This window comes from Lampris incognitus, chromosome 1 (assembly GCF_029633865.1).
Source record: "Lampris incognitus isolate fLamInc1 chromosome 1, fLamInc1.hap2, whole genome shotgun sequence".
In the NCBI taxonomy this organism is placed as follows: Eukaryota; Metazoa; Chordata; class Actinopteri; order Lampriformes; family Lampridae; genus Lampris; species Lampris incognitus.
The window spans coordinates 102,917,653-102,989,741 of NC_079211.1; the positions used below are offsets into that span (position 1 = coordinate 102,917,653).

Here is a 72,089-nt window from a genome sequence, read left to right on the forward strand (position 1 = left end):
TTAATTTGTTCGTTTACTTTCTTTTTCATATTTTGTTTCATGTAGCTACACCCTGTAAATAACTAGAAACGGTTTGCAGTCTGCCTCCTTCGTTTTAGCCACTCCAGACGCCTGAGGCGCGTTCAAATTTGGCAACCTGAGGCGAGCGTTCCAGGTGAAAAAGCTTTTCTTTGACCTTTTACATTTGAATATTTTTGTAGCATCCCCACCGAATGATGGTCAACACTTCAACGGATGATTTTTTATTTATTTAAAAACTCCAAACCACCGTAAGAGCTAGATATAAAGCACAAACAGAAATACTGTGGCGAATTCTACTAGTGTTTCTGCCCCGAGGTTCATTCACATATTACCCACAATGCAACTGAGCGGTCGATGTTTTGGTTATGTTGTGGGATATGGAGCATGTTAAAAACGGACATATCTGTTACAGATAGCGGTGATGTGGTGGAAGGTAATGGGGACGTTATGAGAGAAGCTAGATTAGATAACATGCTGCTTCCCACCATGAGGGTAAAGAGTAGGCAGGTAGATGGGGTCGCTTCGGTGGCCGGAAAAAGGGAGGAGCGAAGACCCATACAAGCTTGTGTCTGTTTTGACTTGCGGTCATTAAAAGCTTACTTGTTAACTCTGAAAGGGTGTCCAAGAGGTCCATTATTTAACCACGTCACAATACATTAACTACATAGCCATGTAGCTTCGAGCGTTAGCCTAGCTTAACATTAGCTCACATCTGTTAACCGATACTCAACTTAGAAGAGCTATTAAGTTCCTGAAGGCTTCAAAATTACGTCAAAGCACAAAAACACACAACAATGCAATACAAAGAACACTAACGTTGTGCCTCTTCGGAGGGTGCTAATACAATAAAATTCGACTTAATGAGATCCCGTTTCACCGTTAACGTTCCTTCTTCCGTTCGCGATAGGAAATACTAAGAATCAATTCGTAGTTTCAGAATAAAAGTCCCTCAAAGCAAACGGAACAGGAAATACTGTTGTAACCGGTTATTTTCTTGCCCGGTGCGGGATTCGATACGAGGGGGACTGCATCACAAAGCGACGTCAGTAACCGCTCGGCTAAAGGGCAAGACTCGTTAGCTAGGGACTAACGTGTCTTATTAGTAGTTTACACTGTAATACATATTTAAAACATTAGACCTACAATAATATGAATACGTGGTTGTTCAACAGGGAAATCTCTTTAGAATTACACTTAGCATTGGGTTAGCTACAATTTTTGTTAGTTCGACTTAAGCTAAACAAGATGGCGACCAATACGGCAATTTTATTAGCTGCAGCCTCTGTTCTCGTCGGTGGTTTTACGGAGGGAAACGCGTTAGATGTTTGTCAGGCTGGTACACCGAAACCACAAGGAGACTGGAGGGCTCCGTAACCAAAACCCTACCGACCTATAACGATGTAACCAGTTATTTTCTTGCCCGGTGCGGGATTCGATAGGGGTTGTGCTGCACCACAAGGCGACATCACTAACCGCTCGACCAAAGGGCCAGACCCGTTAGTTAGGGACTAATGTGTCTTATTAGTAGTTTACAACGATTTACATTCAGTCTTTAGTCCAGCATCCATGATTGTTCGCCGAGAACTACCTCCTCAGATCGTCTGTGTGTGTTTGCAAACGTTTGCAGTGAACTCGCAGCAAACGAAAAACATGTTTGGAAAAAGTCTGCGAACGTTTGCCTTTGCTTGCTAATTTGAACGCACCTCTCTGGTCATCGCAAGTAAGCGGGCTATAAACAACTGTGATTTGAGCAGGGTACATGGGAGAGAGGATAACACCCATGCCCCCATTACAAACATTCAGAGTTCACCTTTTAAAGCAGATTTTACCAACAGACATAGAGAAACAAATACACAATGAATACATGATAATTCCCAATGCTTCACGCCAAATTTCCATCACACCTCCCACTTGACTTGATTTTTGGATCATGCACTGATGAATTTGGCCTTTGCAGTCCTAGGATATGGAAGTTCCCTACCCTCTCTCTGGCCTAAAAGTACTTTGATTCCTGTAGCTTGTTTCAAGACTTGGGTTTCCTGAATATGTCAACCCTCCCTACATGTTTTACCGCAAGGGAAGGTAATATCTCTTTTACTGCGGCGTACAAGTCTTCAAAATCCTGGTTTACTGGGATGTCCTAGAAAGAAAAATATTAGAAAGAGAAGTGGGCAATTGGGTTTGATTCCTGCGAGAGGAAGATTCAAAGCGATATGATGTGTCTAACTTACGGAAAAGTCTAACGTCTCCATGGCTGACGCTGGGTTTCCTTGTAAAGACTTGAGGATCCCGTAACAACCAGCACACTGAATGGGGTTCCTACCAATCTAGTGGGGGGAGAAAGCCATTAAGAATATAAAGTGGGGTATCAGAACAGAGCAATAACACCTTGACATTTTTTTTTAAATAGGTGTTTTATCTTGATTATGAGTAATGATTCCATATGTACCAGAAAAGACAATAAGGGGGTATTATGACTTTTATACTTTACAGCTAGTGCATCTACATGGAAGCTGAACTGTGAATGTATTGCAAGCTAGACAGGGAAAAAAAATTATAAGCCGTTTAATACAAATCTCATAATATTTGCAATTGTGCATAGATTTACAAATATGTATTACAATTTGCATGCTATAAGTCTAAAGATATGAATACACCTTTACGAATATAACTACATGTTCAAAAATATGCCTACACAATTCCAGCTGCTGAATACACGTTGACAAATAATTCACATTTGCAGCTCTACAGATTCCTATCCCTGACATCGGCATCCCTTATGTAAGGATCACATTCACAGCTTGTTCTAAAACCCAGCCACTGAGGATGCGCAAGCCAGTGCCTTCTTAGTGCCGGTCCCAAGCCAGGATAAATAGGGACGGTTGTGTCAGGAAGGGCATTCTGGCATAAAACCTTTGCCAAATCAAATATGCGGCTCAAAATCAGATTTCCATACCAGATCGGTCGAGGCCCGGGTTACCAACAACTGCCACCGGTACTGTTGGCCAGCAGGGTGCCAGTGGAAACTATGCTACTGTTAGGCGAAGGAAAAGGAGAGGGGGAAGGCATGTCCAGGGGCAGCAGGAGAGGAGGAAGGGTAGGAGTGTGGAGGTGAGAGTTGGAACTTAGAATGTTGGCACTATGACTGGTAAAGGGAGAGAGCTGGCTGATATAATGGAGAGAAGGAAGGTAGATATACTGTGTGTGCAAGAGACCAGGTGGAAGGGGAATAAGGCCAGGAGCATCGGAGGTGGGTTCAAACTCTTCTACCATGGTGTGGATGGGAGGAGAAATTGGGTAGGGGTGATTCTGAAGGACGAGTATGTCAAGAGTGTGTTGGAGGTGAAGCGCGTGTCAGACAGAGTGATGAGTATGAAGCTGGAAATCGAAGGTGTGATGATGAATGTTATCAGCGCATATGCCCCGCAAGTTATGTGTGAGATGGAAGAGAAAGAAGAATGCTGGAGTGAGTTGGATGAAGGGGTGGAGAGGGTACCCAAGGAGGAGAATGTGGTGATTGAAGCAGATTTCAATGGGCATGTTGATGAAGGGAACGGAGGTGATGAGGAGGTGATGGGCAGGTATGGTGTCAAGGAGAGGAATGTGGAAGGACAGATGGTGGTGGATTTTGCAAAAAGGATGGAAATAGCTGTGGAGAATACATATTTCAAGAAGAGGGAGGAACACGGTGACGTGGAGTGGAGGAAGGTGCACACATGTAAGAGAAGCGATCTGAAAGGGATTGGAGACTGCAAGGTAGTGAAGGGGAGAATGTAACTAGTCAGCATCAGATGGTGGTCAGTAGGATGACTTTGGAGATCAAGAAGAGGAAGAGAGTGAAGGCAGAGCCAATGATCAAATGGTGGAAGTTGAAGGCAGACAACTGTTGTGTGCAGTTCAGGTAAGAGTTAAGACAGGCACTGGGTGGTAGTGAAGAGTTGCCAGATGGCTGCGCAACCACTGCAGAAATAGTGAGGGGGACAGCTAGGAAGGTACTTGGTGTGTCATCTGGACAGAAGAAGGAAGACAAGGAGACTTGGTAGTGGAATGAGAAAGTACAGCAAAGTATACAGAGGGAGAGTTTGACAAAGAGGTTGCAGTACGGTGGCGCAGTGGTTAGCACTGTCGCCTCACAGCAAGAGGTCCTGGGTTCAAACCCCAGGGTTTTCCAACCTTGGGGGTTATCGCAGGTCATCCTCTGTGGGGAGTTTGCATGTTCTCCCCATGTCTGCAGTGGGTTCTTGCCAGGTCCTCCAGTTTCCCCCACCATCAAAAAAAGACATGCATGTTAGGGTTAATACTCCTGTCTGTGCCCTTGACCGAGGCATGGAAGGACAAACTGCAGTTGGTCCGTGGGTGCTGCACGGTGGTTACCCACTGCTCCTAGCTACACAGCTAGGATGGGTTAAATGCAGAGCATAATTTCCCTACGGTGATCAATAAAGTATCTCAAAATAATTTTCTTTTTTTTTAAAAATCAAAGAAGTGGGATAGTCATAGAGATGAACAAAGTAGACAGGAGTACAACGAGATGCAGCATAAAGCAAAGAGAGGTAGCAAAGGAAAAGGAAAAGGCATATCGTGAGTTGTATGAGAGGTTGGACACTAAGGAAGAAGAAAAGGACTTGTACTGATTGGCTAGACAGAGGGAGTGAGCTGGGAAGGATGTGCAGCAGGGTAGGTCGATGAAGGATAGAGATGGAAATGTTCTGCTAAGTGAGGAGAGTGTATTGAGAAGGTGGAAGCAGTAGTTTGACGGGCTGATGAATGAAGAAAATGAGAGAGAAGGTTGGATGATGTGAGGATAGTGAATCAGGAAGTGTGTTGGATTAGCAAGGAGAAAGCTATGAAGAGGATGAAGAGTTGAAAGGTGGTTGGTCCAGATGACATACCTGTGCAGGCATGGAGATGTTTTGGGGAGATGGCAGTGGAGTTTTTAACTAGATTGTTTAACACAATCTTGTAAAGTGAGAGGATGCCTGAGGAGTGGAGAAGAACCATGCTGGTACCGATTTTCAATAATAAGGGTGATATGCAGAACTGTAGTAACTACAGAGGTATAAAGTTGATCAGCCACAGCCTGACGATATGGGAAAGAGTAATAGAAGCTAGGTTAAGAGGAGAGGAGATGATTAGTTAGCAGCAGTATGGTTTCATGCCATAAAACAGCACCAGATGCAATGTTTGCTTTCAGAATGTTGATGGAGAAGTATAGAGAAGGTCATAAGGAGTTGTGTCTTTGTGGATTTAGAGAAACAATATGACAGGAAGCTGAGAGAGGAGGTGTGGTATTGTATGAGGGAGTCGGAAGTGGCAGAGAAGTATGTAGGAGTGGTGCAGGATATGTATGAGGGAAGTGTGACAGTGTTGAGGTATGTGGTAGGAATGATGGATGTATTCAAGGTGGAGGTGGGATTGGCTCTGAGCCCTTTCTTGTTTGCAATGGCGATAGACAGGTTGATGGACAAGATCAGGCAGGAGTCTCCGTGGACTATGATGTTCATGGATGACATTGTGATCTGCAGCGAGAGTAGGGAGCAGGTTGAGGAGAACCTGGAAAGGTGGAGGTATGCACCGGAGAGAAGAGGAATGAAAGTCAGTAGTAGCAAGGCGTAATACATACGTATGTTTGAACGAGAGGGAGGACAGTGGAATGGTGAGGATGCAAGGAGTAGAGGTGGCGAAGATGGATGAGGTTAAATATTTGGGGTCAACTGTTCAAAGTAACGGGAAGTGCAGAAGAGAGTTGAAGAAGAGAGTGCAGGCAGGGTGGAGAAGAGTGATTTGCAACAGAAGGGTACCAGCAAGAGTTAAAGGGGAGGTTTACAAGATGGTAGTGAGACCAGCTATGTTATATGGTTTGGAGACGGTGGCACCAACGAAAAGACAGGAGGCGGAGCTGGAGGTGGCAGAGTTGAAGATGCTAAGATTTTCACCGGGAGTGACGAAGGAGGACAGGATTAGGAACGAGTATATTAGAGGGACAGCTCAGGTTGGACGGTTTGGAGACAGTGCAAGAGAGGCAAGATTGAGATGGTCTGGACATGTGTGGAGGAGAGATGCTGGGTATATTGGGAGGAGGACACTGAAGATGGCGCTGCCAGGGAAGAGGAAAAGAGGAAGGCCAAAGAGGTTTATGGATGTGGTGAGGGAGGACATGCAGGTGGCTGGTCTGACAGAGGAAGATGCCAAGGACAGGAAGGGATGGAAACAGATGATCCACTGTGGTGACCCCTAACGAAAGTAGTTGTAGAGACACTTTACAGCTATATTATGTATTAGAATACATAATGCCTTTCATTCATCCATTCATTTATTCAACTGTTCAAATTGTATACCCATGTAATTCAATTCAGGGTCACAGGAGCCTTTTCCCAGCAACTGTTGGGTCAGAAACAGGGAGGTACTCTGAACAGATTGCCAGTCCATTACAGACACACACACACACACACACACACACACACACACACACACACACACACACACACACACACACACACACACATACACACACACACCCATCATCCATATACTATTCATCCTATAGCAATTTAGGATCTGCCATGCGCCCAGTGGAAACCCAGACCAGTATGAGTAGAACACGCTAACTCCACACAGAAACTGCTGTTGCTATGGTCTAACTGTCCAAACCATTTAGCCACACAGCTGCTCCTGTCACACTACATAATGTATGTAAATACAAATCTGGAGATAACGGAAAGATCGCTAAGTTGTGCACAGTGGGAAGGGAATCATCAGTGCTGTTGAAATGCTTGACCAATCAGCTTGCTCATTTAAAACTGTCTTTTGCATGCTTATATAGGGACCGCTGTAATAGACTGGACTTACTGCGGGACCGCTTAATCGACCCCAGATTTTTTGGTTTCTCATGTGCACAAGCCCTTAAAACACTCAGGTTCTATATAAGACTCAGTCATGCGCGTCTGATCCACATCAAATGCTCTGACTCGAACCCGGTTTTTCGTAAGCCTTCCTCATGAAGATGTTTTTAATTTGTCCCCTCAGTCCATCCAGGTGAGGCTTTAAGAACTGAGCTGGGTTGTTTACATTAATAAAGGCAGCGATCCATTTAGCAGCATAGTATATCCCATTTTACTCATCGATGCCCCCGAACGCTTTCAAATCTAGAACCAATCTCCTTTCCATCGGCTTACGCTGAGCGCCTTCATTGTCTTGTTTACTCTGAGACCCAGGGCGAAGCGGATGGCTCCTTCAGGTGGTATGCGGTTGTTTCTGCGGTGAGGAAGAAACACATAAAAAAAATTTGAAATTAAAAAAATAAATAAATGTGAAGGAGCGAGTGGAGCGTGAGGCAAATAATCCAAAAGTGTTGTTTTTTTTAGGTGGTATTAGAGACTGCAAAAATGTCTTTTGAAACCTTAGTGAGAAACTTTATTTTGCCTATAAAACCTAATAACTGCAAGGCAAAAATGATTTTGCAACTGAATGGAGTCTATGTCAACAGCCTTTCGGTTTGATTTATAGGTAACGCTACTGAACTGTTATTGCCACGACAGCGTGCAAATTGTAATTACCCGAAAACTCATAAAGGACGCTTGTTTGCTGTTGCACTTTTTTGCCTTACAGAATAACCGAACAAGGCAAAACTTGGGGTCTGTATAAGCTTAGGTGAAGATGCAAACCTTTGCCCTTTTCAAACTCGATTAAGCGCTGATCTGATTAAAAGACACAAAGGTAGGAGAGACAGACACACACACACCTCAGATCAAGCTCCACCAGAGTGTTGTTCTCTTTTAATGCTTCTCCCAAAGCAATGGCTCCCTCTTTCCCCAATCCATTATAAGACAGATCCAGTGTCCTCAGGAATATGTTGGCCTCGAATGAAATGAATAAATAAATAAATGGAGTAAAACAGAGAAAGGCCTGACCACCTCAAAGGCAGCAACAAATAGGACCGAGAGATATTCTCTAACAAGGTTAACAGAGGAACAAAGAAGCAGATCAAATTAGGGTGGGCCAGGAGTATGGATCCAGCATTAATAAAACCCTTGAGCCCGGCTCTTTCGAACCCACGAGGGCAGCTTTCTGATTACAGCCCTCTTGACCATTCCTGGCAGTTGGAAAACTGATTGTCTCCCTGCCATCGAGCTCGGAGATACTTGATAAATATCAGAGCTGGCCTTTGAAAAAGTTTTCAATATTGCTAATCTATTTATCATTGGACCTCGTAGCCTGTCTGTGATATACCGACTCCCTGATACCGAGCAGAAATTCTATTTGTCGCCACGTCGCCGACAGGCAAAGCAGCCAAATGGGTCTGCTTTAAAAGTTTGTGAAAGCTGAGAAGATTGGAAAAGTTTTGTCCAACAAAGTCCTTTTTCTGAACATTATACATCAGTGGAAAGTAAATATCCTCTTCCTTCTTTGTTATTACACATATAAATATGATTATATTTACGATGGGGTCCGAACGCAACAAATCCTGAAATACAAACACATTAATTTCTGCGTTTCAAACCTGAGTGCTTCAGTTTATCCTGGAGAGAGGAGAAACAGTCCTCATTCAACTATAAGCATATAGTTTAATGCATTTGTATTCAAATAATGATAGCCAGATATTTTACCCCGATGCCCCTGGCCAACATCACTGCTCCTCTCCCACGGATGGCGTTCCAGGCCAGGCTCAGCGATCTCAGACCTGTGTTCTCAGATAAGGACTCTCCCAGTGTCTCCCCTTGAAATAAAAAAAAAAATCACTTTTTTTTGTTGCATAAAGTCTTATATCACAAAACACTACATATACTGTACATTTTGAAAATAAATTAATGCTTGTAATTATTTTTCCAATCCATCTAAAAGATGGATAACTATTTCACCAATTGGTGAAATTATTCATTTTGGTTTTGCATTCTGTACAGAGGAGTCCTATCGTTCTTTAAAATCCTTTACACTTTCATTTTAGACAATTCAAATATTCTTACATATCTACTTTATAGTGTGCAGCCTAAGATACTCCAGCTCATGTGGCAGATTTTCATAGATATTCTACTTTATAATGTGTAATCTCAGATGTTTTGTCCCTATGTCATGTCATGTCTTGTGTCTGTGTCAAATTCCCTGTGTATCTGTTGTGTGTGTGTGTTTGAGTGGGTGAGTGTGTGTGTGAGAGTGAGAGAGTGGGAGAGAGAGAGGGAACAGAGAGAACAGAGGGGCAAATGTGTGGAAGCTTGAAGTACCATTATCACCAGCCTACTTTGAAAATTACTGGAGTGGATTTCTGCACTCCACTGGATACAAGCACAAATGGATAAATAACAGATTATCAAGCATAGAATTTAAAATTGCACCCGGCTGCCTGTGAGATACTGATCCTCTAAGTGAAGCCTCTCTGGTGCTTGTTGATACCTTTTGGGTTCACTCAGTTTGTTCAAGAGTTGAGTCATTGCAGTGGTAACAGCCTTGATTTGGTTTTATCTAAAGGGATAGCTGTTTCTGATCTGACTGTCTTGTCAACCACATCTACTGTGTCAGATCATTTTCTCATCAAACTTGAAGCATTATTGGCCTTACATCTGTGCCTTAATGTCGGCACAGATGTAATTGCCACTTGCCACATTGGTCCGTCCACTGTAGCTGCATTTGGCCAGCAGCTGCCTGAAGTATTGGATACTTTCACTGTAGTGCCTGACTCTGTTGAACATCTCACTAGTGACTTAAATGTGGCCCTCTCTAGTCTCCTCGATTCAGTTGCACCTCTCACTACCAGAGCTAGGCAACTATCCATCCATCCATTGTCTTAACCACTTATCCTGCTCTCAGGTTTGCGGAGATGCTGGAGCCTATTCCAGCAGTCGTTGGGTGGCATGTGGGGAGACACCCTGGACAGGCCGCCAGGCCATCACAGGGCCCACACACACACACACACACATTCATTCCTAGGGACAATTTAGTACCACCAATTCACCTGACCTACATGTCTTTGGACTGTGGGAGGAAACCGGAGCCCCCGGAGGAAACCCACGCAAACACGGGGAGAACATGCAAACTCCACACAGAGGACGACCCGGTATGACCCACCAAGGTTGGACTACCCCAGGGCTCAAACCCAAGGCCTTCTTGCTGTGAGGTGACCGCGCTAACCACTGCGCCACCATGCCGCCTGCTAGGCAACTAAATAGGTCTAAACCCTGGTTTAACGAAGAGACACGTGCTCTTAAGTGGGCCTGCAGGAGACTGGAACATAAATTGCTAAAATCAAAATTGGAAGTTTTTTACCTATCTTGGCATGATTTTTTTTTTCAATTGAAATGCAAGCATACTTTATCTGGAACCGGGTATATGCATGTAAGTTGTCGTCATTTGATGACTGGGAGAGCTGGTGCCGGATCGGCTGGAAGAGCTTGGTCTGCTGCATCCTGTGGGCCCAGAGACCAAGGCCCTGCCTGGAGCTGGGTCCAACAGGAGGCACTGAGGGCAGTCTGACAGGACGCGGAAGCGGGGCAGGCTAAGCTAACTGCTAGCCCATGCAGACTGCCAGTTCTGATAACACCGAGGGCGGTCTGGCAGCAGCCTCACTTGGCATTGACTATGTTTTTGGTGTTTTTGGTCGTCATGTGCAGTGCAGGGAGGTGAGTCAAGGGTGTCTGGCTGGGAGAACTGGCATTGGATTGGCTGGGGGAGCCTGGTCTACTGTGTCCAATGGGCCCAGGGACCACGGCCCTGCCCGGAGCTGTGCTTGAAGAGGAAGCACCGAGGGTGGTCTGACAGGACGCGGAAGGAGGCTAAGCTAACTGCTAGCCCATGCAGATCGGCAGTTCCGACAGTCATCCTGGCTGGCGTTCGCTCTCTTGGACAGTGATTTTTTTTTATATGTTGGACATATGTGTTTTTGTAGTTTTTTTGTAGTTTGGCTATATGTGTTCTTGTAGTTTGGATATGTGTTTTTGTCTTTGTGTTGCACTGCTGTGGCTGGGGGAAATGTTATTTCATTTCATTTCATTTCATGTGCGTAAGTGCATGAGATGAAACGAAACCTCTTCCCTTTAACGGCCAAAGCAAACTGAAGCGTGATGTCACTGCTGCGAGTGAGAGGGATGTCAGGTGCTGCAGCTGAGACAGTATATATTTCCACATTTCTAAGTACTAGAGAGAGTTGGATCAACAACTTTCGATCCATATAGAACAAAACTATCTATATGTACCTATTCAATCAGCGTGTCACTCCACTGAAACTGCTCTAACCAGAGTGGTAAATGATCCTCTACTTGCTATGGACTCTGATCCCACCTCTGTGCTTCTATTACTGGAACTCAGTGCAGCCTTTGACACCATTTATCACTGTATACTCTTAGATAGAATAAATTGTAATTTTGGTGTATCTGGCTCCGCTCTCACTTGGCTTACGTCCTACGTATCTGAGAGAACACAGTGTGTGTGCTATAATAATATTACACATTATAAGTCAAAGAAAGTTGAATCAGTTCATCTGGACATGTTTATTGAGAGAAACATTTCATCATTCATCTATGTGACATCTTCAGTCTAAACTGACTGCAGGTATCCCCACCCTTATAAACAATACAGTTGCATAATGACCGTAACCAACGATTAGTTTCATATGCAAATAGGCGTGACCATTGACTACAGTTTCAATGGCCATGTGTACTATTCACAGAGGATTTGGGAATGTTTGCAATCAAGGCATTGTTAGCCCCCCCAGTTTAGGGATGGTCGTTCCCTCTTCACATAGATGGCCTTTTTTGACTCCCTTTTCAAACCAGCGTTCCTCCCTATCAAGGATGTATACATCCTCATACTTGAAAGAGTGGCCACTGGTCTGTAGATTGGTGTCGACTGCAGAGTCCAGGCCTGATGCAGGATGCAAGAGTCTGAAGCTCTTCTGTGTTGTGCCATCCTCTTGGCCAGCAGCACTTAACAGCATATACCATATTGCTCTGTTTGTGCCGGGGGACCCGATCCTTGGGGTGGACCAATTTCTGGCGCAGCATGTTTTGGGGTTTGAAAGCAACTGAGACGCAGTGTTTGGAAAATATGTGTCTCAACTTCTTCAACACTCCCACCACATATGGAATCACCACTGGTTTATGCTTAGGAAGCTGTTGTCCTTCTCCTCTCTTCGATCAGCTGGTGCACTGTTTGGGTGTCTCCCTGGCTTTGACAAATGCCCAGTTAGGATAACCACACTTAACCAGGGCCGGTTTAATGTGGGATTTCTCCCCTTCCCCGGCCGCTGTTTCGGTGGGGACATTGTCAGCTCGGTGGTACAGCGTGCTGATGAATCCTAGTTTGTGCTTCAGTGGATAATGAGAGTCAAACCTTAAGTACTGATCAGTATGAGTTGGCTTACGGTAAACATCAACAATCAAATGTCCTCAATCACCAATTGCAATTTCATAATCTAAGGTTTACCTTTCATTTTTCACATCCTCCCTGGTGAACTTGATGTGGTTGTCCACAGAGTTAATGTGGTCGGTGGAATGTGGTACGCCCTGAGATTTAATTTTAACCCAGGTGTCATTCACAAATCAGAACCAATAAGTAGGTGGTGTCCCTGAATAGGAGATCAGAGCATATTATATGGCATTCCCAAGGGCTTGGTTCATGGCCTAGCTCTCTCTTGGCTTAAGTCCTACTTATCTGGGAGAACACAGTGTGTGTGCTATATTACACATTATATGGCATATCTCAGGGCTCAGTTCTTGGCCCTCTACTTTTCTCGCTTTATATTTTGCCTTTTGGGCAAATTATATATAGTCATGGAATACATTTCCATTGCTATGCAGACGATACTCAGCTGTATGTGTCTGTAAGGGCTGATGATCATGCTCAAATTTTTAGAGACCTGCTTAGCTGCTGTGAAATGTTGGATGTCTTTAAATTTCCTGCTTTTAAATGCAGATAAAACTGAGATGCTGGTCATTGGCCCTTGCTAGACATTTGATCAAGTAACAGTAACGCTCAACAACTCTGTGATTTCACAAAGTGTGGCAGCCAAAAATCTTGGTGTTACATTTGATTCCAGCCTTTTCTTTGATAAGCACATTTAAGAAATCACCAAGACTGTTTCTTTTCATTTACGTAACATAGCTAAAATTCAGTCTTTCCTATCTATGGCTAACGCACACAGAGACTCTAATACATGCATTTGTTTCATCCAGACTTGATCACTGTAATGCTCTTTTTTTATGTCTGCCATGTGCTTGTACCAAAAGTCTTCAGATGGCTGCAGCTAGAATCCTAACTAAAACAAGAAAATTTGACCATATTACACCAATTCTTGCCTCCCTTCATTGGCTTCCTATCCATGTTAGATCAGACTTCAAGGTGCTTCTGCTGACTTACAAAATCCTAAATGGACTTACCCCATCATACATGTCTGATCTCCTTAAACCGTATATTCTATCTCAAGCTCTCCACTCAAAATGCAGGGCTCAAGGGCTCAAGTTAAAAAGAATTTAGCAGGTGGCAGGGCTTTTTCCTATCGGGCCCCATTCTTATGGAGTAACCTGCCTGCTGCCATCAGAGAATCAGAGTCTGCTGAGTCCTTTAAGGCTTGTGTCCTTGGCTTTTCCGGTGGCATCTGGACACTGCTTGGTATAAATTACCATAATCATGCAGATGATTCACAACTGTACATATTCCTAAGGCCTGAGTACCTAAATCCCATACATTCCTTTACTCAGTGTTTTGAATACATTGCACCTGTTCTTAGATCTCTGCATTGGCTCCCCGTCAGAACTAGAACCAATTTTAAAATTATGTTGCTTATGTATATAAAAGACATGTTAATTACATACAAACCAGCAAGAACTCTCGCGTCCATACCAGTGGTCTTTTAACCATCCCTCGTACTAACTCTAAAATAGGGAAGCGTCCTTTTATCTTTACACCCCAAGTAGATGGAACACCCTGTCTAAAAAGCAGGTTAAAAACCTTACTTTTCACAACAGCCTATGGCTAAGTTCTTGGTGTGTGTGTTTTTTTTTTTTTAAATCATATTTTGAGTTTGTATATTCGGCTCCGATTCCTGGGCACATTTATTTTCTACATTTGCACTTTTAAGAGTGTTTCGATTGTATTGTCATTTTATGTAAAGCGCATTGTGTTGCGCATGTATGAAATGCGCTATATGAATAAAGTTTGTTGTTGTTGCATCCTCCTCATCACGTTCTTCTTATATCTTATAATTCTGTTATCCTCTTTCTATGTTTTATTCTGTAAATTGTGTTCTATTCTGTACACACGACATCCATTTCACGTCTGTCTGTCTTGGGAGAGAGATCCCTCTTCTGTTGCTCTCCCTGAGGTTTATTCCTATTTTTCTCCCTGTCAAAGGGTGTTTTTTAGGGAGTTGTTCCTCATCCGATGTGAGGATCTAAGGACAAGATGTTGTATTGCTGTAAAGCCACCTGAGGCAGATGTGTAATTTGTGATACTAGCCTATACAATTGAAATTGTCTTGATATGATATTAAATGGTATCATAGCTATCAGATCATGAAGTGTCATTTTGTTGGGTCTTGTGATTGTTGTGGTGTTTTTGTTTTGTTTTGTTAGATTTTTTCCTTGACCCAGATGCCTAATGCGCATTGCAGCCTTCCGTACAACTTTTTCCAAAAACTGATGGTGACTAATATTTATATTCAGAACATTTAGCACTTGGAAAGTGGAACTTTTTCCACAGAGACTAATCCAAACTGAGTGTGACTCCCACATCTATTGCATCAGGGTCACTGAAACTGCAAACTCACTTCAAAGGGAGGAAAGGCTTGAACAACGGGGGGAGTAAAAGCTGTGACACTCTTGGAAAATTTCAATTCAGGCATACGCAGTAAAACAAGGCTCACAGACAGATTCAGTGTGTTTCACTGGTGCACGGTCAAATGCTCTCAGTTGTTCTGCCGTGTTGCATGTTAAGTATTATACGCGTTAGTGGAGTGCATTTCTGACTTGTTGTTCCAGGAAAAAAAGCGGTGCCATTTTAAGTGCTGTGATTTGAGAGCGGAGGGCAGATGGTTAAATATATTTCAACTCTGGCAGTGAAAGAATGCATGCCTCAAGACAGTGTTTGATATTCACACAACCACAGCAGGGCACCAGAGGTCATGCTGGACTCTAATGGCGTTCTCCTTAAAAGACTTTATTCTCAAAGCAAACACGTAGCCCTTAGTACCGAAAACCATTTCTACTCCAACAGTCACACCTGCAGGAACAAAGGACAGCTGAGTGGTAGAAAGCTGGACCTGCGACCCGAAGACCGCCGATTCTAGTTCCAGCCGACTGCGATGACCGACGCGGACTAGGCTGAAGTGGCGTTGCTATCTACATCCACAGTTATAGGCGCTAGCTGTGTGGGTGCTGAGCAGCTTTGACACCCCCAATATTTTTGCATCCCCGGCTCCAAAAAATGAAAAATAAATAAGTACAGGGAGGCCGCTGTGATTGGCTGAGTGGAATAAACCGTCGTTCTTGCAGTCCCCTTGTCATGTGGCTGGGAGGTTCGTATCCCAGACTCGCCATAACCGGTCACGGCCAGAGCGTCCAAGGGGGAAGGCATTCATTAGGCCACCCTTACCCGAGGGATAGTGGGCGTAGATCGGTGTAGTGTTCGGGGACTCGTCGTTCTCCAGCGACCCCTCTGGCCCATCTGGGCGCCTGCAGCCAAGCAGCCGAAAGCATTCTCCCTACGTCTCCTTCGCGGCCTAGAGATAATATAATCCATGTGAGGCTTCAGCGTGTAAAATAGTGAGCAGCCGACACGACTTTGAAGGAAGCTGGTGTTACCATCATCTCCTTCCTGTGGAAACGTGAGCCAGGGGAGTTATTCGACAAGAGTTCCAGCCATATGCCATTGGGTTAATCGGGTGGGATAAGGGGAAAAACTAGAAAAGGAAAAAAAGTAGTACAGGGGCATTGCCTCATCTTCACCAATTTATTTTGGCCAGCAAAACATGCTAACGTTTTGGCCTACTGCTACAGGCCTTCATCAGAGCATGATGAAGGCCTGTTGACAGCTGATGATGCTTATTGCATGAAACAGGATTGTGCTGTCTCATGAAGAATTTACTTAACTCACTGGATTTTATTTTTATATATATATAATACAGATGCAGGAAAAAAAAACTTTTACAACCTTGTTTCGCGTGTCACACACTCATCAGCTGCTAATGTCTGCTAATGTGTAATGATGAGTGCGTGACGCACAAAACAAGCTTGTATTGCTGTGTATTAAAAGTTTTTTTCCTGCATCTGTATTGATATCCAACTCATCATTAGTTGAGCACTTCTATCAATACCATTGACGGTTCCCGGAAACCCACCCCCCACTATATACAGATATACGGATACAGGAAAAAGATTTTAATACATTGCAGGTTTTAATACACTGCAATATATTAAAAAAAATTTTCCTGTATCCTTGTTGATATTCCGCTCCTCGTTAGTTGAGCACTCACAACACCATTGACGATTTCGGAAAAAAAAACGCTCTATATATATATATATATATATATCCTAGCTACACAGCTAGGATGGGTTAAATGCAGAACACAATTTCCCTAGAGATCAATAGAGTATATCAAAAGCAAAGAAAAGAGAAAAATATATATGTCTGTATAATAAGCCTCATTTTATCTTCATGATAGTGGCCGAGATTTTTTTGTCTGAGAAAATTGGAAAAATACAAGCTATGTGTGCTTCAATGTCTATTCCTTTATATGAGCACCCACAGTCATTTTCATAAATTGGTGCCTACGCTCACCGTCATACCTAAATGGTAAATGTACTGCATTTATATAGGGCTTTTCTGAAGCACTTTACAATGAACGCCTCACTTTTAGCCATGCACACGCACACGCACACACAAACACACACACACACTCATACACTGATGGCGGTGTCAACAATGCAAGATAACAAACCAGCTCATCGAGAGCATTTAGGGGGTAGGTGTCTTGCTCAGGGACACCTAGACATTTTTTGCATAGAGGGCACAAGGATCAAACCAGCAATGCTACCTGCTCTACCTTCTGAACCACTACCGCTCCTAGAGTCTTCTAAGAGCCTCATTTTCACAGCTGAAAGTGCCATTGAGCAAGGCACTACTATTTCACTACCAAAATAAAAGTGGGTCGTCCACCTGCAGCCTCCCCCAGGCAGTTGTGGCTGAGGTCCAGGCTCTCTAGCTTGGTGTTACCGATGAGGGCCAAGCCCAGATGCTGGGCGGCTCGGTCATTCAGATGGTTGCCTGAGAGGTAGAGGGCCCGCAGGGTGATGTTCTCCCGCAGCATGCTGGCCATGGCCTGAGCTCCCTGCTCCCCGAGCCTGTTGTCTGACAAGTCCACCTCTGCAATGGACACACAAATTCATTAAAAGTCAAATGGTCATGGTATGGTCAAAGACTGAGATGAGATGAGATGAGATTAACTTTATTCAAGCCTGCAGGGAAAAAGTGAGTTTCGCAGCAGCAAGCAGACTCATATATGCTGCAACAATGCAGGCTTAAACAGTGCAGTCTAAGAGCTGAAGAATTCTATAACAACAGCCAGCTAACTACACAGAATGCCATGTGGGCAAGGATATTCCATCCATCCATTATCCATTATCCAAACCGCTTATCCTGCTCTCAGGGTCGCGGGGATGCTGGAACCTATCCCAGTAGTCATTGGGCAGCATGCAGGGAGATACTCTGGACAGGCCGCCCCCCCCCCCTCACACACACACACACACACACACACACACATTCACACCTCGGGACAATTTAGTATGGCCGATTCATCTGACCTACATGTCTTTGGACTGTGGGAGGAAACCGGAGCACCCGGAGGAAACCCACACAGACATGGAGAGAACGATGACCCGGGATGACCCCCAAGGTTGGACTACCCTAAGGCTCGAACCCAGGACCTTCTTGCTATGAGGTGACCATGCTAACCACTGCACCACCTTGCTGCAACATCCAAAAACAATAAAATCAAAAACTGGCAATGCTCGCACAGAAGGTTGTTGTTGGAATAATGTCAAAGACATTTTCATTTCTAGCTAAGGAATGAATAGAAACTGCAAAAAAAAAAATCCAACATTATTAAAGTTGTTCCCACAGCCTCAACACAAATTTTGGTTATTTTTTTCCCCATTTTTCTAAAAGTGAAGGCATACTGCAAAAGAATAAAAAATAAAAAATCAGTTGTTTGATCTCATTTGAAGTATTCTTTCTTTTTCTAAGAAGAAAAAAGTAAGCTGAGATGATTAATTGGTTTATAATCTTGAACAAAGTATTATTATCTACATATTAGTGCTCTGTGTTTTTCTTCATTTCAAGATATTTTCAAATTTTCAGTAAATGCCAGTAAAAGTCATGAAGAAGAAATTTAAACTGCGTTTGTAACGAAATGTAATATTCTCCCACCCACACCCTCACTTCTCACACCCAGTTATAACAAAGCAAGATGTAAGGACTAAAATGAGACCAAATCCCTTGCTAAGCATTGGAAACTTTTTTTTTTTTTGCAGCATGTGCTCAACAGATATGACGTATTTGCCATTGCCAAGATCTGCTTTAGAGATGTTACGATACGCAGCCGAACGCATTATTGACAACACTGGTACGATATTGTGTGCCAGAGAGGGTCATGTGTATGCAGGGTTTCATACCTCTGTAATACCACACCAGCTAATTTCAGCTAACTAGGGCTTACTACCCTTTCAACCAGACAGGAGAGGACCAACTAGTGCAATCAGATTGTGTATTGTTGAGTTGGGATGAAAACCATCATTAAAATGACCCTCCATGGCACATGAATGAGCCCCACTGGTGCACATGTACCTTTGTGTGCGTGCTAATATATCAACTTTCAGGGATTCCTCTTTGGGAAGACCATGATCAAGACCATGATGAAGAGTGACTGGGACCTATGGGACCTCAATCCACAGAGCATGTGGCACAAAAACACCAAAGCAATTCATTTACTGGGATTTTTTTTTTTTTGTGGGGTTTATTTTGTTGTTGTGTGGATCCCCCCCTTTATTGTCGCAATTGTATCCGTCCAATTACCCCACTCTTCTGAGCCGTCCCGCTCGCTGCTCCACCCCCTCTGCTGATCCGGGGAGGGCTGCAGACTACCACATGCTTCCTCCTATACACGTGGAGTCGCCAGCCGCTTCTTTTCACCTGACAGTAAGGAGATTCACCAGGGGGATTTAGCGTGTGGGAGGATCACGTTATTCCGCCCAGTTCCCCCTCCCCCCCAAACAGGCGCCCCGACCGACCAGAGGAGGCGCTAGTGCAGTGAGCAGGACACATACCCACATCCAGCTTACCACCTGCAGACACGGCCAGTTGTGTCTGTAGGGGTGCCCGACCAAGCCGGAGGTAACATGGGGATTCAAACCGGCGATCCCAGTGTTGGTAGGCAACAGAATAGACTGCCACACCACCCAGACGCCCCCCATTTACTGTGATTTTGAGACTGAGATTTTTCATAGAATCACTACAAAGATTATTTTGATTGCGCTAGACAATAAAACTTGGCTTTGATGTTTTAGGATTTCCCCAGAAATAAGCTGTCATTATCGTGTCACAAGGCACAAACGCTGATCTCGTCATGATTATCTCTTCAACATCTCTGTAACAAGTTGCTTTGCACTGGAGACAAGTGAAACTGTCTTACCACACTGGCATTTTATTTACATTTTAACCCTCAATTTTACATTAAATCATCTAATGATATAGATATTTTCACTGGAGCTGTGGTGATAACATGAACAACAATTCACACATTGCAGGGCTTTTATTTCCATATGTACTCTATGGGATCTCACGTAGGATTGCAAAAAAAATCACTGTAAAGTGTTGACCCCAAGTCTCATGGTATATTCTGGACATTACCATACAACTGGGGTGAGAGTGGCACAGGAGTGGGTGTTGGTTCGCTCTGTTGACGGAGAAAGGATGAAGAGAATGTGTCAGATAGTGTCTACATGTGGTGTGTGTGTGTGTGTGTGTGTGTGTCCATATCCCCAGGTTTAACTACCTGTAACATAGCAATTTTCCTTTAACATTTCAGCCATGGCAGCTCCGCCCATTCCCTCCATCCAATTATCTCTCAGGTTCAGCCGCAAGATGGAAGTGTTGGTTACCAGGGGAACAGCCAGAGCTTTGGCTCCCTGCAGACAGAGGACCCACACACACACACACACACACACACACACACACACACACACACACACACACACACACACACACACACACACACACACACACACACACACACACTTCCCAAAGAGAGAATCTTCTGTTTGTTCCTCACTTTCTTACCCCAAACTTCTATTACATGGTAGATGTGCTGTTTCACATCAGGGAGAGAGAGAGAGAGAGAGAGAGAGAGAGAGAGAGAGAGAGAGAGAGCGAGAGAGAGAGAGAGAGAGAGAGAATTTTATATCACAGCTGAGTGAGACTTGGACAAATGAAGCAGAGAGGATTTGTGTGAGAGGTGTGGGTCAGGAACTGGGCTCCAAACATGAGAATTATAGTTTGTTTGTTTCTTTTTTTGTTTTGTTTTTTGTTGTTTTGTTTTCACTGCTAATGAGAAAGTTGAGCGCATTTGCAGACCGATTCAGATGAGCCTCAAAGCTATAGGCAGCAAAGAGCACAACCCGAAGGAGGGATTTTATTTTTAGATGTTTGCGTTTCATTTGACCACTGCACTTCAGCATTGCTCTACCCAGCCGAGACTGACAAACCCAGTTTAGTATGTCTGAACGGTTTTGTGTATAATTTCAACAATTAATACACATCCAGTGATTCACAATGACTGCACCAATAGAATAAGAGGATTCATCTCACTGACTAATTGATTGATTGATTGCCAAATCAGTTTGCATGTGGGGGTAGGGGGCTAAAAACAAACAAACAAAAATAACCAAATAGGCATGAAAGAAATGCTAATGGTGGCTTAAAATATCCAGAAATGGATATACAAACCTAAGAGTACGTGTATCCTGGAATACAAGGGAGGCATGGGAGTAAGGGGATTTGGGGTATAAGAAATATCTTCGTTGCAGATATAATCCTGCAAAGCTAATAATGGGAAATCTGCAGACAGTAAGCTCCAAATACAGCAATGGACTGCCTGGACACACATGCACGAGCAATGGACTATCAGAATCGTGAATGTCAGCGCTTTAATACCTTTACTATATTTCTGTGACAGCACAAGGCTCATGCAAAAGGAGAGTCATAGAAAGGAAAGAGAATAAGAGGATTTTTACTTAATATTTAAACAAGCAGGTAGAGAACAGACATATCATTCAATGGGAAGATTACTGCAAATGAGATTCTTCTTGAAAACATGATTGAAAAGATGATTTTTGCATGGCAGAAAATGTGCAGGGACTCTTGCCATTATGTCTGCAGAGAGAAGATAACACTTTAGGCATTGAATTTCCTTGGTGACAACCAAAAGTTGTATTAACAGGGTTGTGGATGAGAGAGTCGCTTGTAAGAAAGTTGAATGTGTTGCTACTAGCAACTTAAGGTGTGATATTTTCACATTTGTACAGTATGCGAGTCACTCGGAGGCAGAGGCTTGCTAAAGCAATACTAAAAGCAAGAAAACCAATTTTTTTTCCTTACTGTTAGAATCAGCATTTTAAATGCACTAAGCAGGTGTGTCACTTTTGCCATATGAAAAATGCAATATTTACCAAATGATGAAGACGTAAATCATAAAACAGTAGTTGTTCACAGTGTAAAAGTATACCAACAGCCGTAGATCCCCGTGGAAGGGTACAGGCCTAATGACTTTGTGGCGATAGGCAGGGCCGGATCTAGGCATAGGCAAACTAGGAGCTGCCTAGGGTCTAATTGCCACAGGGGGGCCCAGACAGATGGATAAAAACATCAACTTTTGGTCTAAATTAAAATTATTTAACATAAAATATTTTAAACTATAAATAGATACTAATAAACCAAAATATATATCTAACTAATTAACCATAATAACCATGTGGCAGTTAAAAGTAATATTGTGGCGGACACTAGGGGCTATGCCTCTCACCCAGCAGGACTGTGAGGCGGGGGCGTGGTTTATGTTCCCGGGCTCGCCGGGGCAGGGTTGTTCCTGCTGCAGTTGGTTTTTGGAGTTGAGGAATAAACATCAAACTCGCCTTGGTCTCATGTGTTTTTCCTCATTCCTGCCACATTGGTGACCCCGAATTGAACATGTTTGGAGCAGAAGATGTGTGTGAATCCACTTCGGCCACGCCGCCCCAACTCTCTCAGCCGGCCGTTCTCGCCGCGGGTGTGAAGCTCCAAGAGTTCTGGCAGAGCGACCCGGCCTCGTGGTTCCAGCATGTCGAGGCGCTGTTCCACCTGCGTGGAATCTCCGCGAATGACTCCAGATACTATCTGGTCGTCGCTGTGCTGGATCAGCAGTCCACACACCGGGCCATGCAGCTGTTGCGCGCCCCTCCGCAACACGATAAATACGTCGCCCTCAAACATCTTCTGCTCCGGAGGTACAGCCTATCTGCCGCAGAGAGGGCAGATAGAATCCTTTCCCTATCCGGTTTGGGCGACGGGACGGCTGTGGATCTCATGGACAATATGCTGTCGCTGCTAGGCTCAGACGAAGGTGGCTTCCTTTTCCCGCACGTTTTCTTGCGCCAGCTCCCGTCTCCTGTGCGTGCGGCTTTGGCTAACTCCCCGTGTCTGGCCGCTGGTGACTGCCGAGGTTTGGCTGAGGAGGCCGATCGGGTCCTGCTGGCTACCAGACGGTTCTCTGTGCAGAGTGTGGCATCGGAGCCTCTGCAGCCGACGTCGGAGGACGCGGACCCGGCAGTGGTGGCTGGAGTGACTGCCCGGAGACGGCGCGGGAGAGGCCTCTGTTTCTTCCACCAGCGGTTCGGCGGCAAGGCGAGGCGCTGCGTCCCTCCGTGCACGTTTGAGACGGCGGGAAACTCCAGGGCCAGCGCTCAGTAGCAGCTGTGGGCACTGGCGGACGTAGTGAGCTGCTCTTCATTAAGGACACGATGTCAGGAAGACGGTTTCTGGTGGACTCAGGCTCGCAAAAGAGCCTACTCCCTCCTGCTAAGACAGACAGGTCGGCCGAAGGCGGCGGCCCACAGTTAAGTGCAGCTAACGGTTCGTCCATTGCGACGTTTGGCACAAGGTTGGTGACTGTTTGCTTCCACGGGCGCCATTTTGAGTGGGACTTTGTAGTGGCCGCCATTACTGTACCTATTATCGGCGCGGATTTTCTGTGTGCTAATGGTCTGCTGGTTGATGTTGCAAACCGCCGTTTAATTGATGCTGTGTCTTTCGCCACTGTTCCGTGCGAGACAAGGGGAGCCGGGCCGTTAACACGCGCTAACCTTTTAGCATTAGGGGATGTTTTTCAGCGCTTGCTGGCGGATTTTCCATCGGTGACTACGCCTGCCTTTTCCACCGCAGTTACTAAACACGGGGTAGAACATTTCATTCCCACTCTGGGACCGCCAGTTTTTGCGCGCGCGCGGTGCCTCAACGCGGTAAAATTGGCTACAGCTAAGGAGGAGTTCGCCATCATGGAGCGTCTGGGTATAGTGAGGCGTTCCAACAGCCCGTGGGCCTCGCCGCTTCACATGGTGCCCAAGGCGGATGGGTCGTGGCGGCCTTGCGGCGACTTTCGCCGCCTGAACAACGTCACCGCCAATGACCGCTATCCCATCCCACACATACAGGACTTTTCCATACGCCTGGCAGGTACCACTATTTTCTCTAAGGTGGACCTGGTGCGCGGCTATCATCAGGTTCCCGTGCGCGCAGAGGACGTGCCCAAGACCGCAGTGATCACCCCGTTTGGGCTTTTCGAATTCATGCGCATGCCCTTTGGCTTGAAGGGGGCAGCGCAAACCTTTCAGAGGCTGATGGACTCGGTGTTGCGTGACCTTGATTTCGTGTTCGTTTATCTCGACGACATATTAGTGACCAGTCCGTCAGCTGACGAGCACCTGGCGCACCTGAAACAGGTTTTCCGTCGTCTGGACGAACACGGCCTGATAGTCAACCCGGCCAAGTGTCAGTTTGGACTGCCGGTGATTGACTTCTTGGGTCACCGCATTTCGCCGCAAGGCGCGGTCCCATTGCCTTCTAAGGTGCAAGCGGTGGCGGAATTTCCCCGCCCGGTCTCTGTTAAGGCATTGCAGGAATTCTTGGGAATGGTGAATTTCTATAACCGTTTCCTCCCTCACGCTGCCCACCTCCTTCAGCCACTTTACGAAGCCCTGCGGCTTAAGAAGGCTAACGACCCTGTCGACTGGACTCCCGAACAGGTCCAGGCCTTTGACGGAGCTAAGTGCGCCCTGGCTAACGCTGCCCTCCTCGCCCATCCCACACCCACGGCGTCCATAGCTTTAACAACCGATGCGTCTGACATAGCTGTGGGGGCTGTGGTTGAACAGCGTGTGGCGAATGCGTGGCAGCCACTCGCATTTTTTAGCCGCAAACTGCGAGATAGCGAGCGCAAGTACAGCGTTTTTGACCGGGAGTTGCTGGCACTGCACCTTGCAACCCGGCATTTCCGCTTCCTGTTGGAGGGTTGCCCATTCACGGCTTATGTGGATCATAAGCCGCTGACTTTTGCCATGTCCAAGGTGACTGAGCCGTGGTCTGCTCGTCAACAGCGCCACCTAGCGGCGATCTCCGAATTCACAACGGACATTCAGCATGTGGCCGGGAAGTCCAACCCTGTTGCTGATTGTCTGTCGCGTGTGCTTGTGTGTCCTGTGCACCTCGGTGTGGATTTCTCCGCTATGGCTGCCGACCAGCCCAGTGACCCGGACGTCCTTGCCCTTAGGTCAACGCGTACCGGTCTCAAGCTAGAGGACGCTGTGATGCAGGAAGGCAGTCCTGCCCTCCTCTGCGATGTCTCCACCGGCCGTCCGGTGACCGGTGATCGATGCGGGCTGAAAGAGGTGGGTTACAATCTTGTAAAACATGTTTCGCTTTGGGCCGAATCCCCTCACAGACCCCATAACTACACAGAGGACACGTAGTCCCTACATGTTGTTCAAAAAGGGCATTCAGTCCTCCTACCTGAGGCCCAAGGCCGCAGTGCATCATGGACAACTCGCTGTTCTGCATGTTGCGCAGGACGTGGGAGGCAGGAACCACATGGTACAGTTTACATGCCTCCATGTAGCGCGTCTGTCCTGTCAGGTCATAAGCCTCTTGTCTGTCTGAAACATAAAATGCGACACTAGTTCAATGTCTTCTTTTTTTTGGGGAGGGGTTTCCCCCCTTTTTTCTCCCCAATTGTACTTGGCCAAATTACCCCACACTCTTCCGAGCTGTCCCGGTCGCTGCTCCACCCCCTCTGCCGATCCAGGGAGGGCTGCAGACTACCACATGCCTCCTCCGATACATGTGGAGTCGCCAGCTGCTTCTTTTCACCTGACAGTGAGGAGTTTCACCAGGGGGAATTAGCACATGGGAGGATCACACTATTCCCCCCAGTCCCCCCCCCCCAAACAGGTGCCCCGACCACCCAGAGGAGGCACTAGTGCAGTGACTAGGACACATAATACCTACATCCTGCTTCCCACACACAGACATGACCAATTGTGTTTGTAGGGACGCCCGACCAAGCCAGAGGCAACACGGGGATTCGAACCGGAATCCCCGTGTTGGTAGGCAACAGAATAGACTGCCACGCTACCGAGACGCCCTCGTTCAACGTCTTCTTGTTATAGATGAGGGCTTATTTTACTCAGTGCAAGGGCCACCTTGTTGACCATGTAACACTGTAAAATCCCTTGCGACGGATTTCATCACATCTGGCAGAGCTCAATCAAACTAGATGGTTTTCACTTGTGGTGAAAAGGAGGCCTGACACAAAGGCTGAGATGAAATCATTAAGATGCAGAAGAGGACTCCACATGAGTGGGCGAGCGTGGGTAGGTGTTCCTGCCTCAATTTTCTCTCTCTTCTTTACTTTTTCTTTCCTGAAATCAATTGCAGACTGTGGAGGTAAGACGGGGGAAGAGCGAGGAAAAGGATTAAAGCTGAGTGGTAGAACGCTGTGGCAGAACAAAGCATGTTCCAGCTGTGATCGAATCAACTGTTGAGATCAGGATCTTTTTTCTTTTCTTTTCTTTTTGCCGTGTAAGAGGGGCCATTGGGAAGACAGGGTAATGTGGAGGGCAAAGCCATCTATAAAAATCAGCAAAAGCCCACACTTGTATTTGCAGAAGAGAGTCTACTATGGGCATAGGAACATATTCTAAAGTCAACAAAGTTGGCATAGCGTTAAAGAGATGGGTTTTTTTTGGTCGCTGCACTAGCGCCTCCTCTGGTCGGTCGGGCTGCCTGTTCGGGGGGGAGGGGGAACTGGGGGGAATAGTGTTATTCCCAGGCGCTACGTCCCCATGGTGAATCCCTCACTGTCAGGTGAAAAGAAGCAGCTGGTGACTCTACATGTATGGGAGGAGGCATGTGGTAGTCTGCAGCCCTCCCTGGATCAGCAGAGGGGATGGAGCAGCGACCGGGACAGCTCGGGAAGAGTGAGGTAACTGGCCGGATACAACTGTGGAGAAAAAGGAGGGGTAAAACCCAAAATAAATAAATAAAAGAGATGTTTTTTTTCTTCCCTGTTTCAGATGTTTGCTGAAGTCACTAGAGGTCATGCATCCATCTAATACAGGCAAATGCAGGACAGGTGAATAACACGTGTGTTCAAAAACACCTGACAAATATAACATGGCTGATGGTTAAAGCTGTAACATTAATAAACACCCTGCGGGCAGGATATAAAATGCAGGTCACAGTCTATTTTTCTTTATTGGAGCATTAGTATCCCATTCCAATCCTGTTAGGCTACGTCAGCAGATGTAAAAATAATCCAAATTATCAACAGATATTAATGGTCATTATATAATTGAAATACATCCTGGGGAACCAATGACTTCTAGGACACCTTTCTGTATGATGTGTATTATGTGGATTTCAAGACAGGTGGGATCTTTGACACAACAGAGGCATTATAGAGAGGGGAAATGATCATTTCTACCTGTATCACCGTAATTTTTTGGAAATATATTTACATATAATCATTGTTGTTCATTGTAGTATATGTGATGAGATGTTATGGTACACAGGCGTTTCGTTTTTGTTTTTTTACTATTACATCACTGATTCTGAAACATCACTTTAGAGCGAAATAATGAAAAGCTGAATGGTCAGCAGCAAATGAGAGGGTTAAAGTCAAATGAATGAGTCATATCAGCTTTGCCATTTCTCTGCTTTCAACAACAAAGCAGGGAAAAAAATGCACTCCGCTCCTGACCTCTCCACTACCCTTTAGCATATAACATATGATTTGCCTGCCCTCCCTCCCTCCCTCCCTCCCTATCCCTCTCGCCCTTTCCCTCTCCCCCTCTACCTCTCTCGTATTAATATCAGCTCCCTCTGTCTACCTTCCAGTTCCAAGTCGGTGTCATAGTCTGAGATGACACAATCCTGCTGTTCTCCCGCCTCCTCTTTGTCATTCTCCTCCTCCTCCACACCAGCCTCCTCATCATCACTCTGTCTTTCACCCCCTTCTTGCTCCTCCTCCTCAGGTCCTGAGTGTCGTCTTGTTGGCCCAAATGAGTCAACCCTTGCTCGGTTCACAGTCTGCCGAAAAGCGAGAAAGAATAGTGGTGAGAGCAAGAGAGAGAGAGAGAGAGAGAGAGAGAGCGAGAGCAAGACCTTTGACCTTTAACCAAGTCTTTAATGGTCCAATTTTTCATTCACATTAAAAAACAAAAACAAAAAACAGTAGTATTGACACTGATAACAGGTGGCACAGTGGCCCAGTGGTTAGCGCTGCTGCCTCACAGCAAGAAGGTCCTGGGTTCAAACCTTAGGGGTCATCCCAGGTCGTTCACTGTGTGGAGTGTGCATGTTCTCCCTGTGTCTGCGGTGGGTTTTCTCCAGTTCCCCCACCATCAAAAGAAACATGCATGTTAGGGTTTAAAGATATACTTTCATGCTGTTTCTGAGCACATTTTTAACATGGGTGGTTTGAATTACAACTGAAAGATAGGTGTGGTTTTATGATTTCATAGCTATTGGCTACTGAAACTCAGGGTGGTTGTGTGGGTGTGGCTGGGTGGGCTAAACACTGGGGTTAAACCGCTTGCCATAGAAAAATGAGAAATTCACTGGTGACAGCCCCCTTCCTGCTCTTTCGTCATTTGACCAAAAAAAAGGAGAGCGACGAGACCACTGACAGAAGCTTTGAGGTTGAGGATGTGGAAGTGGAAGACGATGTGATTTTAGGGCTACCGTTTGTCTCATCGATCACATCACACTCCTTACATCGATTAACACCAGGAAAAGTCGGATTTTGATGTAAGTATCTCTTTAAACTCCTGTCTGTGCCCCTTCACCAAGGCAATGGGAAAAGAACTGGAGTTGGTCCCCGGGCGCAGCATGAAGCCGGTAGCCCACTGCTCCTAGCTACACAGATCACAGCTAGGATGGGTTAATTTGCAGTAGTTGAATTTCCCCAAGGGGATTAATAAAGGAAACTTAAAGATACCCATATACATATCGAACAACAATCCCCATAGACAGCAAAAACAAAGATACAGACCTTGTATTTTTCAGAAATTAAGAATAAGTAATTGGTTGTCTACACTGCACAGAACATCCATGCCCCCAAACAGTAACAAATTCTTCCAAGTTTGAAATCATTTTGAAATATGTGAACTCAATTTTCAGCTGAGCAGCCACTAGACCCCTGAACATGAGTGTAGCATCTGTGGTCCTTGTGCCTTACATTTTGTTTATTCTACCAAGACAAGCGTTCATTTTTGCCTGCTGTATCAGAAAATTAACCAAGGGGACACGTCTGCAGTGCACTGCCGTGTACCTAAGACCAAAGACAAACAGGCTGTCTTCAAAAACCTCTAATAAACCTCTGAGCCACTGCTGCAGTACAGAGAAAAGAGGGCTCAATCTGGGACATCTGAGCCATAAGTGCTGTAGTGTTTATTTATCATTACAGAAAAAACAGTGACTCCCTGCTTTAGGCTCTATATGTGCCACATGTCTGTTCGTAGCCACAGCCCAATGTGCCATCCTACACTGCAGATCTGCAGTGCGTTTCTCTATGGCAGGGTTTGTACAGGGCCCTCCAGCTGCCCTAGGGAGATGAACCTGGTGTCAACACACGCAACCATCTCGACTCCTGTACACCAGCTAGTGATGTCCAGTTGAGAACCTTTACAGTGACTGCATAAAAGGCCATTTTTGATGTTCTTGAGAAGCCCTGTAGTTCTGGTGTTTTAAAAGACAGAATGGCCCCCTTCACTTCTTCCCGCTCCTCCACTGCAGCACGGATGGACAAAGATGGAAAAAACAGGCCACATAACTGGCTGAGCCTCTCCACACTCTGCTCCTAGTGCCTCACTGAAGAAACCAGGAAGTGAACTGATCACTTCCTCCAACAGCCTCTCCATTAGACGAAGAGGTTTAAAACCAGTCTCTTGACTCAAAATGTCAGCCATTTTCCACTGTCCTCCTGATTTGAGACACACTAAGTAAGTAAGTCCAGCTCTTTTGAGGGATCTCCGTAAACTGACAGAGCTGAGCATCCTGCAGCATATCAGCGGGTTATAGAACAGTGGTTCCTCCCCTACACTGCCATAGATCTGGGAGTAATCTCTCTTGGTGTTTAAGACTGTTCCCCCAGCTTGGAGGACAGCCTGATAGAAAGGTGTCGTACTGAACTCCATGCCAGCTAGTTTCAGAAGGAAAAAGTGCTCGTCATTGTTCAGGTTCATAATCCTACAAAGCAACACAGATGCTGTTTCACTCCAAAGCTGTTGTTTATGATATAATAGTTGCTGCACAGTTTGAAGGCGAAAAGTTGTGATTTGACTGCAGAGGTCAATCAGGCCCTGGCCTCCTTTTAACACTGGTAGGAACAATACAGTAGATTTGGTCCAGTGAAAGCCTCCCCAGAAGTTCAGCAGCCTCTTCTGTACTTCTCTTATGAGCGCGCCCGGAGGTTCTACAACTGTAAACCGGTGCCAGAACATTGAGGCAATCAAGTTATTAACAATCAAGACTCTCCCCCTATAGGACAACTGAGGCTGGATCCAAGTCCATCTAGACAATTGGGCACTGATCTTTTCAATTAAACCCTCCCAGTTTTTGCTCAGAAAGTGGTCACTGCCCAAAAAGACACCTAAGCATTTAATCCCTTCTGTGTTCCACTGCAGCCCAGCTGGTAACGTTGGCTTCTCGTTAATGTTCCCTCAGATTTTGACCAATTGATTTTGTGGAATAAGCTTGTTCGTATAAGGCCAATTTCTGCTTGACAATTTTTAAATAATTTTGACTCATTATGAAAACTGTGACATCGTCAGTGTATGTTGATAAACTAACTGAATTAGTAACATTCGCTGAAAAGGTTAGCCCTGAGAGACCCTGCCTGAGGTGATCTAAAAGAGGCTCGATGGCCAGGGAATACAGCATTCCAGATAAGGGACAACCCTATTTTATACCTCTCTGAGCAGACAGGTTGGTTGAGTCCACTGCCTACCTTTAACAGAACACTGGCTCCAGTATACAACGACTTGATCCATGAAATAAATGTATCCCCAAAACCAAAACTTTCAAGTGTTTTGAACAAATAACAATGATCAATCCTATCAAAAACCTTCTCTTGGTCTATAGAAAGAAGGCCAATGTCCAGCTCCTGGAGCTTAGATATATCAATAATGTCCCATATAAAAAATAGATTATCCTTGATTGTACGGTCAGGAACACAGTATGTCTGTGTAGCGTGGTGCAGAATGATGTTTGTCTCAAACTGTCGCTACACATTTAATTGAAGATTGTTTGTTTTATTTTCTTTCTGCAAACAGAAATAACATTTATTATATATCAACAGCCGTCACACAGTCTCTTTGCAACTTGCTGTGTCAGAATCTCGTTTTCTAATCATTCACATACAGTACATTATAAACGTGTACCAAAATACAATAATAAATAATGTCTTAAATCTCTTAAAGTCTTCTTCAATCATGTACACTCAATAACATTACGTTTCTCAAATAATACCACCAATCAATCATGTTACAAGTATCTAGATTGTATCTATGTGAGCAGCGCGGGCTCCCTGCTACGGGCTCCTTGTTGTCATCCCCGACCTCGCGCTCGCTCCATGGTTACTGTCTCTAGGCAAGCTAAGCTAACTGAACCGGCTAGCCACCGTTAGCTACATTACGTTAGCTGAACATGTTACGTTCATAACAAAACAATATTAGGTTCACCCGGCGTCACATTCTATCACTAAACATATTCCTACTTCACACTACAAATTTCTAACTCCACTATCTTACCTGCAAACAACAGAAATAACATTTATTATATATCAGCAGACGTCACGCAGTCTCTTTGCAACTTGCACACTGCACACTTCACTAGCGACGCTGCCCTCTGCTGACCGGAGTTAGACATCACAACTAAATTCTGATAATACAAATAACCATCAGAGAAATATAACCACTGCCCGAACATGGATATATGAAAACAAATACAACTTAAACATGGAAATAACATAAATCTTGGAAAAATAACCTAACTATGGCTTGGTATGCCACACTCTCCCCCTCAATAATAAATGTCTCCAGACATTTCAGATACCCAAAGTGTACCTTCTTCACAACATATTGGATTTTCTCACTGAATTCACATGGTATTACTTATTCTAAAGAGGCACTTGACATTCAATTCAATTAGTACCCATTTATCTAAGTGTCTGGTCCATGAACCTATACCACAAAACATCAGTCACTGTAAACTCCAGATCTTATCAGATCAACTCTCAAGTGTAACAGAACTCGTGTCGGCCTCAGTTCGTTTAGTCTGTTACCAGTCTCTTGTTGTTACAGTACCAGTTCAATATGTTCTCCTGGAATTGTCACTTCTTATTTACAGTCCTTACGATTCCACTCTACTTTTCAGAGTCCATATGTCTCCTAACTAGAGTAATGTCAGTGCCATGTGAGTTCAACCCTTTACCTCAATGTCTGGTGATGCCCACGGTCGCCACATGACCGGTCTGTTGCAGGCTGGGAACATACTCACGTGCAGGCTCTCTGCACCAGCTTCCACCCACGTCGGCTCACCCAAGGCTGTGTAGGTCAGCATTCTAGGACGGTGTCTGGCTCTCTGCGGGTAGTTGGTCGCTGGCGGAGGGTCAGGATCATCTTCCTCTGATGACTCTTGTAGACTCTCGCCAGGCTCTGCAGTCGACTCTTGTAGACTCTCGCCAGGCTCTGCAGTCGACTCTTGTAGACTCTCGCCAGGCTCTGCAGTGTCGTTCTCACCATCTGCCTCAGCTGCGATGTCGCCGATGTCAGCCTCTGCATCCTCTTGGACTGGCGCTGCCTCCTCTAGATCCGGCGCTCCATCTTTCATCACCAGAGCTGGTGCAAATGGCTCTTCTTCTGGATTCAAGTCTGCAGCTCTTTTACTTGGTTCTTCATGGTAGTGTGGGAATCGACACACCAGCTCAACTTCATCACTACTTTCACTGTCCGAGTCTTCCACTTGTCCGTTGATTTGGTGTTGTCTTGTCCTTGTCCGCATCTGTACTTTCCTCCTCTCTTGTTTTGCAGGAGCTGGTTCTGGTTTATCCAAGGGCAGGCTGTCACATGGGAGTAAGAGGTTCCTGTGCAACACACGACTTTTGCCTCCTCCCTCTGGTGCTACTTCATACACCGGACTGTCACTGCTCCTTCTCTTCACCACCACATGCACTTTACTCTCCCAGTAGGACCGCAGTTTACCAGGGCCGCCCGTCTTTGACAGGTTACGAACGAGCACCCGTCCGCCAGGTTGCAGGTCAACTCCATGTACTCTGTCGTAGCCTCTTTTTCCTCGCAAAGCTTCTCGGGCCGCTGTTTTGGATGCGATCTCATAGGCTTGTTGCATTCTGTTTTGCCAGTTCTGTACATATTCTGTGTACGTCTCTTTTGTCTCACTGGGCTGTAGGTTGAAGAGCAGGTCTACTGGCAAGCGGGGGGACCGCCCGTAAAGCAAGTAGTAGGGAGAGAACCCCGTGACCCCACTGCGAGTGCAGTTGTATGCGTGCAGCATTTTTGGTAATGAGCTCTTCCAGTCAGCCTTTTGTTCACTTGTGAGTGTGCGAAGCATGGACAAAATCGTTCTGTTAAAACGCTCACATTTTCCATTGCCTTGGGGATGGTAACATGTCGTGTGGGACCCTCAAACCTCATAGCTTTTCTGCAGCTGGTCCGTCAGCTGGTTTTCAAACTCCCTCCCCATGTCGTGGTGAATTCTCTCTGGGAATCCGAAACGCAGTGCAAAATCATTAAATAATTTGTCAACAACAGTTTTGGCAGACTTATTTTTCATGGCATAGGCTTGAGCAAAACCTGTGTAATGATCAATCACAATTAAGATGTACTCAAAACCCTGTTTGCATGTCTCTAGGTGTAGAAAGTCAATGGATACCGGTTCAAATGGGCGTGTCGTGACAATGGTTGTCATGGGAGCTCTGGTCGCCTTGTGCGGTCGCTTTGCCTTGAGACACGCACTCTTGGGTGACAAAGTGTTCTGTGTCAGAGTACATATGGGCCCAGTAGAATCGATCTTGGATCAGGTTTAAAGTCCTCTCGACCCCGAGATGTCCCATCTCTCTGTGAAGCTCATGGAACACCGTTTGATGATGCTCTTTTGGTAGGACCAGCTGTTGTTTATCTTCTGCTTTCCTGTAGAGAATCCCATCCTCACTGACATACAGCTTTGTCCACTGTCTCATTAACACTGACATCTGCTGGCTCCGCTTTAAGAGCCCTTCTGGACGAGTGCTCGTTGTCCTTCTTGTAGTGTAGGACTCGGCCTATGACAGGGTCTCTTTCCTGGCTGTCTCGTATCTGCTCTGGTGTCAAGGGCTTGGCTAGGAGGGGGCGCACTCGCATCTCTCACTAAGTTTAGTGTCTCTATGGGGACTGTTGTTACCCAGACCGGTGGGGTGTCTCTCTGCACTCTAACTCCCTGGACTGCTGCACTGAACACTTCCTGACCCACCTCCTCTGTACACTGTGTCATGAACTCACTTATGTCTAGTGCAGCGTTTCTCAAACCTCTCCTGGCGGACCACTTGTCCAGCATGTTTTAGATCTCTCCCTGCTCCAACACAGCTGATTCAAATGATCAACTCGTTATGAGCTCCCGAAGCTGCCTAATAACAAAACTGATCATTTAAATCAGCTGTGTTGGAGCAGGGAGAGCTCTAAAACATGCAGGACAAGTGGTCCGCCAGGAGAGGTTTGAGAAACGCTGGTCTAGTGGCATACGGGATAGGCCATTCGCATCTGCATTGTTCTTTCCCGGTCTGTACTTAATGGAAAAGTCAAACTCTGACAGTTCACCCACCCACCTATGACCTATAGCATTAAGCTTAGCTGTCGAGAGGATATAGGTTAAAGGATTATTATCTGTATACACTACAAAGTGTGGGGCATGATACAAATAATCTCGAAAGTGTTCACATATTGCCCATTTTAGTGCTAAAAACTCTAATTTCCCCGAGTGCATGTGATAGTTCTTTTCAGGTGGAGTTAGAGTTCTGGAGCCATAGCCTATGACTACCATCTTGCTGTTCTGTCTCTGTTAAAGTACTGCTCCCAATCCCTCCTGGGATGCGTCCGTGTGGAGGACGAATGGTTGGGTAACATCTGGGTACCCCAGAATGGGAGGCTCTATCAGCTTGTCAATGAGAGAGTTCAGTGTCTGTTGGTGGCTCTCTGTCCACTGGATGGGAGTGTTAGGTGGGAGGTTACCTTTCTTCCTGGTGGTGGCCCTGACCTTTTCTCTGTGTGTCTGATCAGGTGGCGCTGAGAGCAGCTGGTAGAGAGGCTGTGCTATTCTGGAGAAGTTTGGGGTGTATGTTCGGTAGTATGAAAGAAATCCCATCACTCTTCTCAGCTCTCCAACCGTCGTGGGCTCTTTCTCCTTTAAGGCTTGGACTGGGGCCACTTCAGCTGGGTCCATGGTGTAGCCTTCTCCAGAAACCAACCGTCCCAGGAACCTCACCTTTCTCTTTAACACTTCACACTTTCGGGGGCTGAGCTTCACCCCATGCTCCTGATATCTTTGTAACACAGTTCTCAGGTGCTCGATGTGGTCCTCAAAGTTTGGGCTGTGGACCAGATTGTCGTCCAGATACGGTTGACACATGACATCTCTCAAGCCACGCAAGCAGTCTGCCATGTTCCTCTGGAATTCCGCGGGAGCTGCACTCAACCCGAACGGGCTTCGGACCCACTGGTACAGGCCCCAGGGGGTTATGAAAGCTGTCAGGGGCTGGCTTTCCTGGCCTTCCCCTGGTTCAAGACGGAGAACCATGAGCTGCCAGTGAGAGAATCAAGCATGTCTTGGATTCGAGGTATGGGGTGAAGATCAGGGACTGACCTTTTGTTTAACTCCCTGTAGTCACAACACAGTCTTAGAGTCCCATCTTTCTTTCACACACACACGACCGGTGAAGCGTACGGTGAGCATGAAGGAGTTATCCAGTCCCGATTCAACAGGTCCTGTATATACTCTTTGACTTCCTGGTGGAGTGGCTTTGGGACCGCCATCTACGTCTTCCTTACTGGAGTGGTGTCGTGCAGCGTTATGTGGAGGTTCAGTGAGGGGATTGATTCTATGTCCTCATCGTCATACGTGAACGCGTGACACTCCTCTCTCAGTAATATAACTGTTTTGTGATCTTCCTTTGGTCATCGTTTAGGTGACTGAAGTCGACTGGGGGGTCCCACCAGGCTGGCTTCTGTGTTTTTGTCTCGTCACCGCTTGGAGCTGCTACTGTATTGGCTTGTAGCTTTACTCCCTCTCGCAAGTACCGCAAGTCGGCCATGAGTCTAATAGACAGGGGAGGCGAACCCTCACCAGAGAGGGACGCCATACTGCACACCACCAAACTCCAACCAGCTACTCCACAGTCACTTTCCAACAACTAGCAATGAAGTAAAAGTAAACTCCTCTAGCCTTACTATGTAGAAAAGTGAAAAGCAGTAGAAAAACAGTGAACATGCCCCCCCCCCCAAAAAAACCAAAACACTCGAGCTCATTCAACACCCTCACTCATGCTCATACACCCAACTTCCCAGCATGCAGTGCAGAGAGAGAGTGAGAGAGACTTTTAAAATAACTTGTATTTACATCAAATCATAGATATCCTTTATTCCCACCATGTCAACATCAAACCGTTAAGCACACACACACACACACACACACACACACACACACACACACACACACACACACACACACACACAGTTATACTATACAATCGACATATAACAAACACATCTAGCAGCAAAAACAAGTTATCCATCACAGATTTGTCTGGAACACAACAAGAGTGACCTGCACCAATCAACAGTTCAATAAACATGTCAGTCTGTTCGACAAAAGTTTGGAGAGGATTTCATAGGGTGTACACAAAGGAGTTACTGGTCTCCAGTTTTTTAAAAGGGCTAAATCTCCCTTCTTAGGCAGCAGAGAGAGAACTGCACGCCTACAGGAAACCGGAAGTGTCCCTTTCTCAAAGCACGCTGTAAAAAAAGTCCAGAGGATCCTGTCCCACAACACTCCAGAAGTGTTTAAAAAAAGTCGGATGGCAGGCCCTCCATTCCTGGAGCCTTGCCCGTCGCCATCTGAGACACAGCAGCAGGCAGTTCATCCAGAGTCATGTCCAAGCACAGTGAACCCCGTTCTGCTGGACCCAGCTGAGGAAGGCCCTGTAGAAGCTCTGCAGCAGAGTCCACATCACAGCCTTCTGCCCTGAACAAGTCCGTGTAGAAGTCCACTGCAAGTTTCCTCATCTCAGTGGAATCTGTGGTCACCTTTCCATCAGGGAGATAAAGACACGCCATCTGGTTTGTTTGAACCACTAACTTCTCCAAATTAAAGAAGAAAGCGGTTGGTGCGTCCATGTCGTGGAGTCCAGTGAAGTGTGCTTGGACTAAAGCTCCTTCAGCCCTCTCTCACAGGAAGGGGTTCAGCTGCTGTCTTTTACTGTGTAGGACAGTATCATTCTGGTGATCAAGGCGTGAGTCAGAAACATCTTCCAACACAACACACCATCCTGGATGAATGCCACTCAATTCATCTTGCAACATGGCAAAAAGCCCTCCAAGCTCGGAGCCATTGTTTGGTGCATAAACATGAATAAAATTAAACATAAACTCCTCCATTTCAGCTGTCACCATAAGGACCCTGCCCTTCACAACCTCTGTGCTGGACAAAATGTTTGCATGTAAGGCAGAAGAAAATAAAATGGCAACTCCTGCACTAAAATGTGTCTCGTGGCTACGGACATGCTGCCCCGCCCACCATAAGCGCCAGTCCATTTCTTTTGTGTCGTCACCGTTTGTTCCTTGTAGAAAAACTACATCCAGTCTTTTCTGTTTGGGAGGAGAAGAAAGACAGACCAGTAAGAAATCAGACAGAAAAAAGCCAGCTGATAAGAAACACCAAGTGTTGTATGATCATGGTACATCTAAACTGAGAGTTTCATTTTCTTTACCATGTCTGCCATAGGCACTTTCAAATCTCTCCTTAGACCAGTGACATGCTTCTTGAGACGCTAACTCTGCTATCCAGTGCATCCAACCCAACATCCTTCCGCAGTGTAGTAACTGACCGAACGAATGTCAGCATCAGGAAAATAATCCTTGACATTAACCGATTTGCCATATGTCTCGTCTAGAAAACTGTTAATCTCCTCCAATGAATATAAATTCAGACTGAGAATTACTGTTAGCGAAACAGAAACACTATCAGATTCAGCTTCAGATTCCCACTCCATAGCAGTCACGTTGTCACGCCAACCAGCAGGCTTCATCACCTGCTCCTCTGCCCCTGTCCATTTCAACCTGCAGCTTCTCTGCCTCCTGTACTGAAACCTGCTCCGACCTCCCTCCCCATGTCGTCTTCCCTCTGCACTGTCCTGACCACAGGGCCAGCCCAGGGTCGGGTCGGGTCGGGTCACCGCCCCCCCCCCCCCCCGCTAAATTATCAGTAGACACAGAGCCGCACACACCGGCGGCCCCGACCACGGAGCCACCAGCCCTACTCTGTACAGTGGGAGCAGCCTCGCTTCTCCTCCCCACATTGTCAGACACATCGGCCCGCTACTCACCACCGTCAGCCACCTCGGCCGCAGCGGCCTGCCACCCTCCACCGCCAGCCACATCGGCCCGCGGCTCACCACCGCCAGCCACCTCGGCCGCAGCGGCCTGCCGCCCTCCACCGCCAGCCACATCGGCCCGCGGCTCACCACCGCCAGCCACCTCGTCCGCAGCGGCCTGCCGTCCTCCACCGCCAGCCACATCGGCCCGCGGCTCACCACCGCCAGCCACATCGGCCCGCCGATCCCTTCCCCGCTGTCACACACATCAGCCGCAGCAGACCCCGCTGCGTGCTGTGGACAAACAATCCGCTTGTGACCCACATCACTCAAAACACGTAGTCCCGGAGCTAGCATATACCATGTAGAAACCCTCCTCATGCTTGACACGGAAAGAGACGTTCAGTGCTCGGGTCGGAGTCCAAATACATAAACACGTGTCTCCGCAGAGACTGAACATGCGTCAACCTGGCGTCCTCACAACCCAGATTCACCGCCCGGAACCCACTCGCAAGCTTCCCGAAGCGCCCCAGTTCTTGCGCCAGCGCCTCGTTGGAAATAAAAGGAGGGATTCCGGACACGGTGATCCGGGTGGAAGGCACGACGGGCGGGGGAACGAGTGTAAACTCATCGTTTACGAGCAAGCCGTTTTCTACCAGCTGGTTGAGCAAACCCTGTTCCTTCAAAAGCACAGCCACCGCTTTATTCATTCGTGAGGCCAACCAGATGTTTCCGTGCCCCACCTGACGTCCTACCGCCAACAGCACCTGCTGCACCGTGGTACTGGGCCGCGGTGCTATCCTCACTCCGTGCCTCAAAGACAAGTGCCCGGCAAGAAGCACGGCTCGCCGTCCGCCAAAAACGACGACCAGACACTCACAAAACTACACTAAGAACAACTACAACTACAAAACAACCATACAATAAACACAGTAGGAAAAAAAGTAGAGGAAACATCGAGAAGAGTCAGATTCTCCGTCAAACTCACCACGCTCTCCACCACCAAACTCCCAGCATGCAGTACACAGAGAGAGAGAGAGAGAGAGAGAGCAACTTTAATACAATGTCACACATTTACAGCAGCTTTGAAACAGACTCATAGAAACAGACAGAAATAACATTATCTGAAAACATCACTAAAAATTAATTCATCATTCATCACTGAACAAATGACATCATTATAACACCACTGATTTACCAACGCAACCATGCCATTCATCAATTTATGAAATTTAAAATCAATAAAATCTCTGGCTTTTACGAGAGAGGTGAACACAGGGACTATTTCTTCCCACAGTTTTCCTTCTATCTTTTCTCTTTGGTGATATATATTGATAGTTTAGCTTCGCCAAGCAAGAAAGTTTAAAAGTTGCCACTTTGTTGCATTATGTATCTCCTATGCAGCCGCTGTTACTGAGTAACTCTCTCAGTTCGCATGTATGTGTTTAGTAGGCGAGAGAGCACGCGCATGTGTTTATATGAGTAAAGCAGATGGGGGGGGGGGGCGTTCACTGGACCTTTTCAGGGGCCCAGGCATCTCTGTGGGCGGGCTTGATGGGAGTGAAGGAATCAGTCAAAAACATAGGTGCTTATTGGCCGAAAAGGAGTTCTGTGAATCTGCACTCGATTGCTCTTCCTCAACGACCGGATGTGTGTCAGTAAACTGAAACTGCATTTTAAGAACTGAATTTGAATTGTGAGAACTGAATACAGTTTGGAATCAGTTCCAAACTAACACATTCAGTTCCAAATTATACCATTCAGATTCTGTTTTTCAATGCAATTATTCGAGTTAAACAATACAAATTCAAATTATGTTTTAAATTCAGTTTTTTTCAAATTCAAATTCAGTTTCTAGTGACACATTTCTGCCCATGTCCTCCTTCCGTCCTTCCTCCTTCCGTGTGTCCTTTATTTCATCTATACATCATCTATCATCCGTCCTTCCTTACTCAGTTACCCCTTTCATCTTTCTTCCTCCCATTCTTCCTTTCACCTTTCCTTCATCCCCCTTCTCTCCAGACATCCTTTCTCCTTTCCCATCTCTTCTTATCTCATACCTCCCTTCTTTCTTCCTTCCTTCCTTTCTTTTTCCTTCCCTCCCCCATTCCCTCCTTCATATCTTCCTTACTGGTAAAGAATCGCATGACATGACTTCAATAGTGAAGCATATGGAGACACCGCTACTGAACAACAAGGTCTAATTCTAGGGCTGTTATTGAGAGGGCCTTCACCTTTATGCGGTAGCTTTCTTTCCACTTAGCCTGGATTGTACAGTTCTGTGAGCTGACTGCTTGAGTGGCGAAATTAAAACTGACTCCCAGGGCAAAATTCAAAGTAGCTCTTGTTCAATAAATGCATGAAAGAACAGGAGGTCAAAAGATCCATCCATAAAAAGAAAATGGCCAGTCTGAGGCCTCTGTACCGCCTGCGGATAGCCCAGGGCAAGGAAAAAGCTGTGCTGTCTGTGATTAGAGGGTGTTGATATTCAGACCCTCAAATGTAAAAATCACACGTGGATCTGCATACCTTGCCAGCTGGAGCCACTCACCTTGTGTCACCTCTTCTCTGTGTCCCAGATTTTCATGAAGAAAAAAAAACCACAGCAAGGGCGTAGGTTTGATTTCAACATTGGTAAGGACATTTTTGAATCGTTTGTTGGTAGTAACAACGTGAATTCCCACCCCCAAACTATCACAACCCAATAGCAAAGCCGCGATATGCAGAGCACAAACAATAACTCAGGCTCCCCTCCTCACCCCCCTTAACCCATTCTTCACCTGCTTCCATCTGGTCTGAGGTACGGGTCCCTCACCTGGAGACGGACTGTTTTATAATAAGTTTTGTTCCCTCTGCCAGTAAAGCTCTAAACTCACTGAACTGCTAAACTCCTGTGTTAATGTATTGTGGTCCCCCTGTTCTCTATGGATGTCCTGTGGTATGTATAATATGTGTACATGTATTTTCTGTATGTGGGGGAAAAGGTGGTGATAAATTGTTGTTTGCACTTGCGAACTGAATTTCAATGGGTTTTAAAGGGAGGTTCTGCCTCCATCTGATCAGCCTATTATTATAATGTTTATCCAGCTCCGTTATCCTTTCATTTCTTTTAATTCTTTACCTTATTCTTGCCCTTTAACCTCTGTATCTTGTTTTGTATCTCTCATTTAAGTTTTTTTTTTTTAAAAACCTTTATGTAAGGCGCCTTGAATTGTCTTTGTGTATGAAACGCGCGACTTGGACACGATATCAATTTTCTTCTTTTTTGAGAGTATTTCCCTGTAACGCTTCCAACAGTAAAATGCTAGTTGATAATGTTAAAATGATGACATACATGAATACAAGTTAGCAAACAATCTAGACCCGAGCTCTGAACTTCACGTGAATCGACTAACAATAGCTCTAGATAACAGATTCTGATAGTGTAGTGCTTATGGGGCTACATAATTCCCCTTATTGAGCTAGTAGGAACGTTAGTTTACAGCTGCTGTTTCCTCGGTTCGGGTTTACAGTGACACACTTCCGCTGCGCGGGTTTTTAGGTTGTTGTTGTAATGGTGGAAGGAATAAATGGTGCACGTTGGGTAGCCGAAAGAGAAAGTTGTCACGACTCCTGCTTGAGCTCCTCTACAATTAGTCCATGGGCCAGAGCCCAAAATTTCCTATTTCGGTACACCCAAGGTGGCAAAACTTACTTATAATTTTTGAAAGGATCCATGTCTGTAGATGATATTTTGGTATGATAACCATTCCTGAGTGGCAGCTGTATCACAGTTATCAGCTCATGAAGTTAACCACCCCCTAAAGTAAATTGCATTTTAGACGCTGGTGCATATCCTGGTTTAGCCTCATGGTCAGGACATTTTTCAATGTTCTATAATATTGTCTTTGGTATCATTTTAAAGGGGACCTTCTTAGCTTTCATTCAAGCCCTGTTGTGGATATTTCTCACAAATATAGAGGTCACTTGAGCTCTTCAACCCGTCAATAACACACATCTTTCTGCAATGTTCGCCTAAACTATATACTTTCTTTTAGCCCTGTGGCATCTAGGAATATCAGGGACACAAAACACAAAAACTGGAATACTCACAGGACTGTAAAGATTCAGGAAATGTATAATATACCCATACTATTTCATTGTGTGAGGTGATTATGAACCTTAAATTAGAAGGGCATTATTACTAAGAAACTAACTAGACCAAAGCCAGTTAGTCCATGGGTCAGACCAGATATCGATATCACCCAAGGTGACACAACTTCACTGGTGCCATTTTATTTGGTACACTAACAGAAGTAAAATAATACATGATAACCTTTCCAAATGAGCAGCTATTTCATTTTTCTTTCAGGAAACCTGTTTCTGTGCCTCTCACGATTGTGTATTTGCCCAGATTTTTACAAATATAGCATTTCAACACCCCTGGTACTGATTAGCCTAGCTTAAACTCTGGGACAGTTCTTAGTTGGCCAACAACCAAGGATAACCAGTACTGTGTACTTCCATTCATTGTGCTAAGCTAGGCTAACGTGCAGCCAGATAGCTTTCTACTAAACACATATAGAGGAAACTGGTATCTATCTTCTTGTCTCACTCTGGAGAAGATTGTAAGCTAATTTCCCATAATGTTAGCATGTTCTTTTAATGTATATGTTAATATGATTAGTTAAAGTGGCTACGAGGAACTTTCATCTTGTGTTGATTTTAGCGGCCTCATGTGGACAAAATACAGCTGTTGCATAGCAACTAGGTAATGTATCTATTTGTGGCTATGTAAGATAAATAATGGTAATATGACGCTGGTGAAGCAAAGTAAACTTTGTTTTAGTAGTGTTCATACACCTAAGTTACATGTATTTGTTTGTATGTGGCAGGTGAAAACTGACTGAATATGGCCACTGGTGAACAAGCAAGTTTTTACCCAATACCAAAGCGCCCACGGGTGGAGTGCATTATCCACTGTTCTGATGATACAGATAAGCTGGTTTCACTACAAAGTGTCGACTCATGGAGAACTCTGCTCAGGGCAGCTCAGATACGAAATCATGCACCAGTTTTGAAACTGGCAAAAGACATTCCTGAGGGACAGATTCCAGCAATCTACTACCACAGAAAGTGTCGCAGTATCTTCACTATGAAGCCAATTCTTGATGGCCTCCTTGCAAAAGAAAAGAAAAGTTGTGTCTCTGCTGAAGAGAAACAATCTAAGAGAGTAGCTCGACATGCTCCAAGTACATCTAGGACTTATGATGCAGAGTGCATATTTTGTCAGAAAAACAGCAAATATTCCAAGAGACAGAATACGAGAGAAGTACTGGTGCAGTGTCGAGAACTGCGAGCTGATGCAAAGATCAGGAGTGCAGCCACAAAGAAAAGGGACAGCAGAATCCTTGCCATTGTGAGTAGAGACCTTGTAGCAGCTGAAGGGCACTACCACAGGTCATGCTATAGACTTTACACCAAAGAAGAGGTTTCCAAAGGAGAGGTTGCCAGCAATGAAGATGATGATGCTGCAGCCCAGTATGAAGCTGCTGTGAATAAGGCATACAATGAGCTGTTCCTCTTCATCAGGATGGAGCTTTTTGGCAATCCTCAAGTGATGACAATGACTGATCTCTCTTCTAGACTGGTAGCTTCAATGAACTCCCAAGGCATTGCCCAAGTCAAGGAATCAACCAAGAAGCACATAAGGCGAAACCTGGAGAGTGAGTTTGCTGGAGCCTTGCAGATATTCCCTGATGAGAAAGGAAAATTCCTCCTCTATCCCGATAACTTGTCCATGAGGGAACTTGCCAAAGAAAATCAGTCTCTCAAAGGGAGCTGCAGACCCTGAAAAGTGTCAGTGCACAAGATGTTATAGCCAAAGCAGCCATCAAATTTAGAGCAGACATTAAAAGTCAAGATGTTCCTCAAACCTGGCCGCCTGAAGTCAAACCAGAAGCAGAATGTCCTACCATTCCAGAGTCGCTCATTATCTTCCTGTACTCTCTACTCACAGGCTCAAATGATCCTGATCATGCATCCCAGAGAGTGCAGTGCCTTCTGCAGTCAATTGGCCATGACATAGTATATGCAGTGACATGTGGAAATACCAAGCCTTCCAAGCACATTGTTCTGCCATTCAGTGTCAAATCGTTGACAGGAAATGTAGAGTTGATAAACATCCTCAACCGACTTGGTCACAGTGTGTCCTATTCACAGATGGAAGAGATCAACACTGCCCTGTGTCTCCAGAAACTCTCATCATCAGGGAGTGGCATTGCCCTTCCAGCTAACATCCATCCTGGCATATTCACAACTTTAGCCTGGGACAATATCGACCGTCTTGAAGAAACTGTCAGTGGTGAGGGAACATCTCACAGAGTCAATGGGATTGCTGTGCAAGCAAAGCCAGTCAACCCACTTCCTGTCCAACCCATGCCCACTGTTCCCAAAACAAAGAAGAGAAGCCTTGATGGACCCCCACCAAGGTTACCAACTTACAATGCTGGACAACGGGTAGGGCCACCACAAAGCAAAAAGTCAGATGCCGATACTGCAGCCAATACTAAGCTTGCCAGAGAGAAAAACCTTCTTTGGGTCCTAGCACGCATGTCACAACAAGAAGAACAGTCAGTCAGCAGCTGGACAGGCTTCAACATCCTGACTCGAGGAGAGATGACGGTCATCCCCGACAATATAGGCTATCTGCCTACCATCAATGCTCCAGCGACACAAATGTCTACTGTCAACGAGGTGCTTAACCAGTCACTGAGCATCATGCAGTGCTTAGGCCTGAGGAAGATTGTCTGTGTCTTTGACCAAGCTCTGTATGCGAAGGCTGTCGAGATCACATGGAAACACCATGACAAGTTCCATGATATCATCGTTAGGCTTGGGGTATTCCACACCATCTGCACACTGCTGGCAATAATAGGAAAGCGTTTCCAAGATGCTGGACTCAAAGACCTCTGCATTGAGTCTGGCATGATTGCAGAAGGCTCAATTGCTGGTGTTATGGATGGCCGCAAGTACAACAGGGCAGTGCGACTACACAAGCTCCTGTATGAGGCTCTCATGCGACTGACCTTGAATGGTTTCCTGTCCTGGTTGGAAGAAACTCACAGGAATGACATGGTTCACCTGAATGTAGCCGGGTGGTAAATCTGTTAAATATGTTAAATGATTTTCCACTTAAATTTAGTATAGTTTAACTGTTAATATATGTAATTGTTACACTGTCAAGCCATGTAAAATGTCATTTGATGTAGTTAAATTGTGAAGCAGATTGTGAGTGTATTTTTTATAGTTTTGGTTGTCATTGCATGTTTTGACCAGTAAGTGGCAGTGTTGCGGACTTTTATTGTAACTCCGTGCAAGTTATCCAAGTGCATCTTGGGTATTCTTTCTTTTTCTCTTGTGTGGAGCACCTGAAGATTGCGGTGTGACGGTGCTCTGACTCCGTAGTAAGTAAGGGTAAATATCTTGTGAAATATACCTGTAACATTATTCCAAACAATATTGTATGTCGGTAATTTGACAAGATGGTTTGATTTAGACGCTACTGGAGTTGATGTTCGGTGATTTTGGGCGCGAGCCGTCGACCACTGTTCGCCATTGCAGGCATGACAAGGTAATGTTGGCGTGAATAAAGCCACACCATGCCATTGTATTTGGGATGTAAAGGTTTTATATGCATTTTAATTCTGTTTAAAGGTAACTGACAGAGTGAGAAGTTGCGCGATCTTCAGGAAGTTCCACATGTCTTTGTTAAACCCTGTTTAACGTACATAGTCCACTGCCGTATTTTGCACCGTATGTTGTATGTTGTATTTATTTTCCTTTTAAAATCTTTTCTGTTAAACTTGCCACATCTGTGAATTTATGAGCTGTTTGCTCGAAAGACACAGGAATTTATGCACTCAGTAAAACGATCTGCATTCGAAGGTTCAAACAATAAAATTAAAGCTACAAGAACCCCGGAAGTAATTGTGTCCTGTGTGGTATCTAATTCCACGGGCTACATAATTTTGGTACCAGGAGTGGGGTAGTGTAATGTGCATGGATAAGTAGACACGTTGGTCCTTGACTAACGGGTCGGACCCTTTAGTCGACTGGTTAACGTTGTCTCTTGCGGTGCAGGAGATACGGGTTCGCGTCCCGGCTGTGGCGACGGTATCTCGGACTGCCCCCCGAATTCGCTACATGAATGAGACACTGAAGACCATTGACAGCCTTGGGAAAGAAGTCTCACAACATGCTTTGAAGGAGGTCCTCGAGAACAGCTCTTGTACATGCATCATGGATCTATTTGAAGTCTACCGTGAATTCCTTAGAGGTGGAAACGGCAGCCTCTCGAACTTCTGGATGTCCTATTTGGACATGGTTGAAATCTTGTTGGGGCTCATCCGAGCATCCAGAGAGGGAGACTGGATGCTACACTTGGCTAGCATTCGAGCAATGATCCCATGGTGCTTTGCTTATGACAGGATGAATTATGCACGCTACCTCCCCTACTACTACGCCCAGATGTCTGAGCTGCCCATCACACACCCAGATGTGTACACAGAATTCATGGAAGGAGGCTTCTCAGTCCAACTGGGCTCCATCAATCCCTTTGGCCGAATCCCTGTTGACCAAGCTATAGAAGAAACGGTGAACAAAGACACCCAAACAGCTGGGGGGACAAAGGGATTCAGCTTGAAGCCAGGAGCTGTGACCAAATATTATCTCACAGCTGAGTATAGAAGCATGTACCTCAGACAGCTGAGAGACCTGACAGGTCAAGGCAGGTGCAAATGGTCTCATCCAGATCTACAGAGTCCAAGGATCAAGAGAGATGAAGCAGATGTCCAGTCTCTCATGGACCTTATGGAGAATAACTGGCTCAATCCTATGTCCCCTGATGAGATTGATTTGGTTAGCCTCTCCACTGGCAACATGGCTCCACCTGATGTGACCATAGATCTCTTGAGAGCTCTTGAGAAAGGAGAAGAGGCCTACCAAGCATTCCAGCAAACAAGGTTAGATGCAGACCCACCACCTGTGAAATTCCACGACAAGATGACCAAGCAAAGTCTGAAAACATTCTCCAATGTCAGCACAAAACAAGCTCATGGAAAGAAAGCACAGGATGTGGTTCTGAAGACAGATAGAAACCTTTTCAGTCACATGATCCTGGTGGCTGAAAGCAGGAAGGTGAATCTGAAGGATGTCCTTGCCTACCCATTGGGCCCACTACCATGGGCACTGGCAAATGCTGATGGGTCCTTACGAAAAACAAACAAGGCTGCACTTGCCAGAGAGCTTGAAAAGAATGTATCTCCTGCAGAAGACATCCCAATCCCATCTACTTCCATCATTGATGGGATGAGCCTGGTCCAAAAAATGAATGGCAACAACAAAACCTTTGCACAGGTGGCAGAGTCAGCCTTGACCCAGGTCCTCCATGAGGGAGCACAGAGTGGGATGATTGATGTTGTTTTTGATGTCTATCACCAGACTTCGATCAAAGATGCTGAACGACTGTACCGGGGTGGAGACATCACTCTCCAGTACAAGAATCTTGCAGGGGGACACCACGTCCAGCAGTGGAGAAAATTTCTGTGCAGTTCCTCCAACAAGACCAGTCTCATCAAGTTTCTGGTGGAAGAGTGGAAACTCCCACGATACAGAGCTATGCTGCATGGCAAGGTGTTGTACATGACCTGTGAGGAAACCTGCTACAAGTTGACAGAAGATGGGTGTGAGGAAGCAGCAGAACTGCACTCCACACATGAAGAAGCTGACACCCGTCTGCTCCTGCATGCATTGCGTGCAGCAAATGCGGGCTCAAAGTCAGTTATCATCACAGCTGAGGACACTGATGTCATGGTGCTTTGTCTTGGCTTCCAGAAGGACATCACCTGTCCCATCTACCAGAAGTGTGGGACTCAGAACCGCACACGGTTTGTCGACATCACCAAACTGGCAAGTTCACTTGGAGACAGCATCTGTGACAGCCTAATTGGCTTACATGCCTTCACAGGCTGCGACACTGTCAGTGCATTCGCTGGTCGAGGGAAGCTGAATGCCCTGAAGATAGTGAGAAAGCACACTTCCTGCCAAGAGACTTTTAGTCAACTGGGACAGACATGGAATGTGAGTGATGAGCTGTTCCAGAAAATTGAGCAGTTCACCTGTCGGATGTATGTTGCTAATAGCAGCACTGCTGAGGTGAACAAACTGCGTTACCAGCTCTTCTGCACCAAAAGGGGAGAGGTTGAGTCCAGCCAGCTGCCACCATGTAGAGACTGTCTCTTTATGCATGTTCAACGAGCCAACTATCAGGCAGCAATATGGAAGTGCTGTCTGCAGGCTAACCCTGTGGTGCCAAGCCCTACTGAGTATGGATGGACAGACGATGAAGGCAAGCTGGCCATTTACTGGATGCGCTCCCCACCTGCACCAGATGTGGTCTTGGAAAGGCTAACATGCAAGTGTGTGCATTCATGCAAAATGCCAAGCTGCATGTGCCTGTCAAATGGACTTCCATACACAGACATGTGCAGGTTACAGACCTGCAGTAACCAAAAACAGCAGGATGGTCCAGAACTGGACTTTGAACTTGGGGAGTCAGATGATGAGAGAAACGAGCAGTTTGATGAATGACAGTGTGATGATTCTGATGGTATTACTGTGGTAGTAGTCTATTGATGCACAGGATGTTGATTCTGGACTTGGTTACCCAGAGCTTGATAACAATAATGTAACCATATTCACATATACCCATTACCCTACCCATTACCATTACATATACCCACTAATGATATGGGATTACATGTATCATTGACTAAGTATATGTAAATGTCAATGTTGTTTAAAATATTAAAATAGTTCATTACCTCACTATGGTATTCCTTTTATCATGTATTTTGATTGTGTATTTAAACAAATGTATAGAGACCAGTTTGTGACCTAACTGGCTTTGGTCTAGTTCTCATTTAAGGCTCACAATCACCTCACACAATGAAATAGTATGGGTATATTATACATTTCCTGAATCTTTACAGTCCTGTGAGTATTCCAGTGTTTGTGTTTTGTGTCCCTGATATTCCTAGATGCCACAGGGCTAAAAGAAAGTATATAGTTTAGGCGAAAATTGCAGAAAGATGTGTGTTATTGACGGGTTGAAGAGCTCAAGTGACCTCTATATTTGTGAGAAATATCCACAACAGGGCTTGAATGAAAGCTAAGAAGGTCCCCTTTAAAATGATACCAAAGACAATATTATAGAACATTGAAAAATGTCCTGACCATGAGGCTAAACCAGGATATGCACCAGCGTCTAAAATGCAATTTAGTTTAGCGGGTGGTTAACTTCATGAGCCGATAACTGTGATACAGCTGCCACTCAGGAATGGTTATCATACCAAAATATCATCTACAGACATGGATCCTTTCAAAAATTATAAGTAAGTTTTGCCACCTTGAGTGTACCGAAATATCGTCTGGCCCATGGACTAAATAGTACCTTTTAACGCGGATCCTTTAAATGGCGATAAATACCAGCCTCGTGCAGTTGCACAGACCTAACACGAGCGGCAGTTACAGGCACGCCATTTTCTTTTTCTTTAAATCGTTCAGATTGAAGATTTCGGGTGAACCGTTTACATGGACGTGATCCGGTGAGCTCTGGTGTTTACATGTGCCGACGCTTTAATCGGAACAGCTGAGTGACGTGGTTTTTTTTTTTGTTGGTCGGTTTGTTTGAATAGGTCATTATTTATATTATTTCTTATTGTAGCGAATTCGGGGGACAACGCAACCACAGGAACTGCCACGGCCGGGAAGCGAACCCGTATCGCCCGCACCGCAGGATACATCGCTAACCGCTCGGCTAAAGGGTCAGACCCGCCAGCCAGTGGCCAGCGTGTCTTCTTATCCATGCACGTTACATTATTTTCCTACCGTCTGGGCGTCCAATAATGCTCAGTTCTTCAACAGTGTCTGTGAATGTTCTCATTCATCCAGGTCATGGTTATCCAAAGGAATTGAATCAAGTGCAACTGGACTTGGTATATATCCGTGAAGACGTTTCGCTTCTCATTGGCCTCTTCATCAGTCTTTCTGTTCGCCTGTTGGCGCATCTGGCAGTTTCCACTATGGGCAGAAATATGTGTCACTAGGAACTGAATCTGAATTATTTATATTTGAATTTGAATTGCTCAACTTGAATAATTGTATTGGCGACACATATTTCGGCCCTTACTGTACTTCCAGAAATCAGACAAAAAGCTCAGCGAGGAAGTATAAACAAAACTGTCGATCGTGGCCACAGCTGAGGGTCGAGTCCACAAGGTTCTTCCCACGCAGTACAGCGCCTGCGCCAGGGAGTCGTGGACTTCAGTGCGATCAAGTACGTGCAACAAATCGATGATCGGAAAAAAATCCATAAAGTTGTACAGGCAAACCATAAAATCAATTAAAAGTTGTTAAAAGTTAAAATGCGAGGAAGCAGAGCAACGAGCAAACTGTCCGGCAGCTGACAACCAGAAATGACTTGGCAGGGAATGTGCACGCGCAGAAAGAATGCAACCAGAGAATCAGATTAAATCATCTACATGGTGTCTGGTTTGTTGTTTTAAAATCAATGGACCGACACCTTTTCCGAAGCTTTTATGTATCCCACATGCCAGATCCCGTGTTCGTACATCCCCACCTCTAACCTCAGCACGTCACTCACGGTCACTGTACCCGCCGCCGCCATCTCGCTGAACTTCCTCATTTGGGACAGCTCGCTCGCCTGGTAGACCTTAACAGCTCCTTCTATCGTTAGCTCCGTTTCCCTCAGTAGCCTTTCTCTGACCTTTGTATCCTGCACTCCAAAAACTATCTGCTTCCGGATCATGGAGGCTTTCAGTGAAGCAAAGTTGCATGACTGTACTTTTAGCTTCAGGTCAGTCAGAAAGCTATCAAAATTAAGGCTCACGTCAGCTGACGGTTTGTTTGTTTCCTTGCATTTTAACTTTTAACAACTTTTAATTAATTTAGTTTAACCAAGCCTAGCTGTGTAGCTATAGGAGCAGTGGGCAGCCGCTGTTCAGCGCCCGGAGACCAACTCCAGTTTAGTTTGTCTTGCCATGCCCTGATCAGGGGTACAGACAGGAGTATAAACCCTAACATGCATGTCTTTTTGATGGTGGGGGAAACCAGAGCACCCGGAGAAAACCCACCGCAGACACGGGGAGAACATACAAACTCCACACAGAAGATGACCTGGGATGACCCTCAAGGTTGGACAACCCAAGGGTTCGAACCCAGGACTTTCTTGCTGTGAGGTGACAGTGCTAACCACTGCGCCACCATGCCGCCCAAGTTTACAGCACCTGGTATTCCCAGGTAGTAGTAACCAGGGCCGACCCTGCTTAGCTTCCGAGATGGGATGAAACTGGACGTTATCAGGGTGGTATGGCTGTAAGATAACAGTATTTGAAACCAACAATCCAGCCCAGAAGACATATCTTTAAATCCTCCTATTTAACTGCACTAGCAGCTAAAATGTCAATTGTTAATTACCAATGGCTGCCTCGCTGTGGCTCCCAAAGTCTAAGCTAACTGGCCATTCAGAAAGAGGACAATGGGGTTGCCCCAAGGCCAGTCACCCATGGATACCTGGAAGAGAGCATCCCCCTTTCATGAAGAGAAGACAGAGAATGCACCAGTGAACTATGGGAAAAGAGGAGTTAATGTTGCTGAGCAAAAAATAACAATGTACATGGCATCATGGAAGGATCTGGAAATTAGACGGGAAAAGGACCAAACCATAGACAAAGTAGAAATGGTGCTGATGGAGGCTGAGAAGAAAAGATGGCTTAAGGTCCTGAAAAGGTTGGTGACCATAATTCAGTCTCTGGCAGAAAGAAATATCACTCTGAGGTGACCAACAGAAAGCCTTTACTAACCAAACAATGGGAAATTTCTTAAAGAAGTTGAGCTCATGGCCCAGTTTGACTCTGTCCTAAAAGACCATGTGGAGAGGGTGCAAAGAGGAGCCACCCATACTTTGTATTTGGGGGAAAATGTTCAAAATGATCTCATAGAATGCATCAGCAAGAAGATTCTGGGGATAACTGTTTCAGAAATCAAACAATCTAAATGATTTTCAATTATTATTGACTGCACCTCTGATGTCAGCCACACAAAGCAGCTATCAGTCATTGTAAGAATTGTTTCCATGGAAGACAAACCCCAAATCAAAGAACATTTTTTGGGGTTCCTTGAAGTAGAGGAGCCCACAGGTGAAGGAAGCCTTGTCATCTCTCATATTGAAGAGGCTAATGGAGCTTAACATCCCTTTTAAGACTGCAGGGGACAGGCTTATGATAATGGAGCAAACATGAAGGAAAAAATAAAAGGTGACCAAGCCAGACTTTTGGAAGTTAACCCAAGGGCCTTATTTGTACCATGTGGTGCACACACTTTAAATCTGATGGTGGCTGATGTTGCAAATAGCCCATATAGAAGAAAACTATTTTTAAGAACCTTTTCTATCGGTTTTCAGGGCCTGTCACTCCACTGAAACTGCTCTGACCAGAGTGGTGAACAATCTTTTACTAGCTTTGGACTCTGATTTGACCACTGTGCTTCTACTACTGGACCTCAGTGCAGCCTTTGACACCACTGATCACTGCATACTATTAGACAGAATAAATTGTAATTTTGGTGCCTCTGGTTTAGCTCTCTCTTGGCTTAAGTCCTACTTATCTGGAAGAACACTTTGTGTCTGCTATAATAATATTACTTCGAAATTCCCTGATGTTAAATAAGGTGTACCTCAGGGCTTGGTTCTTGGTCCATTACTTTTCAATTTGTATTTCCCTTCTTGGCCAAATTATACGCAGTCATGGAATAAATTTCCATTCCTATGCGGATGATACTCAGCTGTATGTGCCTATAAGGGCTGATGGTCATACTCAAATTACTAATTTAGAGGCCTGTTTGGCTGCTATGAAAAATTGGATTTGACTAAAATGCCTGCTTTTAAATTCAGATAAAACTGAGATGCTGGCCATTGGCCCTGCTAGACACAGATACCAATTTCATCAAGTAACAATAAGAATCGACAACTCTGTGATTTCACAAAGTGTGGCAGCCCAAACGCTTGGTGTTATGTTTGATCCCAGCCTTTCCTTTGATAAGCAAATTAAAGAAATCACCAAGACTGCCTTTTTTCACTTATGTAACATAGCTTAAATTCGGTCTTTCCTGTCCATGGCTGACACAGAGACTCGAATACACATATTTGTTTCATCCAGACTTGATCACTGTAATGTTCTGTTTTCAGTTCTGCCATGTGCTAGTACTAAAAGTCTTCAGATGGCTCAGAATGCTGCAGCTATATTCCTACCTGAAACTAGAGAATTTTACCATATTACACCAATTCTTGCCTCCCTTCATAGGCTTCCTATCCATGTTAGATCAGACTTCAAGGTGCTTCTGCCGATTTTTAAAATCCTAAATGGACTTGTCCCATCTTACCTTTCTGATGTCCTTAAATTAAAAATTCCATCTTGAGCTCTCCATTCTCAAAATGCAGGGCTCCTTTGTGTACCCAAAGTTAAAAAGAAGTCAGCTGGTGGCAGGGCCTTTTCCTATCGAGACCCGTTCTTTTGGAATAACGTGCCTGCTGCTGCCAGACAATCAGTCTGTTGAGTCATTTAAATCCAAATTTAAAACTAATCTTTTTGCCTTAACGTACAATTAGTTGCCTTTAAATTGAGTGCTTCACAACCTGTACAGCATATCGGTTTCTTTCTCACCGACGAGATTAGAGTTTTGACTATTGCAAACTGTTCTCTTCTCTCGTGTTTTCTCTCTCTCTTTTCCTTTCTCTTCTTCTGTGTATGTGAATGGTGTGTTGAGTCTCCTCTGTGCCTGTGCAGTCTGTCCTCCTCTCAGGTCTCCATAGTGACGGTGGTCACCACCTAGGCACTGCTTTGTATCCCCTCATCACATTTTCTTTTTATATATCTTATAAATCCATATAATTTTGTTATCCTGTTTTAGTGTTATATCTTTCGTTCACTCTGATGTGTGACTAATGTTTTTTTTTTCTTGTCTCTTCTCCCACATATGTGAATGGTGTGATGTGAGTCTCTCTTGTGTGCATGTGTAGTCTTTTCTCCTTTCAGGTCTACATAGTGATGGTGGTTGTGTGGCTCAGGCCCTAGACTGTTCCAGTGGCACCTGGACACTTCCTGGCATCCTCCCATCATAATCTTCATATAATTTCATTATAATTTTGTTATCCTCTTTCAGTGTTGTATTGTGTAAATTGTGTTTTATTCTGTACACACAACACCCATTGCATGTCTGTTCATATTGGGAGAGATATCCCTCCCCTGTTGCTCTCCCTGAGGTTTGTTCCTATTTTTCTCTCCGTTAAAGGTTTTTTTTTCTTTTTTCTGGGAGTTGTTCCTTATCCAATGCGAGGGTCTAATGACAGGATGTTGTATTGCTGTAAAGCCCACTTTGGCAAATTTGTAATAATGGGCTACACAAATAAAACTGACTTGACTTGACTTAAGTCATACCAACATATAAAGCTGGAGACAAACATCCATCCATCCATCCATTATCCAAGGCGCTTATCCCAATCGGGGTTGCGGGATGCTGGAGCCTATCCCAGCAGTCATTGGGCGGCAGGCGGGGAGACACCCTGGACAGGCCACCAGTCCATCACAGGGCCGGAGACAAACATGCACTCTCAAACGACGGATCTTTTTCCCGATTCCACAGTTCTCTAAAATACTGGAAACAAAAACATTTTATACAAGACAAGATTATTTTATCACAAAACATAATTTACTGTATGAACAACAATGTGGTTTTACAGCTAACATGACAACCTCATTTGCACTGATAGAATTTGTAGAAGAATTACAAAGGCAACAGAAAACAAAGACTATGCAGTCGGGGTATTTGTGGACTTTAAAATAACATTTGACACTGTAGATCATGAGTTATTAATAAAAGAATTACAAAGATATGGTGTCAGAGAGATAGCACTATTCTGGTTATCCAGTTACCAACAGAATAGATACCAATATGTCAAAATACAAAACTTCAAATCACAATTACTGAAGGTTAGGTGTGGGGTGCCCCAGGGCTCAGTGTTGAGACCATTGTTGTTCATATTTTATATAAACAATATATGTGAAGAGTCAAACACCCTGAAAACCATTCTATTTGCACATGATACAAACTTACTCTGCTGTGGAGACAACTTGGAACAATGCTTGGCTACAGTGGAAAAGGAATTGAGCAGGATGAAGATTTGGTTTGATGCAAATAAACTAACACTGAATTTAAGCAAAAGAAAATTCATAATCTTTGTGAATCGATCTACCATCTCAGACAAGAACCTGATAAACGATGTAGAAATCGATAAAGTATCTGATATTCAAATTCTATGAGTATTATTTGGACAGCAATGACGTGTGGTCAGGGTAGGCGTGATAATTTAATCAAAATAGCCATACAACAAATTCATAACAAAATATCAAAATATCACTCTAGTTACAAGTAAGCTGTGTTATAATGTTATGACGTATTTTTAATGATTTTTTATGTCCTTGTCCTATTTAAGTTCTTAAACTTCGAACAACAATTTCCAACAAATTGTTTTTGTTTAAAGTAATGCTGTCAAAATTAACGTGTTGATTTTTGCGATTAATTTGTCCAGAGGACATCAGAGCACACTCCACAAGAAGAATTGCATCTTCCACGTATTTGCATGGAGGAATGACAGTGGAAGACATTTGCGCCGCGGCTTCTTGGTCCCCCCCCCGTTCTTTCATTAGTTTTTATTTGTGGGATTTCTCCCGTTTTGCTATGACTCACTCTGTACTGAGTGTTCTGCCAGTGATTGGGGGATCGGGGGATCTGGTTGTGCGCCCTGCCTCCTGCTTGTCGGTGCATGGAGAGCTGTCTTTCCCCCTACTCTGTTCCTCGCTTGACTTTTACAGTGCGTAACCTTCATCTCCGCTCTCTCACAGCAGTAGTCTTCATGGGGAATACTAGATATTGTAACGTGCATGGATAAGTAGACACGTTAGCCCTTGGCTAACGGATCGGACCCTTTAGTCGAGCGGTTAGCGGTGTCTCCCGCGGGAAACACGGGTTCGCGTCCCGGCTGCGGCAATTCCTGTGGTTGCCCCCCCTGGATTCGCTACAATATTCTACTGTACTGTGCCTTTGGGGCGCATATGGGGTTCTGTGATGCCCCATTATGAACATGTAATTCATGACACTTTAAATTCAACTGGCACTCGAACATAAAACAATAATAATTATCATGTATAGTGCATACAAGAAATTATTGCTTTCTAAACTAATGACTAATGTTAATGGTCTTGGTGGTTTTAAAATTCAACTGGCACTTTAACATATAGGCCTGGGTTCTGTTATTATTTCTGTTAGTGGATATAAGCAAGCTGACGGTCAGTTTTGATGGCCTTGGTGGTTTTATTGGAAATCTGTAGTCCACAGGAGAGAAACGTTAAAAAGATGCTATTAAATTATTTAAATATACCTCCTTTGTGTTGATTCTACGTCTAGTCTGTGATTTTTACATTTAAATATCCATTATTACAAGCTTCAGTCTCGAGGAGAAAAATGCGACTGTCGCGATTTACCACAGCAAATTGCGCGATTAATTAGTTTTTTTTTAATCAATCGACAGCTCGAGGGTAAAGCTTTTATCAACACTGACTGACATTCTTGTGAACTAATTTAGCTTATGTCAACTGAAAATGACGTCAGAGTGGTCAGCAAATCACGCCCCCCCCCACGCGCGCGCGCGCGCGCACACACACACACACACACACAAACAGCTAACGGGAAGGCAAACTCACACTGAATAATGACGTGGTAATGAAATGGCTGTTCAATCTATCAGGCTTAACGCTTCCCAACCCCACTACCTGTTTGTCCATGCTGCTGAAGATGCTGCGGGGTCCGCCGGGGGGTCTGCTCCCTACCCCCCCCGCCCCCAGCTCCTCCCTCTCATTGGGTATCTCTGGAACTGACGGCAGACGGCTGTCTATGGCCAGCCTCTTCCCGCGCAACATGGTGTCCGAACCGTCGACTCGGCTTCATCGATTTAATATTAACACAGTGGGATGGTTTTATTCTCTAACCCACTGCCCCGTCAGTTCCGCCGTTTTGTTAGATCCAAACCTTTGTGGCGTAGTAGACACAGCTGTGCTGTCAGTGAAATCAGTGCACTAGACTTTGGCCAAGTTGCAACCTAGCTTGCACCGTGGGTGGGTCAGGTCTGTGAACGCGGCAACCGGCAAGCTGTGTGGCTAATTGGGGAGGTGACTGCGTTACTTCCTGGAAACCAGTCACCAATCCACGTGAGAGGCTTGTGTAAGGTTTGTGTGGTTTGTTGACAGGTTGCCATAGAGCTGAGACGTGGCCCCGGCTCCTCTGAATGCCTTACTGTCTGCTCCACGAGGCCCAGCACTTTAAGAGCCAGGAGGTATATTATCACCAAATGGCTCTTGTTTGCTCTAGCTCGTCTTCTTTCAAGGAAAACAATTCATCATCGACTCGTGCTGACCTTTAAATGCAAGTATAACCACCCAAGCCCGTGGGGGGGGGGGGGGGGCTCTACTGAGCTTCACATTTTCTTGGAAAAGGAAAGAGAGAAAAAAAACGAAGTGTTTACTTATTGTGTTTACTTATTCTGTAAATGTGTTTTTATTGGTAAGTAAACACAAAGTCCTTGCAGTTGATGCATTAAAATGAAGTGCCCTCGATCAATTACACAACAAAGGTCATTATAGCAGAGGCTGTTTGGGTCGGAGTTGTTTCATAGCAGCAGCAACGTACAAACACAGGAAGAGAAACCCTCGAGCATGTTTACCACCCCAGGTCCCATGGAAGGTTAGACAACCTCACGAAAACCGCCTCACTCACTGACACAGTGCTGGTAAACAGACAAGAGCTTTTAATATATGACGAGGAGACAGAAGAAGACCATGCATTAGAGGTTGATGCCGCTGTTACCCCCCCACACCTTAACATCAGAGAGATTCTAGAATAGGCTTTGTTTTGTTTTGGTTTTTTTTGTTTTTATATATCAAGCAAAAAAAAAAAAAGAAGAACAAATGAAAGTAATGTTACATTTACATAATCAAAATACATTCTTAGAAAAAGTCAAAGTGGTATTCTTTATATTTTATACTTTGTCTTTGACTATATATAAGCTATGTATAGAAGCTATATCTTCTTTCTTTTTTTCCTGGTGCACGTTCTACATCACAGAGTTTTTTGACAGCTCTCGTTCCGACAGAACTAAACCTGCGTAAACAAATCATAAGGAGGAAACATTCATCCAGAAGGGACAGCAGTGGGCACAATGGGAAGCACCCATTTCTACCAGTGATAAAACAATCTCGAAAAACAAGCAATTAAACAAAAACAAAAAACAAAACACATCTTTGCAGCACTTGGGATCACAATGTTTTATCATGCTCACAGCTCCCTGTAATTTGAATCCAAGACAAAGAAAGGGCAGAAACGAGGCTTTTGAAGCTGGCCAAAAAAACCACAAGTTACCACTGCTGATCAGTAACTGACACCTCCAGTGCAAAACATATTCAAATCAAAGCCCTAACTCGTTAGAACACGGCAAACTAAAGCCCTAACTCGTTAGAACCACTGCAAATTAAAGCCCTAACTTGTTAGAACACAGCAAATCAAAGGCCTGACTCATTAGAACACGGCAAATCAAAGCCCTAACTCGTTAGAACACGGCAAATCAAAGGCCTAACTCATTAGAACACGGCAAATCAAAGCCCTAGCTCGTTAGAACACGGCAAATCAAAGCCCTAAGTTGTTAGAACACGGCAAATCAAAGCCCTAACTCATTAGAACACAGCAAATCAAAGCCCTAAGTTGTTAGAACACGGCAAATCAAAGGCCTAACTCATTAGAACACGGCAAATCAAAGGTCTAACTCGTTAGAACACGGCAAATCAAAGCCCTAACTCGTTAGAACATGGCAAATCAAAGCCCTAAGTTGTTAGAACACGGCAAATCAAAGCCCTAAGTTGTTAGAACACGGCAAATCAAAGCCCTAAGTTGTTAGAACACAGCAAATCAAAGCCCTAAGTTGTTAGAACACGGCAAATCAAAGGCCTAACTCGTTAGAACACAGCAAATCAAAGCCCTAACTCGTTAGAACACGGCAAATCAAAGCCCTAACTCGTTAGAACATGGCAAATCAAAGGTCTAACTCGTTAGAACACAGCAAATCAAAGCCCTAACTCGTTAGAACACGGCAAATCAAAGCCCTAACTCGTTAGAACATGGCAAATCAAAGGTCTAACTCGTTAGAACACGGCAAATCAAAACCCTAAGTTGTTAGAACACGGCAAATCAAAGGTCTAACTCGTTAGAACACGGCAAATCAAAGCCTTAACTCATTAGAACACGGCAAATCAAAGCCTTAACTCGTTAGAACACGGCAAATCAAAGCCTTAACTCGTTAGAACACGGCAAATCAAAGGCCTAACTCGTTAGAACACGGCAAACGACGACTCTGGGTATGAGACTGCTTCTCTGCTCTGAATGTGTCATTTACAGGGTGACTGCACTGCCATGCCAAAGACTGAAAGCAATACGCGCATTTTCCTTTCTTTTTTATTAAAATACCTGTTATTAAAATACCATTTTCAGCTGAGCAGGCCAACATTGCGCTTTAAGGTTAGTATATGTGACTCATAGAGCAAAGACTGCATGCTTATCTCACAAGAAATACAAGCAGGTTAAAAAAAAAAAGAAGACATGGGACAGATTAAGCATGTAAACATATTTAGCTGTTGTGCAGAGCACACCTGAGCACATGCATGTTAACATCCACGCGCGCGCGCGCGCGCACACACACACACACACACACACACACACACACACACACACACACACACACACACACACACACACACACACACACACACACACACACACACACACACACACACACACACACACACACACACACACACACAAGCCAGTGGTGGACAGAACACCCTCAGGCAGGTGTCAGATCACAGTGAAAGGGCGGTGTCGGAGCCACAGCATCGTGCACAGAGATTAATGACATAGGATCCATGTCTGTATGTTAGTGAAGCCGCCTGGCAAATAGAGGGAGGAGAAACAGAGAGAGAGGAAGAGCGAGTTTGAAGTATAGGGCAAGAGTCTATAAAGTCGCAAACCTAGCCCGATCAATGAAAAATCAATGGAAATAACTACAAGAGATGACACTGAAGGGGGGCACTTGTACAAACAGGCAACAACAGGTGTAAGCGAAGGCTGGGTTGGCAAAGGAACGAAAGCTCTGGGGTAGATAGCACTGATGAATTGCCCATAGGTGTGAATGATTATGAGTGACCGTGTGTGTGGGCCCTGTGATGGACTGGGTGTCTCCCTGCCTTTCACCCCAATGCATGCTGGGATAGACTCCAGCACCTTAGCAACTCTGAATTGGATGGACGACTGAAATAATTTTAACTTAATGAACCAAATCTTTCATTCTTGGTGGTACCACATAGGGTAATCCATGAGACAATGATAAGTACGTCATAGTGATGAAAATCAGATCTCGACAAACTCTGCTTTTAAAGCCCTCGTAGGATGACTTCCTTTCAGCGGCGGCCCCCTGTATTCCAGTGCAGTTACCGCAGGTTGGCAGAGCAAATCTCTGCATCAATAAGTGAATGGCTGGGAAAGAAAGGGAATGGGCACAGTGGAAAATACAGTCTGATGGACTGCCAGCAGTGTGCTTGGTAAGGTATTTGCCAAGGTTGTGTGTGTCACTGTCACCTTTTGTTTGTTGTTCAGGGCCATCTGTCAACACGGCAAAGTTACTAAGCAACAATTCTGTCTCTGGTGCGTTTGCTTTGTCCTCCTACAATATCTGTCTATCCTTTACCCCACTGTACCTTTCTCTCCAACAATTCTTTCATTAGCATTTCTTCTTTCTAAGCTCAAAGCTTTAGATGTCTGTTAAAAAAAACCAAAAAAAAAACCCTCAAATATTTGGCTAGTTGTGGAGGTGAAATTGGAGAAACTGTCTTATTTTCCACTCAGATGGGAGTTGCCAACTTGAGTTTTTGTTTTTCGCAAATATCAAACCCCAATTGACCCCATGGGCTCCAACATAAAAGAACACAGAGTACAGTATCTATTTTGACTATATTCCTGTCTTGCTCATGCATTCACAATGAGGCATGTCGTTACACTGGGTACACACATTTTGAGTCTGAATAATCAATCAAAATCATTTTTGGAAGTATCAACAAGCAAAAACAGAATAATCAGAAAACAGAACATTTCCAGCTTACTACAGACAAATCCCAGAGCCCAACAAAAACATAGTGTGATATGTAAAAAAAGAAGAAAGGGAAACCATTTTTTACAGTACAAAAAATTGGCACAGTATTCTTTAACCAGCGGCGCCATGTTCTCCCACTGGTCGACATCAGAAAGCATTGGTCACGACCTACGAGCAGAATACCCTAAGAAAGAAAGCGATAGAGAGACAGAGTGAGAGAGAGGGAGGGCGACAGGGGGAGGGAAGGACAAAAAAAACACAGAAGAAGACATAGAAACAGAGACGTTACAGTCATTACTCATCTGTCAAAAAGTGGGGCTTTGATGGCCAGAGTGCAAAATTCAAGTGACAACCCATGCAGGAACTGTAGTCTGCCATGCATGACGCTGGCGCTTAATGAGCCAACGTGAATTCATAGGGACCCTTGTTTTGCTTTTATAAGACAAGTGAATATGGAGTGGCTTAATCTTTAACACGCACAAATAGCCACAATGGAAAAAAAAAGGAAATAGAGGCACTCGTTTTCACTTTAATCCTGTTAGTTAGAAGGCCCCTCTCCACATGTTTCTATGGTTACACACTCGTGTTTTTTACATCTGCAACCATTCCGGGGGGGGGGGGGTCGCATCCATGACTCAAACACAAAGGAGAATTATATATATATACACTACCGTTCAAAAGTTTGGGATCACCCAAACAATTTTGTGTTTTCCATGAAAAGTCACACTTATTCACCACCATATGTTGTGAAATGAATAGAAAATAGAGTCAAGACATTGACAAGGTTGGAAATAATGATTTGTATTTGAAATAAGATTTTTTTTACATCAAACTTTGCTTTCGTCAAAGAATCCTCCATTTGCAGCAATTACAGCATTGCAGACCTTTGGCATTCTAGCTGTTAATTTGTTGAGGTAGTCTGGAGAAATTGCACCCCACGCTTCCAGAAGCAGCTCCCACAAGTTGGATTGGTTGGATGGGCACTTCTTTGAGCAGATTGAGTATGTTTGTGCTGTCCTCTGAAGGGAGTAGTACACACCGGTGTAGGAAATCTTCAATTTCTTAGCAATTTCTCGCATGGAATAGCCTTCATTTCTAAGAACAAGAATAGACTGTCGAGTTTCAGATGAAAGTTCTCTTTTTCTGGCCATTTTGAGCGTTTAATTGACCCCACAAATGTGATGCTCCAGAAACTCAATCTGCTCAAAGAAGTGCCCATCCAACCAATCCAACTTGTGGGAGCTGCTTCTGGAAGCGTGGGGTGCAATTTCTCCAGATTACCTCAACAAATTAACAGCTAGAATGCCAAAGGTCTGCAATGCTGTAATTGCTGCAAATGGAGGATTCTTTGACGAAAGCAAAGTTTGATGTAAAAAAAATCTTATTTCAAATACAAATCATTATTTCTAACCTTGTCAATGTCTTGACTCTATTTTCTATTCATTTCACAACATATGGTGGTGAATAAGTGTGACTTTTCATGGAAAACACAAAATTGTTTGGGTGATCCCAAACTTTTGAACGGTAGTGTATATATATATATAACTTTGTCAAAAGAAACACTCAGCAGTAGGGAAAGTGCTCAACAAATAAGGAGCAAAATAATCCAGTGAATCAAGTAAATTCTTTATGAGACAGTACAAGCCTGTTTCATGCCATAAGCAATCATCAGCTGTCAATAAAGCTACTGGTGAAAGAACATACCGTTTACTGGCTCGTCATGCACATCACGTGCACAGTACCCAATGGGGAAGGGAGAGGTGCGACATTCAAAAATTCCAAAACATGGGATCACTAACGGTCCAATGGGTGGGGTGGGGGGTATTTTTCTATTGTCATGATTTACAAAATGGGTGCTTATCTCTATGTCTGCAACTGCTGGCCAGTTCATTCCTCTTATTCAATGTGGACATTTCTGGCTTGCAAATGATAAAATATTCTTCAGTTAGACATAGGTTGCACATTTTACTACTAGTTGAATATGATTTGTTCTTTGAGAGGATTTTCCAGGTGGTTGAATTATTAATGTTTCTGTCTGCCAATGACCAAACTTAAAGATGTTACATTCTTTAAACGGTTGTTTCTAAAGCTACACGTGTGCATTAAACCACTTTTTGAATGTTCCCTCTGTTACACCAACATATGTCTCTATTTTGCCGTTGTCATTTCTCGTCACCGTGGCTTGATAGATAACTCCCGTTGTCTGGCATTTTCTTTCGAGGGGGCATGAGTCGTTCACACAGCAGTTACAGCTGGGGAAGTCTGATTGTGATGAAGGTGTTATTGATTTGTTCATGAGCCTTGTGTTGTGGGACGATATTATTTGTTGAATGTTAGGCATGCAGCTTTTTTTCTTTCTTTTTTTTACATGATGATGCTGGTCGTGTGGCTTGGGTCCTGGGCTGTTCCGGTGGTGCCTGGACACTGCTTGGCATCCTGCACATAATATTCTTCATAAATTTTATAATTCCATTATAATTGTGTTTATCCTCTTTCAATGCTGTGTTCTGTAAATTGTGTAAACACAACATCCATTGCACGTTGTCCGTCTTGGGAGAGAGATCCCTCCTCTGTTGCTCTCTCTGGGGTTTCTTCCTATTTTTTCTCGTTATTAAAGGGATTTCTTTATGGAGTTATTCCTTATCCGATGAGAGGGTCTAAGGACAGGATGTTGTGTTGCTGTAAAGCCCACTGAGGCAAGTGATATTGGGCTATACAAATAAAATTGACTTGACTTGACTTAACCCCAGGAGAGGGTTTATGACCCATATGTGAGAACTTTGGACCAGTAGGAGACCTACTTCCACACTGACTCGGAAGCAGCTAGTGCCTCAATGCTCGACATCAATAGAAAGAAGTTACTGTCAAAACTCTTCAATTCAGCACCCTGAATGGCCACCCAGTAGGCAGGAGATACATAAGAACAGACTCAACCCAGCTGAAACAATCCTGCCAGCCATGACAACTGAAGCTGCTGAGGTTCAAATGAGAATCATGATCAGACTAAAGACATTCAACCCCCGAGTTTGGCTTCCACAACTCAGTGATCAAGTACCATCACAAAACGTGCTTATGGATGTGAGCACAGCCTTGCGCAATATCTCAACTGCCACCATAACAGAGACCAACGAGCTTATATATGCCACTACAACCGTAATCCTGGAGATGCTTGGGTACAGGACTAAGAACACAGGTCACCAACAGTACCCTCCCTGGAAGAGAAGAGTGGAAGCCAAAATCAAAGCAGCACAGAGAGATGTTAGCCAGTTAACAGAGGTGATGAAAGACAAACCCTGGTTGAAGAAGTACAGCAAGATGTCCGTAAGTGAGGCCCTGGAAACTACCAAACAAAGGCTCACAGCTCTGGCTGCCAGGCTGAAGAGATATACTAGAGAAACAGTCGCTGGTGGACCTAAGAGCAGAACCAGTTACCGTTAGAGTGGCTGACATCCAACGATGAGTTTCAAACATGGAGAGCTGGACTGCACCAGGCCCTGACATGATGACATTAATCATGATTCATAATTCACGTGTACTGGCCGAAGAAGCTAACAGCACTCCATGAATGCTTGGGAACACTGATGAACCAGCTGCTAACATCGGGGTCTCACCCTGACTGGCTAACACGGGGGAGAACAACACTGATCATGAAGGATCCCCACAAGGGTACAACACCTTCAAACTACCGGCTGATAACCTGCCCTTTCCACAACATAGAAGATCCTGTCAGGCATCCTAGCAGCTATGTTGAATGGGCACATGAGTAAATACATGTGCAAAACTTAGAAAGGAATTGGGAACAACACCAGTGGATCAAGGCATCAGCTACTGGTTGATAGAGCAGTCACTCAAGACTCTAAGACCAGACAGACCAACCTGAGCACAGCCTGGGCTGACTACAAGAAAGCCTATGATTCAATGCCCCACACATGGTTACTGGAGTGCTTGGCACTACACAAACCCAACAGGAAACTAATAGCCTTCATCAAGAACTCAATTCGGTGGTGGAAAATAACAATAGAGGCCAACTCAAGGACAATCACAAAGGTAACCATCAAATGTAGCATATACCAAGGTGATGCACTATGCCCACTACTGTTGTGCATAGGACTGAACCCCCTCAGTCAGATCATCCCCAAGAGTGGATATGGATACAGGTTCAGAAGTGGAGTTACCATCAGCCACCTCCTATACATGGATGGCATAAAGCTGTATGCCAGGAATGAGTGAGACATTGACTCATTGATCCATTTCACCAGGATCTACAGCGGTGACATCGGGCTAACATTTGGGCTGGACAAGTGCGTCGAATGGTGGCAAAAAGAGGAAAGGTGGTGAGGACCGGAGGGGTTCAATTATCAGATGTTAGGATAGCAGACATACAGGACGGTTACAAGTAATAAGAAATAACCATAATTCTAAAGTTCTCTTTAGGGTAATTGATTCTGTTTTGAACCTGATGTTGATGTTGAGTTGTCTGAAAAATTTCTCACTCATTTTGTAAATTAGGTGGAGAAGATCAGGTCCCAAATCCAGCCCGGCCCTTGCATTAGTTCCATTCCCCATGCTAATTCTGCCTCGTTTACCCATTTTCAACCAATTACAATTTCAGTGTTAGAGAGTACAGTCTCTAATATGAACTCCTCATCCTGTATCTTAGACATCATTCCCACTAAGCTGCTCAAGGATGTATTTTCAAATGTTAGCCCCATTATTCTGCAAATTCTTAATAATTCTCTGGCCTCTGGTTCTTTTCCAGACAATTTTAAGCATGCTACTGTTCACCCATTGCTGAAGAAATCTAATTCAGACCCTCTGTCCTTAAGTAACTACAGACCAATCTCCAAACTGTCTTTTTTTATCTAAGGTTCTGGAGAGAGGAATTTCATCTCAACTGATTTCCAGTCTGGTTTTAAAGCATTTCATAATACCAAGACAGCTCTAATTAAGGTCACTAATGACCTAATGCTGACAGCAGACAGAGGTGACTGCTCAATTTTAGTTCTTCTAGACATAAGTGCTGCCTTTGACACAGTTGATCATAACATCCTCTTACGTCGCTTAGAGACTTGGGTTGGCATCAAGGGCTCGGCGTTTATTACACTCTTATCTCACCAACAGAATTTTTATCTGTTGTTCTGGGTAACTCTACTTCCTCGATGGCTCAACTGAGTTGTGGTGTCCCTCAAGGCTCAGTTCTGGGCCCCCATGTTTTCTATATACATGCTGCCCCTTGGCCAGGTCATTCAAAATCATTATGTATTTTACCATTTTTACGCTGACGGCAGTCAGTTAAACATGCCACTAAATTCCACAGATTCTAGTCTCCTAGCAAATCTTACAACTTGCTTCTCTGACACTAAATCCCAGATGTCCGAAAATTTTCTTAACTTTAATGATGATAACTCTGAGGTCATTCTATTCAGTCCCCCAAATACCATCAGCCCTTTTGGTACTAATCTTTGTGGTCTGTCAAGTAATCTTAAGCAGGCTGCTAGGAATCTTGGGGTAATATTTGATGCTAACCTCGGTTTTGATAATCAAATCGAACATGTTGTTCAGTCATGTGTTCTCCAGCTCAAGGTAATCTCCAAAATGAGGTCATTTATCAATTGCCAATCTGCAAAAAGTTGTACATGCTTTTATCTACTCTTAAGCTTGACTATTGCAAAACACTTTACTCAGGTATCAGCAAGGGCTCCCTTCACTGTCTGCAGTTGGTACAAAACGCCACCGCTCGGCACATTACCGGGACAAAGAGGCATGACCATATCACTCCTGTGCTTGCCTTCCTACACTGGCTCCCTGTAATAGTTCAAATTGATTTTAAAATGTTATTGCTCACTTTTAAGGTCTTAAATGGTTTTACCCCTACATATATTTCTGATTTATTTACCTGGTATATGCCCTCCGCAGATGGAGCCCTGCTGGTTATTCCCAGGTCTCGGTTTGTCACAAACGGTGATCGGGTTTTTGCTGTTAGAGCCCTCACACTATGGAACTCTCTGGGTTTTTTGCTGTTAGAGCCCCCACACCATGGAACTCTCTTCCTATTGAACTAAGGCAAACCAAGTCTCTAGCTTCTTTTAAATCTAGTCTTAAAATGTTTCTTTTTGTGAAAGCTTTTACAAATGTTTGACAATTGTTTTTATTTATTCATAATGTTTTTATTTTTACTCTTACTTATTTGGTCTTATTATTTTTGCCTTGTTTGGTTTTATTTCTATGCAAAGCACTTTGTAGCATTGTTTTAGGAAAGTCCTATATATATAAAGTTATTATTATTATTATTACTACCAGTACTACTACCTGGGTATTCCACGGGCAAATGAAAACCATAAGGAGGCAGAAAGGAGGTCAGCTACAGCCAAATACCTCCAGAGAGTGAGGCAACAACAACAAATTTTATTTATATAGCACATTTAACACACAGGCAACACAACGTGTTTTACATAAAGTGACAATACAATCAAGACAATTGTAAAAGTTGCAAATGTAGAATATAAATATGCACATCAACAGGTATTAGTGCAGTTATACAAGAATTGGAGCCGAATCTTAAATCTGCTTTTAAAATTGTTCAGTTTGGGGGCCTCTCTCAGGGCCTTGGGCAGGGCATTTCATCTACATGGGGCATAAATAAAAAAGGTAGCTTCCCTTGCTTTAGAGTTAGAACAAGGGATGGTTTAAAGACCACTGCCTTTGGACCTGAGAGTTTGTGCTGGTTTGTGTCTATTGTCTTTTATATACTGAGGTGCAAGTCATTTAGAGATTTGTATATACAAGTAACAGAATTTTAAAATCGATTCTAGTTTTGACGGGGAGCCAATGTAGGAAATTAAGAAGAGGTGTAATGTGCTAATACTTTTTAGCTCCGGTGAGAACACGTGCTGCCACATTTTGAATTAACTGTAGTTGCCGCAAAACTGATTTTGGAAGGCTGGTGAACAGACCATTACAGTAGTCTAATTTACTTGTTATAAATGCATGGATTAATTTCTCACAGTCTGGTGTTGATAGGAAGCCCCTCAGTTTTGAAATGTTTTTAAGATGGTAGAAGGCTGGTCTTGTGAGATGATTATTGTGGCTCTTACAATTTATATCACCGTCTATGATTACACGGAAATTTCTAAGTTCGCTTTTGCATTTCAGAGACAGAGAACTGAGATGAGCTGCAATACTCGGTCTCAGTCAGGAGATAAAGGCCAATGATATCAGGACATGGAAACTCCTCACAAAGCACGGAGCATTCTACCCAAAGTCCAGCAGCCTGAGACTGTAAGTGAAAAGATGGGGGCCGAAGGTTAGTGAGTGTCGGGGCCACTATCCAGGGTGAAACAAGGAACCTCCATGAGTACATCAGAAAGAGGGGCCCCCAGGACAAACTGCAGAGTGAGTACCTCAGGCAGCAGAAGACAGAGAGTGGGGAGGAAGAAGAAGAAGAAGAAGAAGGAGGAATCATGGAAGACTAAGCCCCTCCATGGGATGTACCATCTAAAGATAGGAGATGTGGCTGATATTGAGAAATTCTCCCAGTGACTAAAAAAGGCTGGACTGAAGGACAGCCCAGAGGCTCTGATCATAGCAGCACAAGAACAGGTACTCAGCATCAGATCGGTTGAGGCAGGGGTCTACCATACCAGACAAGACCCAAAATCAGTGGCAAGCGGTGACCTTTGAAGCTGGGTATGCTATCTCATCCCCACCCCAGGCACGTACGCACGCAATGTATGTGTGCAGGTGCACGCTCGTGTTTTGTCATTGCTGTATGGAGATTGTTTAAATTCCCATAACCTGCCCCGGTCCAGACTTTGTATTTTGTAGAAAAAAGGAGACATGGCCAAAAAAATAGTTTGCTAGCCTTTGGGCAGCCAGCTAGCCAAGTATGTTTTTCATATGTAGTAGCTTGAAAGTGACGGACAAAATTCTTGTTTGATTTTGTGATGCCAAGTTCGGGAGTTGGACGTCCTCCTGCAATAATAATCTTTTTCTCTTCAAAAGTCCTCCGAGAAAACGGGACAGAATGTAACAATTCTATAATATGCGAATTGTTGCTCATATTGACAAGTAGTGAAACGTATGGCGGTGAGCTAACTGAGCAAGACAGACAAGTGGCAACTTACAGTAACTAGCTCGCTAGATGGCATTGTTGCGCATGTGTATTTCCGGATAAGCTGGTTCACAGCCAGCTTTTCTGCCCACCAAACTCCCATGGTCAGAAGATACTTTCATATACCATGAATACAACTGGGAATCACAGAGCACATGCGCGAAATAAGCTGAACGCTTGGCAGCTTTGCCGTGAGCAGGATAGATGTGGCAGACAGCGGGAATGCGAGACTGCAGTTGCCATTTGAAAACCAGACCGCAGTTGCCATTTGAAAAGAAAACAATCGAAGAAATTGAGAAACAAACATTTAAATGACACATTTAATGCAAATAATGCTCATGTTACTTATTAAAAATAGATTTTAAATTCATTATTATACTGAATGTCAATTCTCTCATCATTTTCAAATGCCTTTGGCATGCACTGCATCTATAGCTTATTATGACTGCTCGCCACTGCCCAAAATGCAGGCTGTGCAAAGACGCCCCTAAGACAGTCCAGCACTTAGTAGCAGGGTGTAAAATGCTAGCTGGGAAAGTGTACACTGAAAGGCATAACCAAGTGCCTGGGATAGTGTACACCTCTGTACTTAATACAGACTGAAGTCCCCAAGTCCAAATGGGAGACACCACCAAAGGTGGTTGAGAATGGCAGAGCTAAGATCCTGTGGGACTTAAAGTTTTGGATTGACAAACAGGTGCTGGCAAACCAAAGAGACAATGCGGTGGTCAACAAGGAACAGAATACAGCAGTAATGAACTTAATGTGTTTTTTAATAGATTTGACACAACGACCCCCCCCCCGTCACATCTGTTGCTTGCCTTCATCAACCATCAACTTCACTGCCCCACATCCCCCTCCTTCTCCTTACATCCCCCAGCCTCCAGTGGGGGCCCTACCCCCCCCCTCCCTCCCTGGGTTCCCGGACTAATGGCCCTCTCCAACCTGACAATAACCCCCCCCCACACCCGTAACACCTACAGTGTGCTTCACAGTTGACCATGTCAGAAGACAGTTGGCGAGACTTCACACAAGCAAGGCAGCAGGCCCGAATGGTGTTAGCCCCATGGTGCTCAAAGCCTGTGCCCCCCAGTTATGTGGAGTGCTTCACCATGTCTTCAGCATGAGCCTTAGACTTAAAAGGGTCCCTGTGCTGTGGAAGACATCCTGCCTCGTTCCTATGCCTAAAACGTCACATCCCAGGGACTCCAAGGACAACAGATCAGTAGCGTTGACCTCAGACATTATGAAGACCCATCCTTGAGCAGCTTCAGCCTATGATCAAGCCACACTTAGACCCCCTCCAGTTCGCCTACCAGCCCCGACTGGGAGTTGTGGATGCCATCATTTACCTGCTTAATCATGCCTACACCCACCTGGATAAGCCAGCAAGCACTGTGAGAGTCGTGTTCTTTGACTTCTCTAGTGCCTTCAACACCATCCGGCTAGCTCTACTGGGTGAGAAGCTGACAGCAATGCAGGTAGATGCCCCCTTTGTATCCTGGATTGTTGAGTACCTTATGGGTAGACCACACTATGTGCGCTTGCAACACTGTGTCAGACAGAGTGGTCAGCAACACTGGGGCTCTGCAGGGGACAGGCCAGTCTCCCTTCCTTTTCAACCTCTACACCATGTACTTCAACTCCCACACAGAATCCTGCCACCTTCAGAAGTCCTCTGATGACTCTGCTATAGTCGGATGCATCAGTAAGGGTCAGGAGGCTGAGTACAGTGCTGTGGTGGGAAACTCTGTCATGTGGTGTGAGTGGAACCATCTGCACCTCAACGTGACTAAGACAAAGGAGCTGGTTGTTGATCTAAGGAGGGACATGACACAAGTGACCCCTGTTTCCATCCAGTGTGGATGGACACTGTGGAATACTACAATACCTGGGGGTGTATATAGACAATAAACTGGACTGGGCTAAGAACACTGATGCCCTCTACAAGAAAAGACAGTGCCGTCTATACTTTTTGAGGAGGCCGAGGTTCTTCAAAATCTGCCAGACAATGCTCAGGATGTGGTATGAGTCTGTGGTGGCCAGTGCTCTCCTGTTTGCTGTTGTGTGTTGGGGCAGCAGGTTGAAGGTAGCAGATGCAAACAGGCTCAATAAACTGATCTGCAATGCTGGTGATGTTGTGGGGGTGGAATTGGATTCTCTGGCAGTGGTTTCTGAGAGGAGGACACTGCTGAAGTTATGTGCCATCATGGACAATGTCTCCCACCTACTCCATGACGTGCTGGTCAGGCATAGGAGTACTTTTAGTAATAGACCCATTCTCCTGAAATGCACTACAGAGCGCCACAGGAGGTCATTCCTGCCTGTGGCCATCAAACTTTACAACTTCTCCCTCAGAGTGTCAGACACTCGGAGTTAATGGTCATTGGACTGGC

At 44.7% G+C, this 72,089-nt stretch overlaps 2 protein-coding genes across 2 annotated transcripts in view; both read right to left on the reverse strand.

Moving 5' to 3' along the window:
- Window positions 1-2,044: 2,044 nt before the first annotated feature.
- On the reverse strand, window positions 2,045-33,156 carry lrrc74b (leucine rich repeat containing 74B). Its single transcript, XM_056278602.1, has 10 exons — window positions 32,143-33,156; window positions 27,474-27,672; window positions 25,096-25,238; window positions 20,054-20,186; window positions 17,161-17,367; window positions 8,628-8,737; window positions 7,763-7,878; window positions 7,197-7,275; window positions 2,253-2,348; window positions 2,045-2,161 (listed from the first exon to the last, which is right to left on the reverse strand). The coding sequence occupies exons 1-10, from the start codon at window positions 33,154-33,156 to the stop codon at window positions 2,045-2,047; spliced, it is 2,214 nt and encodes a 737-aa protein (XP_056134577.1).
- Window positions 33,157-61,733: 28,577 nt separating this feature from the next.
- Window positions 61,734-72,089, reverse strand: part of nos1 (nitric oxide synthase 1 (neuronal)) — an 84,399-nt gene continuing 74,043 nt past the window's right edge. The window contains 1 exon segment of the mRNA XM_056278613.1: window positions 61,734-61,767. Within this exon segment, the coding sequence (XP_056134588.1) occupies window positions 61,752-61,767 (16 nt within the window). The 3' untranslated portion in view covers window positions 61,734-61,751.

Coding starts and splice junctions, on each gene's coding strand:
- lrrc74b (XM_056278602.1), bottom strand. CDS start 33,156: ATGCTGCACGCATACAACTGCACTCGCAGTGGGGTCACGGGGTTCTCT. Junction 25,239..27,473: donor CACCGACTTGGAACTGGAAG/GTAGACAGAGGG, acceptor TTTATGTTTCAG/ACAGACAAGAGGCTTATGAC. Junction 20,187..25,095: donor ACTGCGGCCTTGGGCCTCAG/GTAGGAGGACTG, acceptor CTCTGTCTGCAG/GGAGCCAAAGCTCTGGCTGT.